General features: G+C 46.5%; 1 protein-coding gene and 1 long non-coding RNA gene across 18 annotated transcripts; both read right to left on the bottom strand.

The window, feature by feature from the left end:
* Positions 1-13,990: 13,990 nt before the first annotated feature.
* ST3GAL5 (ST3 beta-galactoside alpha-2,3-sialyltransferase 5) lies at positions 13,991-70,966 on the bottom strand. 17 transcript variants are annotated; one of them, XM_085018792.1, is made up of 9 exons: positions 70,776-70,966; positions 68,208-68,277; positions 43,455-43,578; positions 40,245-40,356; positions 39,971-40,073; positions 27,322-27,665; positions 22,204-22,390; positions 19,914-20,072; positions 13,991-15,728 (listed from the first exon to the last, which is right to left on the bottom strand). In XM_085018792.1, exons 5-9 carry the CDS (start codon positions 40,001-40,003, stop codon positions 15,480-15,482), a joined length of 972 nt encoding a protein of 323 aa, XP_084874918.1. In that variant the 5' UTR covers positions 40,004-40,073; positions 40,245-40,356; positions 43,455-43,578; positions 68,208-68,277; positions 70,776-70,966; the 3' UTR covers positions 13,991-15,479. The 17 variants fall into 17 exon arrangements, 14 of the variants coding, with proteins under 14 accessions (XP_084874918.1, XP_084874919.1, XP_084874910.1 ...); XM_085018793.1 differs by lacking the exon at positions 70,776-70,966 and adding an exon at positions 69,325-70,738; XM_085018784.1 differs by lacking the exon at positions 39,971-40,073 and having other exon boundaries at positions 68,613-70,966.
* On the bottom strand, positions 61,198-67,054 carry LOC146404699 (uncharacterized). Its single transcript, XR_014841569.1, has 2 exons — positions 65,552-67,054; positions 61,198-64,156 (listed from the first exon to the last, which is right to left on the bottom strand). It is a non-coding gene; the product is annotated as an uncharacterized LOC146404699 (long non-coding RNA).
* Positions 70,967-71,488: the final 522 nt, after the last annotated feature.

Here is a 71,488-nt window from a genome sequence, read left to right as displayed (position 1 = left end):
TTCCTTTGTTGGAGTCATCAGTTTGCTCTGTTAGGCAACCGAAGTGCTTACAAAGGAAATGTAATATATTAAATTTATCAATGCAGTTCAAAGTGTTTAGGGGAATTTAATTAAGCTTGCAAATGACTTTTTAAAAGAAGTTCAGGGTCTTCAAGTTGAGTTCGTAGATCATTAATCACAGCAATTGGGAGGTCACTATTCTTATCTTGAGATATTTATAAACAATAACAAGATTTGCAAGTGGAACATAATAGCTGAAGGATAACTAGGTTATTTCTATTGTAATGAAAGGAACATTAATTTCAGATCGCAGTTACTGTAAGTAGTCCTTTCTGGACTGTCCTCGGACTTAAAAAAATAATTCACTGCGACAGCTATTAATGCTGATGGTTAATATTTATGGGGTGCTTCCAGAAGAGACACTGGGAGGTCAGGTGCTCAAGGCCACACACCCAGGCGGTTGAACTTGAGTTGGCTCTGCCACTCCACAGTCCACACTATTAATGGTAGTGCTGGGAGATCTCTGGGGCCTGGGTTTCAGGGTCTGCACTGAGGTCCCTGGAGAACAGGCTCTCACAGCCCTAATTTATATCAGGGAATGTGATCTTGTCAGCATCCCCACCTGCCCCGGCGCTTCAGTGCTCCACAGAAATGGGGAAGGGGCTTCTGAATGGCCTGTCTGAACCCCAAATTACCATTTGCGAAACTGCTGAATTTTTCTTCCTCTTCTCCTCCTTTTCTTCTTTTTCTTCGTCGTCTCCTTCTTTCTCGTCCTCTTCCTCTTTTTTTCTTCCTTTTCTCCTTTTTGGGCCGCACCTATGGCATATGGAAGTTCCCAGGCTAGGCGCCAAATCAGAACCGCAGCTGCCAACCTATGCCACAGACACAGTAACACCAGATCCAAGCTGTATCTGGGACCTACACTGCAGCTTGTGGCAATGCCAGATCCTTAACACATCAAACAAGGCCAGGGATCAAACTCACATCTTCACAGACGCTATGTGGGATTCTTAACCCACTGAGCCACAATGGGAACTCCTGCTGCATACTTCTGACGTCAGCCACGGCTAGTTGCAGGTGTGAACACGGGTGTAGATTCTTCCTTATTCTATACATTAATGCTTTATTCCTTGCTGTCTTTCCCCTAATGATTTACATAAGAAATGATGGTGTTGGAGTTCCTTTTGTGGCTTATAGGGTTAAGAACCTGACATAGCGTCTGTGAAGATGCAAGTTTGATCTATGGCCTCACTTGATGGGTTAAGGGTCTGGCATTGCCGCAAGCTATGGTGTAGGTCGCAGATACGGCCTGGATCTTGCGTTGCTGTGTCTGTGGCAAAAGCCAGCTGCTGCAGCTTCGATTCAGTCCTTAACCTGGGAACTTTGTATGACACAGCCCTAAAAAAGAAAAGAAAAAAAAAATGGTGGTGCTTAACCTCACAGAGTTGTTTCTAAGAAACAGGAATTTCAGGTGGGAATGGAGATTGAACTAGAAGAGGAAATAACATTGCCCATAGCTGGAGGCAGTGACTAGCAGGACTTGGTGTCTAATATTGTGTGGAGAGAGGGAGTGTGTTCTTATTTTTTGTTTTTTAAATTTTATTGGAGTCTGGTTGGCTTACCATGTTGTGTTAGTTTCAGGTGTATAGCATCGTGGATTACATATATATATATCCATTTTTTTTCAGATTCTTTTCCCAGATGGGCTGTCACAGAGTCCTCATGAGTGACAGTTGTATCCTGCTAGGCAGCAGCAGGGGAGCCTAGTGGTCACTGTCACTCAGAAGTTTAAATATGGGTTGTAAAGGGAGTCCCCACTGTGGCTCAGCAGGTTAAGAAACCAACATAGAGTTGGTAAGGATGCGGGTTTAAACCCTGGCCTCGCTTGGTGGGTTAAGGCTCTGGTGTTGCCATGAACTGTGGTGTAGGTTGCAGATTCAGCTCAGATCCAGTGTGGGTGTGGCTGTGGCATAGGCCAGCAGGTGTAGCTCCAATTCAACCCCTAGCCTGGGAACTTCCCTATGCCACAGGTGCAGCCCTAAAAATAAACAAATAAAAATAACTAAATAAATAAAGGTTGCATGGATGCTGAGGAGCAAAGGGGTGGACTGTGCTGGGTCAGGTCCCTTATCTCCCACTTGCTTGTCTAAAACATCCTCTCCACTGTGGGGTTTGGAAATCTGAAAACTCTTCTTTCTACCTGTGAGGTTCTGCCAATGAGAGGCAATGATGGGGGGTTAGGAAGGGGAGCCGGGCAAAGCCTTTTTAGGGGTGGGGGTTTCTGGTAACAACTCTCCCAGTAGCAGCAGTAGCGGTGGTGGCAGCAGGGACAACACACAGCCTTAGTTGGTGAGTTGGGCTCCTGGTAACACTGCTGCCCTTCTGCTTCCTCCAGGGCCGAATGGGCGGGTAGCCTAAACTTCTGCTTCTCTTCCTACAGCAATTCCAACCCCTTTATCACGAATGCTGTATTCAATCCCTTTGTTTAAAATGTTTGCAGGGCTTTCCATTTTGCGGTTGGGACTGACACAGATCTCATTCTCTTGTTGGTCTTTAAAAAATTTTTTTTCAACTCAAGTGTAGTTGGTTTACAGTGTTGTTCTTTTTGCTTTTTGTGCTTGGCTCTTTGATTTTAAAATAGATCCATCTCATAGCATCGGCACCAGGTCTGTCAACTCTGCTGCGTAGTGCTTTATGGGGTGTCATCAACCGCACTGGACCTGTCTTTTCCTCCAGGGTGGACACCCAGATTGCCACTCAATATGCTATGATAACTACTCTTATACATGCCCTCTTTCTAGAGCTGTGTGAGAATTTCTCTGCAATTAAAATATACACCCAGGACTGAAATTGCTTTGTTATAAATCCTACTATGCCCGTACTACATTTGACTAGATATTATATGACTGTGATCCTGAATAGCCACACTGCCCATAACTATAAGATGATGTTATATATACTATTCTGTAGTCAGATTTCCCCCACTTCAGGTCAGATAAAAATTCAAATAGCTCCCCAACTGGGGAAAATTAAAAAAAAAGGTGAAAATTATAATCAACTCTACTGAAACAACTGAAAAAGCTTCTTGAAGATTCAGACTACAAATTCCAGCTCTACCATGCACTAGCTGTGTGACTTTGGAGCAGTTGCTTAACCTCTCTGGACCTCAGTTTACCCATTTATAAAATGGAGATAGTAATAGTGCCTACATTATCAGGAGGTTCTGAGAATTAAATGAGATAATGCCCACAAAGAGGGTATTCTGTATTCAGAATACAGCTGTTGGCTATTGTTGTTGGGCACTTAGGTCATTTCCATTTTTTTGCTGCTTCTCAACAATGCTGCAATGAATTTCAAAATTCTTTGATAATTGCTGTTGTTGTAACATCATTAAATAGCATTAAATTTATCATTCAAGTTCAGGATTCTTAGACTGCAACTGGATGGAGCTCTGGCAGCAAATGCCAGCTTGGATCTACCCACCTTTTGGCTTGGGACACCTGCATCTTCTTAGAGTAACAGGATCTCTCCACACTGTCTGCCTCCCTGTTGCAGGTTCAAAGCCTCTGCCTGGGAGACCCCTTCTTGCAGTTCCCTGATTTCTGCAGAGCCAAGGTCCTTACCAGGGCCTTCTCTGAGCCCTGGGGTGGGTGAGACAGAGCCCTAATCTTCAGTCAGGCAGTGAGCACCTCCAGGTTACGTGATATGAAGGACCAGCACTGATTGAAATCCTGTGGCTTTGTCATCCAGGTGATTTTTTTCTTTTTCAGGGCACGCCTGTGGCATATGGAAGTTCCCAGGCTAGGGACTGGATTGGAGCTGCATCTGAGATCTAGGCCGTAGCTTGCAGCAATGCCAGATGCCTAACCCACTGAGGATTGAACTCACATCCTCATAGACAACATGCCGGCTTCTTAACCCACTGAGCCACAGTGGGAACTCCCCATCTGTGTGATCTTGTGCAAGTGAGGTCACATCTCCAGACCTCTGCTGCCTCACCTGTAAAATGAATCCTGTCCTCATCAGCAGCATGGCTTGGGTGAGTAATCTTTTCCTTTGGGGCCTCAGTTTTCCCATCTGTGAAGTGGGATATCATTGCCCATGTAGGTTGATTCTAAGGATTAGGGATAACGTTTGCAAAGTGCCTGGGGCAGTGCCTGGCAGATATTCTGTGGTGGGTGGATGGTATTAATACTGAAGATTCTGTCTCCTTGACCCCATTAAGCCCTGAAAGTCTCTGCAAATTCATCCAAACTGAGCATCAAAAATAAGACCCCCCCCCCCAGAAACTCCTCTTTCTTCTGTTCCAGGGTCTCTCTGAATCTGTAAACCCTCTTTCTGGATGTTCTACGGGAAACCAGGCTGCCTTCTGGCCCTGGTACGGGGGCCACAGCCTCAGGCTCCCCTCTGAAACCTCTTTGGTCTCCTCCGTCCCCATCTCCAACCCATCTTTTCTTTCCACACTCCAAAGGCACCCTCTTCCCCTTTCCAACAGGAATGGGTGAAGGTGCCTCCTCTCCATCCATCCCCGGGGCATCCTGGGACAGGCTGTCTACTTCTCCACCTTCTATCTGTAACACCTTCCAACACAAAATGGCAAATCTGGGGGACCCTTGTGTCAGCTCTGAAATGCAAAGAGCTTGGAAATTGTCGTTCCCATCCTTGCAACAAGAAAAAGGCTGGACAAACTGGCATATCCAGGAGACAGAAAATCAGTCATTACAGAGTTGAGCTAAAGGGCACCATCAGTTGTCTGGATCTAATTGACATTTTTAGACTAACTGCTTCACCCAACACAAGCAGAACACACATCTACACAAGCTCGCACAGAACATTCACAGAGTGTGTCACCTCGAAATTCACGTGTTGATGTCGTAACGCCCACTATGACTGTATTTGGTGATGGAGCCTCTAAGGTAGTAAAGGATAATTGAGGTCATAACAGTGGCGCCCTGATCCAATCAATACAAGTAGTGTCTTTATAAGAGAGGTCAAGTGAGCACAAAGCCGGAAGGGAGCCACCTGCAGGCCGAGGGGAAAGCCCGCATCACTTATCCTGGCAACTCCTCTGACTTGGACTTCTGGTCTCCAGAACTGGGAGAAAATACATTTCTGTTGTTTATGAAGTCATGCCTCATAGAGTTAACAAAAGCTGGAATTCCCATCGTGGCGTGGCGAAGTGGAAACCAATCTGACTAGGAACCATGAGGTTGAGGGTTCCATCCCTGGCCTCCATCAGTGGGTTAAGGATGGGGCGTTGCCATGAGCTGCGGTGTAGGTCGCAGACACAGCTCCGACCCCGCGTTGCTGTGGCTCTGGTGTAGGCCGGCAGCTGTAGCTCTGATTCGACCCCTAGCCTGGGAACCTCCATATGCCTCGGGTGTGGCCCTAAAAGGACAAAAGACAAAAAAAAAAAAAAAAAAAAAAAGCTGATAACGAAGAAAAGTTCTTGAACTTGTCTTACAAAACAGCTGATAAAGGAACAACTTGTTGAAATTCCTTTGCTTGTAAACTGCCTCCATCGCTTAGATTTGCTTTAGTGTTGTTGTTTTTTTTTTTTTTCTCTTTCTTTCGTTTTTCCCCTCTTTGTTCACATACCTTCCCAGCTTCACCCAGCTCAGTGGTTTTACAGGAACTTGGAGTCAGTTCCTGCCCAGTGCAAGTTGGCTGGGGGCTGCTTGGAACCACCGACCCTAGAACTAGCCTGTGCAAATGTCCAGTGAACAGCCTTCTGATGTCAGAGGGCTGAAAACTCCTCAGATTATGCCAAGTGCCTCTATTTTAAACATGTAGAGGAATGTAACCCAGATGTACCTGCAAAGAACAATTACCTCAGATTCCCCACCTCCCAGCACCTTTCCTCACACCTAAGACCACCTTGCTCAAACCATAAAAACCCCAATGCCCTTGCCTTCCCGGAGGCAGATCTGAGACTTATTCCTGTCTCCCCTCTCGGCTGCTTTGTGAATAAACCCTTTCTCAGCTGTGACCTTGGCATCTCTGCATTTGACTTGCTGTGAGACAGGCAAACAGACCTGGTTTTAAACTACCCAGTATTTTGTCATAGCAGCTTAAGTAGATTAAGACATCAGGATAGACCGCATTCTGAGCAATCAGACACACCTTAACACATTAAAAAAAAAAAAAAGATACAAAGGTGGTTTTAGACCCACGGAATTGGAAAGAACCAATAGAAACAAGCTTAGGCACCAATGACTTCAGGCAAAAATGCTTCTGCTGGTGACCCGTTTCTAGGCAGGGCTGCTCAGCCTCCTGGTGCACAGTTATCATTTGCAAACTTTTCCTCTCTCTCTCTCTCAGACATTCCACAGTGGGAATCTGATAAAGGAGATGGCCCAGCCTACAGGGCCCAGCCAAGGGGATGGCTGCTTTGGTGGATTGATGTAGGCAGGAAAGAGGGTACACAAACTATTGAACTAACTCAAGAAAAATGAAAAATTTGAATAGATCTGTAACAAGAAATCAAGTGAGTAGTTCATCAATAAACTTCCCACAGGAGCTGGAGGTTCCAGGTTCTCCGTCTGCCTGCCTTGGGTGCAGCCTCCATCCAATAGGTAGGGGCTGGCTCTGGGAAAGACATCTCCAACCTCTTGGTCATGCTCCCTTCTTCAATTTTTTTTTGTCTTTTTTTTTTTTTTTTTTTTTTTTTTAGGGCCGCACCCGCAGCATATGGAGGTTCCCAGGCTAGGCATCCAATTGGAGCTGCACCTGCTGGCCTACACCACAGCCACAGCAATGCCACATCCAAGCCTTGTCTGCGACCTACACCACATCCCATGGCAATGCCAGATCCTTAACCCACTGAGGAATGCTAGGGATCGAACCTGCCTCCTCACGGATACTAGTTGGGTTCTTAACCAGCTGAGCCACAACAGGAACTCCTCACCGCTTCACTTTGGAGCTGGAGGGGATAAGGAACGCCTGTCCCTGCTGATGAGATACCAAAACTGGATCAGTTGCTGAGAAGAGAAGCACCTGTCTTGTTGGCCTCACACGCCTGTAGTGAAGATACCTTCAAGCTGAGATGGTTGGGGGCAGGGAGGAAGGGAAAGGGTGGGGGCTCAAGTACCACACACTCTTGCTGTTCTTACCAAGTTTTAGTAGATCTTCCTTCCTTCTTTCCTTTTTTAATTGCTTTCTTTCTTTTTTTTTTTTTTTTAAGCTTTCTGCGCATGCAGCATATGGAGGTTCCTAGGCTAGGGGTCCAATTGGAGCTATAGCCGCTGGCCTACGCCACAGCCACAGCAACACAGAATCCGAGTTGCATCTGTGACCTACACCACAGCTCACAGCAACGCTGGGTCCTTAACCCACTGAGCAAGGCCAGGGATCGAACCCACATCCTCATGGACACTAGTGGGATTGTTTTTCATTGCCACCATGCCACAGTGGGAACTCCTAGTAGATTTCCTTGAATATGTGTTTCTTTGTTTGCTGTAAGCTCTTGGAACAATTTCTGGACATAGATTTTTCTAACAGATGGCATCAGCTTTGTTTGTTTCACTGTGGCGCTCCTTCCACTTTCATCTCAGAAGTGGAACCAAAGAATTTGTGTTAACATGTAAAGAGTTCTTATGAAATTATTAGGAAAAAAACAAACAAATACTCTCCCCTTCACAGGAAAAATATGTAAAGAGCAATTGGCAATTGACTTTAGGAAAAATACAAACGGCTAATGAACATAGAAAAATATAGACCCTCTCTAGTAGTCACAGATATTCAACTCGAGAATATATGTCATTTTAAAATCAAACTGTCAAAAAAGAGAAGTAATAAGACTTAGGATCATCAAGGCCATGTGTAATCAGATGCTTTCCTACATGGGTGAGAGGAGTATAAATTAGTATGACTATTTTGGAGAGCAATTTGACGACATGCATGGAGATTTAAAAAAAAAAAAAAATGACCGAGCCGTGAGCTGTGGTGTAGGTCACAGATGCAGCTCGGATCCGGCATTGCTGTGGCTGTAGCGTAGGCCGGAAGCAACAGCTCCAATGCAACCCCTAGCCTGGGAACCTCCATATGCCTCGGGTGCAGTCCTAAAAAGACAAAAGATAAAAAAAAAAATGACCAATCAACCCTACTACTAACAATTTATCCTAAGAAAATTATCTAATGAATGTAAAATTCAAATATATATTATTTATAATATTAAAATCAAAACAATCCATTGTCTTGGGGATTGGTTTAAAAAATATGGCATATTTGAACATAGCCATAAAAAAGGATGAAATACAGATCAATATCAATTAACATATGTATTAAAGATGGAGGAGTCTATTAATGAGAAGTCTAGCCCAAATCATTGTAGAATTTAACCTGTCTATAATCATTCTAGTTATAGGTACACACACATACACAGAAAAAACACCAGAGAATCTATCTTGAACTCTTACCAGTGTGTACTTCTGGAATGATAACATGGGTAATTTGGGTTTTCTAATTTTTGTCTTTTGGTGAGTGTGTATGTTGAAAAGTATCTCCAGTGGATATGTATTCTTTGCACCATAAAGAAAAAACACAAGTAGGGTTTCTTTCTGATGGTGAGTCTAGGAGTCAGGGGCTGTGAGGGACAGTCAGGGACCAGCCCATCAAAGAAGTGTCAAGGGCAAGCTGAGCCTGACAAGGTCAATAGAAGCTCCATTGCCTCCCAGAACCTCACCCTCCCAAATAAGCCATCCACTTAACAAGTGGCAAACTTGGATGTTTGCAGAGGGGGAATCCACCCGACCTTGCAGGATTCTGGGTCATGGTACCTGTGAGATGTTGCCTATCAGAAACCGAGTCGTGGGGAGTTCCCATTGTGGCTCAGTGGGTTAAAAACCCGACTAGTACCCATGAGGATGTGGGTTCTATGCCTGGCCTTGCTCAGTGGGTTAAAGATCCCGCCTTGCCACAAAATGCAGTGCAGGCGGCTGATAGGGCTTGGATCTGGCCTTGCTGTGGCTATGGCGTTGGCTGGTGGCTATAGCTCCGATGCAGCCCCTAGCCTGGGAACTTCCATAAACCATGGGTGTGGCCCTAAAAAACAGAGAGAGATGGGGGGAGAGAGAGAGAAACTGAGTCAGTGGAAGATCCCTGGTGTGAACAGAAAACTTTCTTTTTTCTTTTTTTTTTTTTTTTGTCTTTTTGCCTTTTCTAGGGCCACTCCTGTGGCATATGGAGGTTCCCAGGCTAGGGGTCTAATTGGAGATGTAGCCGCCGGCTTACCCCAGAGCCACAGCAATGCGGGATCTGAGCCGAGTCTGCAACCTACACCACAGCTCATGGCAACACCGGATCCTTAACCCACTGAGCAAGGCCAGGGATCGAACCCTAAACCCTATGGTTCCTAGTCAGATTTGTTAACCACTGAGCCACGACGGGAACTCCAAACAGAGCACTTTAGGCCTTTGAAGGGTGAAGTCCAGGCTAGCTGGGGAGAAGGAAATGTCCTGAAGAAGGTGACATGCTGGGCCGGGGCTCTGGAGACTTGATGGGGAGGCTGTACTGCAGACTGGGGCATGGGAGTAAAGAGAGTCAGGATCAAAGTGTGATTCATGGAGAGATTAAGGGGAAAAGAAAAGAGGATCGAGGGAAGAAGCGTGGGAATGTGAGACCAAGGAGAAGTGGTCAGGAACAGTGCAGGAAGGAGGGAAGTGCCCTAGCCACAGAAGAATCCTGACCTTCCAGGTGGAACAGGTCCCACCTGGGCGCTGGGGGCTGCCTGGAAGCCCAGGGCTCGGAGAGCTGCGCACACACCACATGGACACTAGGTGGCGCTGTGCCCCATTCTAACAGCCGCTCGTTTTCGTGTAGGAGTTTTCTTTCTATTAATTAGAAATTGAGTGCTGCGTCTCTACCCCTACCCCATGCCCTGTTTAACAGATGAGAAACCCAGAGAGGGGCTGTGGTTTTCCCCGAAGCCTTCAGGGGTGTCCCGGCCGAGGTAGGGCTACCTCCTTGCCCACCAGGTCCAGCCCACCTGGTCCACTTACTTTTCAGTCTTGCTCACGGTGAAATCACCGTCCTGGGTTTCCCACTCACCCCACCCCGTTTTCTTTCCACCTGCCGCCACAAAGGTGTGTTTCAGTTTCAATTGAATCAAGCTGCTTTTCTATTAACATCCGCTCGTGGCTCCAGGTTGCGTTTTACCCTGACGTTCATCTTAGCCTGGACCACCGGCTTCCTCCCTCTAGAAGTCTTACCCTGAGCCTATCTGTACCTACCTGTTGCGTTTGCTCTGATAAAGCTTTCATGCTGTCACAGAAATCTGTTCTCTCTGCTACCCCACTCCTCCCCACTTCTCCTGCTTTGGTCCCGGGCTGACTTCCCTGGCATCCTCCACGTGCTTCACGGTACCCTCCTCTGTGCTCTAACGCCATGCTGTCATGTTCTCCTCTGTAACATCTTTTTCGCTCTGGGCTGAACTCCCTCTAGGACAGGGTCCATTCTGTGTGCAGCCTGTCCATCAGGATGCAGCCTATCCATGAGGGTCCAGCCTGGGCTCTTGGAAGGCTAATGGGACTAAGGGTGGCCAAGCCTGCAAAGCAGCAGAGGAGCTGGCACCAGCTGCCACAAGGCAGAGGTACCCTTAGGGTAGACCCGCTGAGTACTAAGATATAACCAAGAGCATCTGTCTGGAACTGTGGACTCTGCATCAACTGTTTCCAGCATTTGAACACATGGTGTTCAGAACAGAATGGTCTGCCAGAGTGGTTAGCCAGAGAATGGTTAGCTAGAGCCGCAGAACTGAGTCAGCAAAAGGGCTCGCACTGTTAGTCTCACTTTCATATTCTGGGAGCTGGTATATTTTTGTGTGTTTAAAAATAAAACAGTCATTGGTTTTGATTTCCATTCTAAGTTTTGGTAAATGTGGGGCTGCATCCGGAGCAGGTAAGGCTCAGCCTGGCCTTCATTCTGACCTGGTGAGAGCTCTCCCAGAAGAAGAGCCAACAGATCTCTGAACCAGATAAAGACAACACCATGAAGGCACCCCAAGAACTGACGGTGGACAAGTGCCCGGCCGCGCCGTCTCTGTGGACACACCAACTTTTGGACTGTTAGCCCATAAGAAAAACACTTCAAAATATTTCCCTCTCCTTTCTCTCTTACAACAAAGCTGCATCTGTGGGTGTTATTAGAGTTTTGGGGTTTCCCCAGGGTGTTAGGCCAGACAGTTGCAGGGTTACTTAAACCAAGTTTGTTATGCAAAGGAGGTCATGTTATCTCTTGATGTACACGGAGACTTCAAAAAGCCTCAAGAAGTGAAAAATGATCTAAGTAAGATTTTCTTCTATTTCATATCTCAGTGTTAAATGCTATTTAAAATCCTGTTCTCTTTTTTCAGCGGTATTCAAAATTAGAAAATAGAAATTGGATAGTCCTTTGTTTCTGCAGGAAGTTTTGACATTTGACAAATCCAAACAAGGCTGTGGTTTTTGAATCTGGCTCCTTGCTCCAGGCCAGAATCTCCTCAATTGTCAGCCCAAATTTGCCAATGACCTGAAGAGGAAGGATTCATTCTAGATGGAGAGAAGTTAAATCAATATTTGAGACAGGATGTGAGCAGGAGGTGGGGGTGGGCAGAGAGGAGGAAGAAGGGAAGAAAATCAGAACTGGCATTTTTTGGAGAGAGGTTTGGGGAAAATTCTACAGAGACTTTTTACTTTTTTTTTTTTTTTTTGTCTTTTTGCTATTTCTTGGGCCGCTCCCGCAGCATATGGAGGTTCCCAGGCTAGGGGTCCAATCGGAGCTGTAGCCGCCGGCCTACGCCAGAGCCACAGCAACTCGGGATCCGAGCCGAGTCTGCAGCCTATACCACAGTTCACGGCAACGCCGGATCGTTAACCCACTGAGCAAGGCCAGGGATCGAACCCGCAACCTCATGGTTCCTAGTCGGATTCGTTAACCACTGCGCCACGATGGGAACTCCTCTACAGAGACTTTTGAAGTAGCAGTGGGCTGAGATGCAGGTGGTCAGAACCCTCAGTTAAGTCCTTTCTTCGCCTTTCAGTGGACTTATCTGAAGTGTCCCCAGGAAAGGATGAAAAGTAACCCACACTTGGATGCTGTCAACCTGCCAAGGAGAATAAATCCATTTCTAGAAATCCTCCTAGACGCTGGTGCTGCTGAGACAGAAATGAGGCAAATTCAACAATCCCTTTGATATCAAGTCCCAAAGCACTGGAGTTAGAACGTAGTTAAAACCAAGTGGTCCTTGATTTCAGAAGTCTTAACTAAGCTAGGGAGACCAGGATGGGACCTTGGCTTTTTTTCTTTGGCAATCAACCCAGGTCTGCCACACAAACCAGATTGATCATTGCAGTTCCAGAGGTCATAGTTCAACAAAAGCGGTCCAGCAAGTGGGTGTGACAACTTATGTTAACTAATGGGTCCAACAGGTGATGAGACCCTCCCAGACCTGTGGGAACAGACATGACTGATGCCTTATTAGTACATTGTTGAGGGTATTTTAAAAAACCAGCGTGACACAAAAGTAGCAGTGAAGAAGGCACAGTAACACCTAGAATACATGAGGTTGTTCAGAAGATCCCAATTGAGCTTTGCCTAAAAACACATCATCTGGAGACATTCCAGTTCCCAAAACATTTTTCTAAGGCCAGCCTAGGTTTCTGGAGAGAATAAGCTCAAACTCATTGAAATTTTCTGTGGCTCAAAGTTCCAGTGAGAAGTATGTTAAAACTACGGAACGTATTTAAGTCATCCTAAGTTGCATCAAAACCAGTGGTTATTTCCACCTAACCATTGTGTGTGTGTGTGTGTGTGTGTGTGTGTGTGTGTGTGTGTGTGTGTGTGTGTGTGTGTTTACCTATAAAGCTATACAAAGTTGGAAGCGTGGTGGAGGAAACTCGGTTATTAGAGACCAACCTTGTGACATCCTGTGGTACCTGCAGTTCTCTTCCCAGAAAGGCAGGCGGGCTGGGGTGGGGTCAGGGAGATACAGCCCTGAAACAGAGAAGCAACATCTAACCAAAACCGTCACGGTCTCTGGTCATCTCCAATTGGCTGGACTCCATAAGAGGACTTTGAAGAAAAAAAAAATGACTTTTTATTCATTTAGGGTACTTTCTGCCTGCTAGAAATGAGAGAAGCCTGGGCAAAGCAATGTAGTATTGCCAACAAACAAACAAACAAAACCCCAAACCCAAAACCCACCCAAACATGGAGAGGAGGGGTGGGATGGGACCTGACATTTGCTGACAGCTGAGAAAGTGCTGGACAGGCCACTTCCCAGCAGCCGTGCAAAGAAGGGGAACAGGAGTCCACATGTACCCATCTGTGAGGGGGTGCTAGCAACACTGGGAAAGCTGTTAGACACTGGCTGCTGCTTGTTTTATTTATTTATTTTTTAGAGGGTCTTTTTTTTCGGCCATACCCACAGCATGTGGAAGTTCACAGGGCCAGGAATTGAACCCGCACCACAGCAGCAACCCAAGCCACCAACAGTGACAACACCAGATTCTTAACTCCATCAGGGAAGTCTTACTTCTTTTTTTTGGTGGCGGGGGCAGCAGGGGGGGTGGGGGGATGCACCCACAGCATATGAGAGTTCCCAGGCTGGGGGTCAAATCAGAGCTCCAGCCACTGGCCTTCGCCACAGCCACAGCCACAGCAATGCCAGATCCAAGCCGTGTCTGTAACATACACCACAGCTCACAGCAACACTGAGCAAGGCTAGGGATCGGATCCTCGTTCTCTTGGCTACTCGTCAGATTTAGGAACTCTTTTTTTTCTTCTTCTTCTTCTGTGGCTGCCCCCTGGCATATGGAGGTTTCCTGGCCAGGGATCAGATCTGAGCCATGGCTGCAGCATAAAAGCAGCAACTGTAGCAATGCTGGATCCTCAACCCACTGCCATCCACACTGAGGTTCTGCTGGGCTGTGCCATCCAAAAGGGACATTTTAGCTAGACTTCTCAAACTTATTTTCTTTAAAAAATAAAAAAAGCACTCAAATCAACTAGACTGTAAGAGTTCCTCAAAAGCTTTTATTCTTTTTTTATTTTTGGACCAGCACACTGCCTGGTACACACTACTGAGTAGGCATTAAAAAAATTTTTATTTTAAAGTTTTATTTACTTTTTTTTTTTTTTTTTTTTTTTTTTTGCAGCCACACCTGTGGCATTTGGAGGTTCCCAGGCTAGTGGCTGAATCAGAACTGTAGCTGCCAGCCACAGCCATAGCCATAGCAACGCCACATTCGAGTGGCAACTGTGACCTATACAGCAACACCAGATCCTTAACCCACTGAGTGAGGCCAGAGATCGAAGCATCCTCATGGACACTATGTTGGGTTCTTAACCTGCTGAGCCACACCGAGAACTCCAAAACCTTTTTTTTAAATATATATATAGGCAATTTATAACACTGGGAAGACTTCATTTCAGTGTTTCAGAAAATGTGATTATTCTTGGAATTTCTTTCTCTATGACTCTGGAGAACAGAGGTTTTGTCCTTATTTGGATATGCCACCTCAGACAGACAGTGGCATAATGAAGGTTAATGTTCAAGTGTCTGGCAGGGCAGTTACAAGCTCTCAAGAAACCCAAGAGCTGTCCTAATTGTAGGGCAGACCGTGGCTTCTGCTACTCATGGTGGCTTTGCAGTACCCAGGGGGCACAGCGAACGTCTCTGGGTTCCTTCCTGCCTAGGGACCTGCAGGATGTCTCCCTGGCTTGATTCCTTCAAGTCTCTCCGCAGAAGGCAGACCCACAGAGAGGGACGGTGGACTTCTCCAACTGGCCCTGGCCTTACTTGGCAGCGTGGCCCAACCAGTCGCAGTGGTTTAGCTACGGAACACGTCATCCTGGAAGTGCCAACTTCTGTTCCCCCCAAACAGACTAACAGAGGACCAGAATCAGGCATTGGGGGCTGTCATCAAAGGAGTGACCTCCTTCCTCTTTGCACCTCATTACCTGGGATTCTGTGTGCAGTAGAAATGAACAGTTTTTACCAATTACATAACTTTTTTTTGCTTTTTAATGCTGCACCCACAGCATATGGAGGTTCCCAGGCTGGGGGTCCAATCGGAAGTGCAGCTGCCGGCCTATGCCATGGCCACAGCAACGCTGGATCCTTAACCCACTGAGCGAGGCCGGGGATCAAACCCGCACCCTCGTGGATACTAGCTGGATTCTTAACCCGCTGAGCCACAGTGGAACGCCCTAAATAACTTGCTTACAATACAAAAACACATCATCACATACACTTCTCTTTGGAAAGTCTTTCCCATCCTTGAAATTAGCTTACGAAATTTTGTGCAAAAACACTGACGTCAAATAAATAGGGGAAAAAACATGGGAAGCATTGAACTTTTTTGTTTGTTCTTGTTTTTTAAATTAAAGGTTAAAAAACACCGGCTGCACTTCCGAGTCATTGTAGGACGAAATGCGTCAAGAAGGCTGCGAGGAGCAGCCCTCCAGGTCGGAGCTGCGCTGTCGAGTGAGGTTTTCTGGGTTCAGAATTCACAATGGATGCCTCCGCTGAGATCCCGCACCACGCCCTCTCTGACCAGCTTCAGGAGGAACCGGGTCTCTGTTGTCACATTGTGCATGGTCTGAAAATTCATGGCAGCCATGCAGAGATTGTCAAAGTAGTGCAAGGGCGTTCTGGGTTGGTTGAGGTCGTATCCAAAGCCTGCTAAACTGACTTCATCGCACAGATGTGTGGCTAAGACCACAGCGATGACACCAATCGTGGGGACGTTCTGGGAAGGAGAAAAGTTAAAAAAAAAAAAAAAAAAAAACTTAGTCCCAGACCTTGCTTTCCAAGGACGCTACATGCTACACAAAGTAATGAAAGCTATGCTGGGGGCTGCATTTGTCCACATCACACAATTTCATGTATCATTGATTTCTCAGGTCTAACTTGCCATTCAAGACAGGAATCCAGACGCTCAAGCATGGTCTGGGATGTGAATTCTTTTCACACACCAGGAGGAGGCAGCCTGGCAGATCCTTCTGCCCCAAGCTAAGATGTATTCTTTCTAAAACTTCCACCCACTGGTCCTACATAGGAAAAGCCATAATGGCAAAACTAGCCCTTTTCCTCTCTCATGTGACAAATGTCTACGAGGTCTGCTCTGGGATAAATGGCCAAGGAGACCTTCTCTCTCTTTTTTTTTTTTTTTTTTTTTTTTGTCTTTGCCATTTCTTGGGCCCCTCCTGCGGCATATGGAGGTTCCCAGGCCAAGGGTCTAATTGGAGCTGTAGCCGCCGGCCTATGCCAGAGCCACAGCAACGCGGGATCCGAGCCGAGTCTGCAACCTACACCACAGGTCACGGCAACGCCAGATCCTTAACCCACTGAGCAAGGCCAGGGATCAAACCCGCAACCTCATGGTTCCTAGTTGGATTCATTAACCACTGAGCCAAGATAGGAACTCCACGGCGAGACCTTCTTGGATGAGGTTTTGGAACCTCTGTCCTAGCACAGAGCAGACTCTGCTTCCACCAGTGAAGACTATATCCATTCCTTACCTGTAGCTTAGGGCCCCCACCTGCCTTCCTGGCAAAGAACACATCAGGCGTTTTTCACATGTCCAGGTGCTAAACCAGTTTCTGCTCAGACTCTGTGCAGGCAAGCACATCTTTAGGCCCAGATTATAGGCTTTCATATATATATATTTTTTCAAATGTAGCCTTACTGACTTTGGCTAGGATGCCAAACATCCAATATCTGGGATTCTGACTGTGTCACCCCTCCCTCTTCATATCCCACATCGCACCACATGTAAATGTGGAATCGTACTTTCTGGACCTCCGCCCCAATCTTGCATAAGGACAGCACACTGGGCAGGCAGGAATACAGAAAGCCCTGAGCTGCTGAAGCCCTCCTGACAGCTGCTGGCCAACTACTGATTGATATTCTTTTACACCGTTTTTTCCTGTGCGAATGTACCTCCTTGGTCCATCTTAGCTGAGTCTGTGGTTTTCATAAATGACTCTCCTCTCCTGTAAAGTGGACCAGCAGTGACACTTTCAGAGGCCATGGATTAAGGTGGATGAGGGAACATACAGGGAACCCACCACTCGGTAAAAACTGCTCCCTGCTCCCCAATCTGTCCTGTCTTCTCTCAAAGCCAACCTCCCTTGTTAAAAGGGAACTCAATTGTCATTCCGCATGTTTGAAATAGAAAGCAAGAGAAAATGACCCAGGAGTTCTCATCATGGCTCAGCGGTAATGAACCCGACTAGTATCCATGAGGACATGGGTTTGATCCCTGGCCTTGCTCAGTGGGTTAAGGAGCCGGAGTTGCCATGAACTGCAGTGTAGGCTGGCAGCAGCAGCTCTGATTAGAACCCTAGTCTGAGAATTCCCATATGCCATGGGTGTGGCCCTAAAGAGACAAAAAATAAAATTAAAAAAAAATTTTTTTTAGGGCCGCATTTACAGGATATGGAAGTTCTCAGGCTAGGGGTCAGGTCAGAGCTGCAGCTGCTGGCCTATGCCACAGCCATAGCCATGCCAGATCCAAGCCATGTCTGTGACCTATGCCACAGCTTGAGGCAATACCGGATCAGATCCTTAACCGACTGAGCAAGGCCAGAGATCCAACCCACATCCTCATGGATACTAGTCAGGTTCTTAACTTGCAGAGCCCACAACAGAACTCCTAAAGTTATTTTTAAAATAAGATCGACCTGAAAACCCACAAATGAGCATTTGCCCGTGCTTCAAAAAACACTACGGAACTTAATAAAGAGACAGGGCAGTTTAAAAGATACAGAAATCTATATTATACTGAATATATATAATATAAATCTATATTATCAGAAATATACTGAAAGATACTCAAGTATATTTATAGTGAAACCTCTTTATAACTTAGTTTAAGAATCTTGTCAAAATATGTTATCTTTTTAAAAAAGAACTGTTTTGTTCGGGGGGGTGAGGGGATGCGCTGGAGTTGTGGGACGGAAATCCTATACAACTGGATTGTATGATCTTTGTATAACTATAAATGTAATACATTCATTGAGTAATAAATAAAAAAATAAAAATTAAAAGTTAAAAAAAGAACTGTTTTGTTAAAAAGTGATGCTAACAGGTGAAAAGTTATAAGAAAGCCCTGAGCTGCTGAAGCCCTCCTGACGGCTGCTGGCCATCTACGGATTGATACTCTTTTACGCTGTTTTCCCCGTGCAAATGTACCTCCTTGGTCCATCTTCACTGAGTCTGTGGTTTTCATAAACGACTCTCCTTTCCTGGAAGAGTCTTCCGGGGCCCCATGTGCTCCAGGTGGGAGAAAGCAGCTAAAGCCAATCAGCTGGGGAGGGGCAGAGCCACTCTCCTCTAAGAAGGAAGCACAGCTTGGGTCCCCAACATACTCCTTCAATGGGCAGCAACAGCTCGGCCCTCCTGGGCTCCCCGTCGAGGGAGAGGGTAGAGCCCCGGAGGACACTGGCAGCCTGCAAAAGGAATGGCTGCCACCATGTGAAACACTTCATCCGAGCTGTGTATTTGAGTCCCGGGCTGGAGCCAGAACTGGATTTGGCTCCTACTGACAACAGTGAAGAACTAGGTGTTTTGTTTTCCAGGAGTCTATTTAGGGATTTGTTTTCCTTAATTACCGCAGAACTCTCCCTTTAAAATTTACACAGTTGTAGTAAGGCATCTATTTTTTTGAGGGTCGCATCTGCAGCATATGGAAGTTCCCAGGCTAGGAGGTGAGTCTGAGCTGCAGCTGCCAGCCTACGCCACAGCCACAGCAGTGCTAGATCCAAGCCACGTCTGTAACCCACACCATGGCAACACCGGATCCTTAACCCACTGAGCAGGGCCAGGGATCGAATGCGTATCCTCATGGATACTAGTTGGGTTCATTACTGCTGAATCACAACAGGAACTCCTGTAAGGCATCTTTTTAATTAGAATTTGATTCAAAGCTGCAGATGGAAGAACCTGCTAATGTGCCTATTGGTGGACAATACTTGAGTCTGGCTTAGTGTTTGCAAAGTGTGCCCTGGACCAAACCCCACCTCCTAGGAGGCACCTCGGGCCCCCAGTGTGGGAAGCAGCCCCCATATTTCAAAATCCCTTGCTTTCCTTGTATAGAAATGGTTTGCTTAAATTTTGTTTAAAAATGATTTCCATTGTTTCTTAAAAAGTCTTATTTAAAGAGTTTTAGCTATTCAGATCATGAAGAAATAGGTAATAAAGGCATCTCCCCACCGGGTGGCAACACAGGCTAACTGCAGGTAAAGAATCTACTGCAGTGAACAGCCTACATCACAAAGGTTCTTATATTAGGCTGCAAAATACAATCACCCAAGGAACTTTGAAAAGCCCAATGTGTAGGAGTTCCCATCATGGCTCAGTGGTTAATGACCCCAAACTAGTATTCATTGGGACATGGGTTTGATCCCTGGCCTTGCTCAGTGGGTTAAGGATCCGGCATTGCTGTTGAGCTGTGGTGCAGGCTGCGGATGTGGCTGGGATCCCACGTTGCTGTGGCTGTGGTGTAGGCCAGCAGCTGCAGCTCCGATTCTATTCGACCCCTAGCCTGGGAACCTCCATATGCTGCGGGTGTGGCCCTAAAAAGCGAAAAAAAATGTTTTTCTGACCACCGAAGTGCCTTTAATTTTTATGATATGAAGTCCTGGAGTAAGAATACCTTAAGTAGCATCTCAGTGACCAAAGTGCTAACATGCAAATTATACTAAAGAGATGAGTGACCTGGGGGCTGGAGAGGAAAGGAGGCCGATCAAACAGGCGGAGCCCTGAGGTCAAGATGCAGAGAGGGGAAAACACACAGAACATCGAATCCCTAACTAGGCTTCTCCATTGGAAGATGCTTCTGAGTAGACAGCCGAGCCTAAGTGAACACTGTACCTACGACGCCTTTCCGACACAGAGAAGAACAGTTAACTTTCAGGAGTGACAAAAATACCTTATCTCGGCCCCAGAACCTTGACTGAGGCTCTGAGTATTGAAGGATGTCGAAGGCAGTCTCTTTGATAATAACTGGATTCAAAATCCTGAAGTGTTTGGGCTGTAGTGGGATTTTTTCCGCCACTTGCTTCCAAAAGAAGAGTCGTACCCAAAATGGCTAAGGAAAGAAAGCAAGCCATCATTAGGGGCATCGCTTAATAAAGTTATCTTATCATCGGAGGGGGAGGACACATCTCCTGCTCATCAGGACAAAGCTGAGGGTGGGGCCCCAGGTGGCTCTGGGGCTGCATCCTGCAGCCAAGTCACAGATCTGTGCGAACCCAGGACCTCGACTCAAACAAGCAACTCTAAGGATCTGATTTATGAAGGTGGCACCAGAGAAGGACAGGAACTGCAGAAGGAGTTCTTGTTGGCTTGGGGGAGAAATTCTTCTGGTAATGACCGCAGATGGTAAAACGTTTTAGGGGAGTTCCCATTGTGGCGCAGTAGAAACGAATCCGACTAGAAACCACGAGGTTGTACTTTCGATCCCTGGCCTTGCTCAGCGTGTTAAGGATCTGGCGTTGCCCTGAGCTGTGGTGTAGATCACAAACGCAGCTCGGATCTGGCATTGCTGTGGCTGTGGCATAGGTCGGCAGCTACGGATCCGATTTGACCCCTAGCCTGGGAACCTCCATATGCCGCAGGTGTGGCCTTAAAAAGACAAAAACAAAAAAAACAAAAAAAAAAACCCCCAAAAACCCAACTTTTTAGGATCCAAAGCCACCATTTTGCCCAGGGAAGACCAAGGAAACACCCAACTTGAGGGTATGAGGTGCTATGGGTACCTTGCTCTGATCAGGCCCTCACCACACATCCTCTTTCCAAATGACTCCACTTCCTAGTCCCGTGATGTCCCTTGGTAATTCACCATGAGTTATTCCCAGAGTGCTTCATCTTTTAACTAGAACAGCTACCCATTAGAAAATCCAGAAGACTGCAATAACCTGTGACCATGATAATCAAGCTTAGGAGATACAAATTCTTCAGCATGAGAAACTTATGTGAAAAGTTTGATAGGTTTTACTGATTTTACAGTCAGCTAGTTTATGCAAGTGCATATAAATGCACACACTCTTGGAGTTCCTGTCGTGGCTCAGGGGGGTAACGAACCCAGCTAGGATCCATGAGGACGCAGGTTCAATCCCAGGCCTCACTCAGTGAGTCGGAGATCCGGCGCTGCCAGGAGCTGTGGTGTAGGTCGCAGATGTGGCTTGGATCCCATGTGCTGTGGCTGTGGTGTAGGCCAGCAGCTGCAGCTCCAATTCCACCCCTAGCCTGGGCACTTCCATATGCTGCAGGTGTGGCCCTAAAAAGATAGTAAGTAAATAAATAAATGCACACAATCTTCAACAGTTGACTTGTGAAATTTAGTTCAATATAATGGGTGGAGGGGTGGGGGAGTAAGGTGATCACTTTATTTATTTATTTATTTTTGTCTTTTTGCCATTTCTTGGGCCGCTCTCACGGCATATGGAGGTTCCCAGGCTAGGGGTCAAATCAGGGCCACATCCGCCGGCCTACACTAGAGCCACAGCAACTTGGGATCCGAGCTGCGTCTCTGACCTACACCACAGCTCATGGCAATGCCGGATCCTTAACCGACTGAGCAAGGCCAGGGATCGAACCCGCAACCTCAAGGTTCCTGGTCAGATTCGTTAACCACTGAGCCACGACGGGAACTCCAGGTGATTACTTTAAAGTAAGGTGATAAATTACTGTAAAGACAAAAAAAAAAAAAAAAAAACAGGACCAAGTAAGTGCCATCTCCTCCACACCTGCCCCTCCGGAACACTGCAAACTGACTCCAACAACAACACTACCAATCAAGGAATTCTGGGAGAACCTCTTTGAAAATACTCCTCAGAGAACTTATGTATATTCTTCCGAACAGTCTCAATAATGCTTTCTATTTGCACACATACATCTCATCTCTGAAAATAGCCAGAAGCCATAGAGATTCAAGTCTAGGGAATAAGGTGGGGGATCAAGCTCAAAAAACAGCAGTTTTGGTCCCAAGCTTGTTATTTACACTGAGTAATGATCCCAATTTGCACGTGTGACTCCATCACATCCTGAAGGCAATTCCCAGGAGGAGTCCTGAGGGGCTTCTGTAAAGGGAGAGGTTATTTGAAAGCCAACACAAAAGTACGCATGTCAGTTTAAAAATCAAAAACCTGTTAACGCCAATCAGAGACCCCTTCCCTTTGTACAAAGGCATGTTTGAGAGCTGAACGGCTCGTGCTTACCAGGGTTTCGTTTTTGACCATTGCCTGAAGCCAGTTGAAGTCAACACTCTTAAATAAAACAGCAACAAACAAGTCATTGGAATAATATTCAAGGTCAGACAGTGGTGCCCCCTCTGGGTAAGTCATCCTTATAGTAGTTTTATTTCCAACATGCTCTGAATATCCTTCAACTGGTGCACTGTTTAACCTATTTAAGTAAAAAGGACAAAGATGAACTGACAATGTAAGCCATTCACCACTTTATTGCAGCAAAACTCCTGCAGCGTGCTTCCCACATATTTTTAGGACAAGGAACAAGGGTGTGGTTGGCTGGGGGGAGGGTGACCCTCCCACCAGCTCCATCATCCCTCAGTTCTGCCCCTTTCAGGTGTCTGCTCTCTGCGAGGGATGCCTGTATCTAATCTCTGAATGACAAGCAATTCCATCTAGTCCTGTCATTTTAAGCCAACCCAAACATATTACACTGTGGGTGTTTTCTGGGCACTGGTGCTGTTTCCTTGAAAGCTTACGTTGCGCCTAGATATTAGCGGTTCTTGCAGAATTTCAAAAATGTAATCAGGAAAGAAGACCTAGACACCAGGGCAAGACAGACACAAACCACACGTATATGGCCAGGGTTAGGGCCAAGGAAGGCAATGGGCCCAAGTGCAACCTGGTTTTAAATTAAAGCAGGAACTGGGGGCACTTACAATGGTTAGATCAACGAAGGCTCTCAGGGTGGATGCTTTGGGGGAAATGCTAAGAATTCTTCCTAAAGCAGCACCATTCACCCAGGCATAGTTTTGAAATCTCAAAGAAAGTCCTTTGGTCCTTTCCCTGTATTATCATATCTGTATAAACCTTTCTTCTCCATTCCACTCACTTCCTTTTCCAGGTCTCAGATCCCTAACCCCTGGATTATTAAAAGATGTTATTAGACATGACAACTACAGGCAAGGCACGATCCTGGATTAGTTATTATTTTCTTTTTCTTTCCTTTTTGTTTTAAAAATAATGACCCTTACTGGGATAACTGCTGAAGTCTGACTAAGGACTCTATTGGATCAGTGTGAATTTCCTAATTCTGAATGTTGCCCTGTGGTTCTATAATGGAATGTCCTTGCTCTTAGGAAATGCACACGGAAGTATTTAGGGTCAAGGAGGAGCTTGAGATTTATGACTAACTCTCAAAGGGTTCAGAAAAGAATAACAATGTATAAAGAGAGGAAAGTTATAAAGCCAATGTGATAAAAGAGTTTTCAATTGGGGAATGTGGGAGAAGGGTGAATATGGGAGTTCTTTGTACTCTTCTGGCAATTTCTTTGTGAAGAACTGCTATAGACCTAAAAGTTACCCCCAATAGTTTTTCAACTCCATCACAATCTGGCTAAGTCCCCTTCCTCTGTCCCCAGCGCTCTGTGGCCTCCAGCGCCTATATACCCCATGCTCCCCAGTCTGGTCCCACCATCACTGGGCAACGAGCCATCCACCAGCTCCCTTTCTCTCTCCCAGGCCCTCCCTCCTCCTGCCAGATCTCCCCGCTCGCCTCTTCCGTGAAGAGCCAAACCCCGCCATTCTCCAAGGTCAGCTCAAGGCCACCCTCTCCGGCACTGCAGCTCTCCTCTGGAGGGAGAATGCAGCCCAGTTCTCACCTCCCTCCCCGCTGTATCCCGGGCACGCACCACTGGATGGGCAGGGGGACCCTGTCTGCCTCTTCCAGTGCTGCTTGTGCAAAGAAGACCGTTCAGCTGCTCACACGGAACCAGGGTGGAGGTTCTGGAAGCCTCAAAATCCTGCATTTGGAATGTCAGGATCTGGCCTGGCCCCTGTGCCCCTACGGTCCTCGTCTCTGACACTGGCTAGCGTGATGGCTTTACAGAGGAATGAGGACACCCAGAGCATGTGACAGCGTCTGGCCCCAGGAAGCACCCAGACAACGGCAGGTTCCATCCTCCTTCACCCCACCCTTCACCACCCTGGAAGTCCTGACCCCACTCCCACCCCCTCACTTCACACCTCTTTTTTTTTTTTTTTTTGGTCTTTTTTGCCATTTCTAGGGCTGCTCCATGGCATATGGAGGTTCCCAGGTTAGGGGTCCAATCAGAACTGTAGCCTCCAGACTATGCCAGAGCCACAGCAACGCGGGATCTGAGCCACGTCTGCAACCTACACCACAGCTCACGGCAACAGCAGATCCTTTTTTTTTTTTTTTTTTTTTAAATTATTTTATTTTATTTATTTATTTTTTTGTCTTTTTGCCATGTCTTGTGCCACTCCCACGGCATATGGAGGTTCCCAGGCTAGGGGTCTAATCGGAGCCAGAGCCAGAGAAACACAAGATCTGAGCCTCATCTTTGACTTCCACCACAGCTCACGGCATCTCCGGGTCGTTAACTCACTGAGCAAGGGCAGGAATCGAACCCGCAACCTCATGGTTCCTAGTCGGATTCGTTAACCCCTGCGCCACGACGGGAACTCCAACAGCAGATCCTTAACCCACTGAGCAAGGCCAGGGATCGAACCCGAAACCTCATAGTTCCTAGTCAGATTCGTTAACCACTGAGCCGAGACGGGAACACCTCACTTCACACCTTCTGCCTTAAAACTTGGTTCTTACCTCTTGCTTCTCTCTCTTGGCCCTTACAAAAGTCTGGTTCTTTCCTACAAACCTCTTACCCACCCCTGCCCTCTCCTCCTTGAACCTCACCTTCCTACACATTCTCCCCCAAATAGCTGCCAACATGCCCTGAGCATCTGCCACAAGCCTGATACAGCTCCAGGTGCTTTACTTCTGTTAACTCATTCTGTCTTCACAGTAACCCTTTAAGGTATGGACCATTGCTGCCTCCATTTACAGATGAGCAAAAGAGCCACGGGCCAGCAGGAAACTTGCCCAAGATCACAGCTACTGGCAACAAAGCCATCATGTGGACATGTCATCACTTGCTCACTCAGAATACCTGAGATGGATCTTGTCACTCTCCCTCGCTAATCAGAGATGTTCCTCCATGACTCCACTTCTGACAGCGGTTCCACTAACGTCTTAGGCTCCAGACTAGAAACCTTGGTATCCCATGACATCATTGTCAAACCATTAGAAAATCCTGTAACTTCCTTTTTCTTTGTTTTTTTCTTTTTTTTTAAATTTATTTATTTATTTTTTGCTTTTTAGAGCCACATCTGCAGTACATGTAGATTCCCAGGCTAGGAGTCTAATCAGAACTACAGCCACAGCCACATCAGAACTGAGCTGCGTCTGCAACCCACACCATAGCTCATGGCCACATCGGATCCTTAACCCACTGATCGAGGTCAAGGATCGAACCCGCAACCTCATGGTTCCTAGTCGGATTCATTTCCATGGCACCATGACAGGAACTCCTTTCTTTGCTTTTTTCTTTTCTCTTTTTTGGGCCATGCCCATGGCACACAGAAGTTCCCAGGCCAGAGACCGAACACACACCACAGCTATAACCAGAGCCATAGCAGTGACAACATCAGATCCTAAACCCATTGAGCCGCAAGGAAATCCACACGTTTTCAATCTACCTCTCAGATTTGATCTTGGGCCTCTATTTCCACTTCCTGCATCTCAGGCCAGGCCCACATCCCACATGCTCTGATTGGAACCTCTAAACCTCTAAATCCCTACCATCTCCTACCTTCAACCAAACTGGCACGACTGCTGAACAGATTTAATGAGGAACCAACTTTCACCATGTTTCTGGTTTTTTGCACACCCTTAAGACAGAAACCATGTACTAATGTATCAAGAGCCTTAAAATATTCAATTATCTTTAAGCCAACAATTCTAGGAATTCTTGGAATTATATCCAAGGGAATAAGCAGAGCTATACAGAAAGACATACACAGGAAAATATGCCTAGCATGTTCACAATAACAAAGAAACTGGGAACATTCTAGATGTCCAGCAATAGGAGAACAACTAAACAACTCATGATGCCCTCATATGAGGGAACATTAATAAGCATGTAGTAAAGTTAGTCTTCCCCAGAATAGTTAGCGGCCTCAGATATGTTCCTAAGAATTCCCATTGTGGCTCAGCAGTTATGAACCCAACTAGTAACCATGAGGATGTGGGTTCAATCCCTGGCCTCACTCAGTGGGTAAAGGGTCTGGCATTGCAGTAAGCTGTGGTGTAGGTTACAGGTACAGCCTCGATCCTGTGTTTTGTTGTGGCTGTGGTGGAGGCCGGCAACTGCAGCTCTGATTCGACCCCTTGTCTAGGAACTTCCATATGCTGAAGCTGTGGTCCTCAAAAGCAAAGAGAAAGAAAAGGCTCCTGATGCTAAGTTAAAAAAGTAAAATACAAGAATATAAATGTACTGATTAGTATGTATATTGAACAAAAATGGAAAAAAGGGCAGCAAATTAACTGTGGCTGGCCATTTGTGCTATGAGTGGTATTTTCTTCCTTGTAGTTTTCTGAATTTTTTCATCTTCAAGAATGAATATATATTTTTTAAAGCTCTTTTTATTTATTTATTTATATATTTATTTATTTATTTATTTATTTTTTAGGGCCACACCCAAGGCATATGGACATTCCCGGGGCCAGGGATTGAACCCGCATCTTCATGGATACTAGTCGGGTTCATTACTGCTGAGGCACAACGGGAACTCCAAGAATGAACATATTTTACTTTCATAATCAAAAAAAACAGTTTCTGGCCAGCTAAATCCAAAAGAAGCTAGGGTGACTGCTTATTAGCCTGCTATGTGGTGTCCAAACTGGTCTGGGTGCTTTTCAGTCCCAGCTGGCACTGCCTCCCAGGACTCACCCACCCCAAGCCCCCCAGCTCCCAGATGCCAGGCATCCTACTGGCTCAGTTCCCCCACCCCCGACCCACCACCTTCTCATCGTCTTCCGGGCCCTGCCCTCACAGCTTTCTCCTTGGTTGGCTTACCCGGATCTACCCTTCCAAGCCTCACCTCCTCTGGAAAGGCTTTTACCAGATTAGGGTCAGTACTGCACAGTTTGGGGCATCCCATCGCTTCATGTTTTTGTTTCAACTTCTCCAACAAGGAAGCCCCTAAAGGTGCCCCCCACTTCCCCCTCCAGGCTGCCCTGCCCAACTAACATCTAGAGGAGAAAGGCTGGTTTTAAAACCAACGTACCTTATCACCACGTCGAACTGGTTCAGGGCTGGGCCCAGCTCTAGCCCGTGGAGGATTCCACCGCTTCCGATGACCACACAACGCCTACAGCTCTTGGCTGTCAAGTGTTCAGGAAAGTCATGCTCAGGCAAGAGTTCCAAGAGGGCCTGGACTTTACTGGAGAACTTTCGGAATCCGAAAGGAGGGTCGTACTTGGACTCAGCCTTGCTCCCCAAGGGGGCTTTTGTCACGAAAGGCGGTAAGTCCGTGCTGTACCTGGGGCCGAAGAGCTGTGCCATCGACCTCTTGGCAAAGTGGGGCCGGCACTCCTTCTGCAGGACTTGCTGGGCGTATTTCTGTGCTCTCTGGAAAGAATCACACAGATCTGAGTTTAAAAGGCTCTTGGGCATTAGAAAGACTCTCACAGGTGACACCTCCTCCTGTGATGGCTATTGTGTCAGTCAAAACATGTTTGTTTTTTTTTTTTTTTTTTTTTTTTGGCTTTTTGCCATTTCTTGGGCCACTCCCACGGCATATGGAGGTCCCCAGGCTATAGGTCCAATCGGAGCTATAGCTGCCAGCCTACACCAGGGCCATAGCAACGCAGGGATCCGAGCCACGTCTGCAACCTACATCACAGCTCACGGCAACGCCGGATCCTTAACCCACTGAGCAAGGCCAGGGATCAAACCTGCCATCTCACCTCATGGTTCCTAGTCAGATTTGTTAACCACTGAGCCATAACGGGAACTCCTCAAAACATCTGCTTTTATTTGTTTTTAAAAAGTTCACAATTGGAGTTCCCGTCGTGGCACAGTGGTTAACGAATCCAACTAGGAACCATGAGGTTGAGGGTTCGATCCCTGCCCTTGCTCAGTGGGTTAACGATCCGGCATTGCCGTGAGCTGTGGTGTAGGTTGCAGACACGGCTTGGATCCCTTGTTGCTGTGGCTCTGGCGTAGGCTGGTGGCTACAGCTCCGATTGGACCCCTAGCCTGGGAACCTCCATATGCCTCGGGAGCGGCCCAAGAAATAGCAAAAAGACAAAAAAAAAAAAAAAAGTTCACAATTTATCGAAAAAACTTATTTTCTTTTTTCTTTTTTTTTTAAATTTCTTTTCTTTTTCTCTTTTGGCTGTCCCACGGCATATGGAATTCCTGGGCCAGGGATCAGATCCAAGCTGCTATTGCAACCTTTATACCGCAGCTGCAGCAATGCCAGATCCTTTAATCCACGGCGTCAGGCCGGAGATTGAACCTGTGTCTTGGAGCTGCAGAGACACCGCCGATCCCATTGTGCCACAGTGGGAACTCCTTTTTAAATTTGCTTTCTTTTTTTTTTTTTTGGATAGGCAAGAAATAGTTTATAAGATAGGAGGCTTGTGAGAGATGCAAGCAGGAAGGCAAGGAGGCTCTGCCCCTTTTTAAATTTCTTAAAACATCTGCTTTTAAGAGTTAATCTGTACTAGGAACTTGAGGGAAAAACCTGGGAGAGTCTCATTACGAACAAGAGTATTTATTTCATTGCCTAAGAAAGCAGGAAGGACCTCCACCTCCTGCCACCTGGCCCCCAGCCTAACCTTGTTCAAATAAGTTTCGGGTGAAAAAATGTGCTTTGAGGTGTTTAAGATTTTCATGTCTCATAAAATCCGGACACATGCTCAGTGAAATAAGCCAGTCTCAAAAAGACAAATACTGCAGGTCTCCATTTATAGAAGGTACCGCAACTAGTCAAATTCATAGAGATGGGAAGTAAAATGATGGTTCCCAAGGGCTGGGGAGAGGAGAACGGGGAGCTGGGTTTTGGAGGGGGGCTCTTTTTGGGCTGCACTGGAGGCATATGATGGTTCCCAGGCTAGGGGTCAAATTGGAGCTACAGCTGCCAGCCTATACCAGAACCACAGCAACAAAGGATCCAAGCTGCATCTGTGACCTACACCACAGCTCATGGCAACGCCAGATCCTCAACCCACTGAGCGAGGCCAGGGATAGAACATACATTCTCATGGATCCTCGTCAGGTTTGCTAACCGCTGAGCCACAATAGCGACTCCTTTTTTAAATAATGATTTTTATTTTTCCCATGATAGCTGGTTTACAGGGTTCTGTCAATTTTCTCCTGTACAGCAAGGTGACTGCGAGCTGTTGCTTTCAATGGGCAGAGTTCCAGTTTTGCAAGATGAAAAGGTTCCAGAAACCTGTTTCACAACATTGTGAATATACTTATCGGGGTCAAACTATATATTTAAAAATAATTAAGATGGTAAATGTCATTTTTTAAAACACAATGAAAAAAACGATCCCCTGTTTCAAGTTCCTATCTCGTAGATGAGAAACACACTTTATCAGCGGCAGTAACGAGGTTTACACAGTCAGGAATGGAAACAAAGTGCAACCCGCCCGGCTGTCATGTCCACAAAGATGTTGCCTTGGTTTTGTATACAAGTTTCCCTGAATGTTAATGTTTTACATCAACAAGAAATGACTGGTGAAGGCCAAGTACAGGAGCCCAGCTGAATGCAGCAGGCCATGGAGACACGTGGAACAAACGCCCACTTGCCCCCTTTCTTCCCCGTGGCTGTGGCCAAAGGCTGCCTTGGGACCAGCCGGCAGGAAGTTCTCTCTCATCACAGTGCTTGCGGTCCTCGTGGCCACACGCAGCAGTCTTATCCCTCCTCCTACCAAGTTGTGTGTGTGTGTGTGTGTGTGTGTGTGTGTGTGTGTGTGGTCCCAGACTTGCTGGGGTATTTATTTTTAGGATTGAACATGTCTTTTGAATTGTGCGAGAATTATCACCATACTGTTTTAAATGTTCGTCTCCACTATGTTTTTCTTCAAAGTCTTGACTGATTTCTATATAATAAAATTGCTGGAGTTTCTGTTGTGGCGCAGCGGAAAGGAATCTGACTAGGAACCATGAGGTGGCAGGTTCGATCGCCCTTGCTCAGTGGGTTACGGATCCGGCATTGCCGTGAGCTGTGATGTAGGTCGCAGATGCAGCTCAGATCTGGCATTGCTGTGGCTGTGGTGTAGGCCAGCAACTATGGCTCCAATTAGACCCCTAGCCTGGGAACCTCCACGTGCCACGGGTATAGCCCTAAGAAAAAGACAAAATACAAAAATAAATACATAAATAATAAAATATTAAAAAAGAAAATTTCTATAGAAACAATACTTACCTGGCAATAGCAGAAGCCCCTCCCTTTTTTGTAAATTATAGCTTGAAAAAGTTGTTAGTATGGGGGAGAGTTACACTGTCTACGTGTAAGGATCTGCCTCTGTGTCTGAAGGTGGGAAGGAACAGTCTTTGAGCTTCAGATGATGCTGTGGGCACTACACATGGTCACTGTCTCAGGTCACCATGTGACACCAAGGGCACCTTGCAAGATGGTCCTGAGTGTCCTCACTTCGTGGGCTCCAGTGGCACACCCAGGAAGAGGGCTGAGCTGGCAGGCTCACCTGGTCCTACTACCTCACCAAGTCCCACAAGCCCAGCCTCTGCCCACAGAGAGCCGCTGACCAAAACCACCGCTGAGACCAAGGGCTTCAACTGGCATCTCTGTGAGGGATTGGCAGGAAAGCCAAGCGAGGAACTGGTCGTGACCCAGAGCAGCCCCAGAATGGAGGGTTCCCCCTGACTGGGCCTCCAAGCCAGTGACACTCTGCACCCAGAGGCACTTAAGGCCCAATTGTGAGGGCAGGGCGAGAGGGGGATCACACATCTAGACACACTTGTCCTCAGACCCCAGGCCTGAGGGATGAACAAAGTTCTTTTCTTCGCTATAGATGGACATTCCAGAATTCCCGTTGTGGCTCAGTGGGTTAAGAAGCTGACATAGAGGGGAGTTCCCGTCATGGCTCAGCAGAAACAAATCTGACTAGTATCCATGAGGATGCAGGTTCACTCCCTGGCCTTGCTCAGTGGGTTAAGGATCCAGTGTTGCCTCAATAGGTCACAGGTGTGGCACCAGAAAGGATCTGGTGTTGCTATAGCTATGGTGTGGGCCGGAAGCTGCAGCTTCAATTTGACCCCTAGCCTGGGAACTTCCATATGCCATGGGTGTGGCCCTAAAAAGGTTAAAAAAAAAAAAAAAGATACAGGAACTCCCTCTTCTCTCAAATTGAGGCATGGACACGAGAGCTTCACTTTTTGAAAGTCTTCCAGGTTGAGCTTGCTGGCTGCCCACAATTGAGAATAAACAGGCATTGGGCACTTCCAACTGTCAATGATAAGGCAGTCTGCTGGGAAAAACCATGATGTGAGAATCTGTTGAGGGGTTTCAAACAATGAATTTGCCTCCATAAAAATCTCCATTTTCTTCTCTACCTCATAAGTTTTAGAACAATCCCTCTCAGAAATATAGGTTAAATGGCATGATGCTAAGTAAAAGGCAATGCTCTCTTTTATTGATTGATTTAAATTCATGGAGTTCCTGTTGTGGCTCAGTGGAAACGAAATCTGACTAGCATCCATGAGGATGCAGGTTCGATTCTTGGCCTCACTCAGTGGGTTAAGGATCTGGCGTTGCCATCAGCTGTAGTGTAGCTTGCAGACGTGGCTCAGATCCTGCATTGCTGTGGCTGTAGCGTAGGCTGGCAGCTATAGTTCTGATTTCAACCCCTAGTCTGGGAAACTCCATAGGCCACAGGTGCGGCCCTGAAAATAAATAAATAAATAAATAAATATATAAATAATTCAGGCCAGGGTACAGTATTTGGGTTGAAGGAGAGTCCAGGGTCTGGAGCTGACCTGACCTGGGCAGGAGGCCAATCAGCCTCAGACCACATGAACTCAGGGTATAGGTTACGTTATGAAACTTTCATTTCCACATCTGTAAACTGTGGTACTGGCTACCGCTGTGTTTAACTCCCTTGAAAGTTAGCTGTCTACAACTTTTGCCTGGTTAACAGCAGAGAAATCTGAAGAACCAAGTTGCAGGTATAAGAACAGCACAGAACAATCTCAATCAGTCCGTGGTTGCCTGGGGCTGATGGTTGAGGGCAGGGATTGACCGCGGAAGGGGTGAGAGGGAACTAACTCATGTGATGAAACATTCAAGTGGGATTGTGGCAAAGGTGGTGTAAGTGCTCACAACTACTAACACTCCTCCAACTGGACGCTTACAGGCAGTAAGTCATGGGATGCATATTTTATCACACCCCGTGGTTAGGAAGAAAACAATCAGACCATCTGATCTAAACACCCCCCCCCCCAGTTCCGGATCTCTTTATCAGGAGCGTCACCTGGGTTAAAGCATCAACCTGCAGTCAAAGATTCAGTTTCCTCACCTCTGTGATGTTCCAAGATGATTGGAGAAGAGCAGGGGCAGCACCCAGGAGAGGAAGGAACCCGTGTGGGAGCATGAATGCTGGGACTGATGTAATAACTCAGCCCAGCTCTGCTCTGCTTATTTTATTTATTTTTAAAATATTTTTAGTGCCGCATCCACAGCACATGGAAGTTCCCAGGCTAGGGGTCAGATCTGAGCTGCGTCTGCGACCTACACCACAGCTCACAGCAACGTCAGGTCTTTAACCCACTGAGCAGGGCCAGGGACGGAACCTGCGTCCTCATGGACACTGGTTGGGTTCATTACCGATGAGCCACAACAGGAACTTCTACTCTGCTTACTTTATTTTATTTATTTATTATTTATATTTGCTTTTTAGGGCCACACTTGCAGCATATGGAAGTTCCAGGGCTAGGGGTCAAACTGGAGCTGTAGCTGCCGGCTTACATCACAGCAACACCAGATCTGAGCTACATGTGCAATCTACGCTAGAGCTTGTGGCAACAAGCTCAGTTCACCCACTGAGCGAGGCCAAAGATCAAACCTGCATCCTCATGGATATCAGTCAGGTTCTTAACCCACTGAGCTATAAAGGGAACTCCAAACCTACATTTAAAAAAAAGTCTCAAATAACAGAATAGAAGAAACCCCTAATTCCACTATCGATAGAGCAGGCTTTCACCTTCTCCTTATTAATTTCCAGACCAACCCTTGTACAAACGTGTTTGATTCATGCAACTGTGCCTCCCACCAATCCTCCTTCATGCCAGGGGACTTTTTTCTTTTTTCAACCTCGACCATGGCATGTGGAAGTTCCTGGGCCAGGGATTGAACTTGCACTGCTGGATCCTCAAGCTGCTGAGCCACCGGGGAACTCCCTGCAGGGGACTTTCTCACTGGAAATCTTTCAGAACTGGGTTGACGTGGGGGTCACCGAGGCTGCCTCCTGGGTCTCCGTTTCTTGCTCCTCCTTCTTCCAGAACCACAATGTCGCTCGGGCAGCCATGACCCCTTCTCCACACATGCAGTGGGGGTTGGTAGGCTGACCTGGTCCCTCAGGTTCTCCCAGTCCCCGGTCAGGGACTCAGGGATGAGTCAGGAATCCTTACTGGAGCTAGTCAGGGCAGGGCACTGGAACCCACGAGAAGCTGTAACTGGTCCAGCAGCGAACTTAGGTTTAAAATTGGCCCCACCAACCTAAAGGGGGAACTCATGTTCCACAGTTTAGGGGGGAAGAGAAAGGAGAACTCTTGTTCTGTCTGTTGCCTGGGGGATATAAAGAGTTGCACAGGAGGTATCTGTCCTATTCCTCAAAAGGATATTAAACTTTTTAAAAAGTTTTATTTTTTTAATTAAAGTATAGTTGATTTACAATGTTGTGCCAATTTCTGCTGTACAACAAAGTGACTCAGTCATACATACATATGTATTCTTTTTTATATTATTTTTCACCATGGTCTATTCCAGGAGACCTGATATGGTTTCCTGTGCTGTACAGTAGGGCCTCATTGCTTATCCATTCTCAGTGTAACAATTTGCATCACTAACCCCGTCTCCCAGTCTACTCCACTCCCTCCCTCCCTCCTCCCCCTTGGCAACCATAAATCTGTTCTCTATGTCTGTGAGTCTGTTTCTGTTTGGTATCTGGGTTTATTTGTGCCATATTTTAGATTCCACATATAAGTGATATCATATGGTATTTGTCTTTCTCTTTCTGACTTACTTTACTTAGTATGAGAACCTCTAGTTGCATTCATGTTGCTGCAAATGATATTACTTTGTTCTTTTTTATGGCTGAGAAGTATTCCATTGCATATATGGACCACATCTTCTTAATCCATTCATCTGTCAATGGATGTTTAGATTGTTTCCACGTCTTGGCTACTGTGAATAGTGCTGCTATGAACACGCAGGCACATGTATCTTTTTGAATTATAGTTTTGTCCAGATATATGCTCAGGAATGGGATTTCTAGATCATAAGTAGTTCTATTTTTAGTTTTCTAAGGAACCTCCATACTGTTTTCCATAGTGGTTGTGCTGATTTACATTCAAAGGGATATTATCTTAATGTATATTACTGAAAGTCCTCAAAAGAATTGCCTGTTACCATTTAACTGTGTGTTTTTTTGGTACAATCGGGAATTCAAAGATGAGACACTGTGGTTCAAGTAATCTCTCTCCTCCCTCTGGAGCATAATCTGTATAAGTACATATTCATCCATGTACCATGTTATCACACAATCCCTTCCTCCCAAGGGTTTGCCTGGAGGACAAGTAGGGAAGACAAAACATAGTTAAAATATCACAGTGGTGAGTTCCCATCGTGGCTCAGTGGTTAACAAATCTGACTAGGAACCTTGAGGTTGCTGGTTTGATACCTGGCCTTGCTCAGTGGCTTAAGGATCTGGCTTTGCCATGAGCTGTGGTGTGGGTCGCAGACGCAGCTCGGATCCCGAATTGCTGTGGCTCTGGTGCAGGCTGGCGACTACAGCTCCTATTCGACCCCTAGTCTGGGAACCTCCATATACCACAGGAGCGGCCTGAGAAATGGCAAAAAGACAAAAAAAAAAAAAAAAAAAAAAAAGTCATAGTGGTAATTGCTAGAACTGAAGTATGAAGAAGTTTCTAGAAGACAGAGAGGATGATCAGAGAAGGATCTTAGAAAAAGTAACACCTAAGCTGAGATTGGATATAAAAGATGAATAAAAGAGAGGCAAAGGAAGGGCTCCAGGGAAAGAGGAAAGAATGCAGCAAACACAAACTATTCCATATAGATGGGATAAACTACAAGGTCCTACTGTATAAGCCAGGGAACTATACTGAATATCCTGTGATAAACCATAATGTCAAAGAATATGACAAAGAATGTACTACATGTATAACTGAATCACTTTGTTATACGGTAGAAATTAACACAACACAGTCAATTAATGCTACTTCAATACAATAAATTTAAAAAAGAATGCAGAAAATACAGAGGAAAGTCTTCAATAAAGGTGCTGGGAAAACAGGAGAGCCACATGCACAAGAATGAAGCTGGATCCTGACCTCACACCATACACAAAAAAGCAACTCGAAAATGGATCAAAGACCTAAATGTAAGAGCCAAAACTAAAACTTTTAGAAGAAAACATTAGGCAATGGTTTCTTAGATATGACATCAAAAGCACAACATTGGACTTAATCAAAATTAGAAACTTCTGCACTAAAAATGATAACATCAAAAAAAGTAAAAAGATCACCCAGAGAATGGGAAAAAATACAGTTGCAATTCATATGTCTGATAGGGAACCAGTACCCAGGAATATGGAGAACTTTTTACAACTCATTAATAAAAGACAATTGAAAATTGGGCAAAGAATTTGAATAGATATTCCTACTTAGAAGACCTACAAATGGCCAATGGTACACAAAAAGATGTTCAACATCATTAGTTATCAGATCAAAATCTGTAGAGTTCCCATGTGTCTCAGCGGGTAAAGGATCTAGTGTTGTCACTGCTGTGGCTCAGGTCACCACAGTGGTGCAGGTTCCATCCCTGGGCTGGGACCTTCCACATGCCATGAGTGCAGCTAAACAAATAAATAAATAAAAATAAAATCGTAATGAGGAAGAGAAAGAAACTCAACCAAGCACCTGTGAAGGGTTTCATGTGCCTAATGTAGGCAGGACTGGGATGGCGGAGGTGACAAAAGCAGGTGAAAAGAATGGCAGGAACCAGAGTTCCTGTCGTGGCTCAGTGGTTAACGAACCTGACTAGCATCCATGAGGATGTGGGTTCGATCCCTGGTTTAAGGATCTGGCATGGCTGTGAGCTGTGGTGTAGGTGGCAGATGCATTTCAGATCCCAAGTTGTGGCTGTGGTGTAGGCTGGCAACTATAGCTCCAATTCGACCCCTAGCCTGGGAACCTCCATATGCAGCAGGTGTGGCCCTAATAAGACAAAAGGTTTAAAAAAAAAAAAAAAAAAAAAGAATGGCAGGAACCAAGTCGTGAAGCACCTATAGGCCAGACTAAGGGACATGGACAATCTCCTGAAGACAAAAGAGTGAAATCAAAGAGTTTGAAGCAGAGAAGCAACAGATCAGATGCAATTTTTAGAAATACCACTACAGCCATAGTGTGCATGCCTGGATGCAGAAAGGCAGGTAAGGAGATACTGCACTGGGGTAGTGGTGAGAACAGAGGATTCTGAAGGGCGATCTTGGCTCTTTATTCCTTTTTCTGGAATTCCAGAAACTATATATATATGTATGTATTATTTCATTTTTTAAAGTTTTGTTGATGTATAGTTGAGTTACAAGGTTGTGATAATTTCCGTTGTACAACAAAGTGATTCAGTCATTCATACGCACATATCCATTCTTTTACAGATTCTTTTCCCTGTGATATAGGTTATCACAGAATATTGGGTAGAGTTCCCTGTGCTATTCAGCAGGTCCCAGGTGACCAATCATTCCAGATATAATAGTGTGCATGTGCCCATCCCAAACCCCTAGTTCGCTCCTCTTCTCCTCCCACCGAAATGATATATTTTTATAAGTATAGCCCCTTTTCTCAAATAACTTACACTTTTTAGATGGGCCAATGACATGCTTACACAAATTATGATAACACCAGATGGAATCCAGTAAGTTTCAGAGGAGCTTCAAAGACCACCAAGGTTCAGTTTGAACATCACTGACTTGGGGGCTAGTGGTACCATGTGCCTGCCTTTAGAACAGGAAAAGTCCAGCTTGCAAAACCAGCCTATGCTTTCCAGCCACGTACTGGACAATTGCTGAGAACCATGGAATGCCAGGGCTGGAGGGATCAGAGGGCCCTTTAGCCACCAACTGTCTGATGCCCGAGTTCTACCTACAGGACGGCCAAATGGTTATCCTGGCTTTGCTCAAAGACCTCCAGAGATTTGCCACAAAGGCAGCTCATGTTTTCCATCTTTGGATGCCATGAACCATCAAACCCCTTTCCTTTCAGCGTGGCTGCCACCCCCTGAGCTGCAGCTCTGCCACTGAGGCCGCCTGGGCAGGCCAACCCTCCCATGGGCAGCAGCTGGCCTGTATCCTGCGCTGGTCTCTTCTACGCAAATGTTCCCATCCCTTCAAAGGTCCCTTGGGGACATGGTCTTGAGTCTCTTCTCTGCTCATTCTCAGAAGTCACTAGGATTCCTTAGGGGAAGGAACCTTAAAGAGCCACAATGACCAGAGCACTTGTCTGAACACAGCAGGGATGAGCAGACCATCCCTGGCCTATTAAGGTGCAAAAAAGAAAATAGCTGTAGGCAGCCACAGCACATGCCGATGCAGTTGGGGCTGGCCAGGTGCTGAAACCACTAAGTTGACTTGACGTAAGGTGTTGCCTCTCCGTGCACTTCACAAGTACATGCAGTGTTCAGCTCTTGCACAAGGAGCACACATTTCTCAATGAACCCAGACTCAACAAAGTGCCATTTTCTTTGTTGGTCAGATGGTCAATGGTGTGAGTAATGAAATGAACGGGACGAAGTGGACGCACGGAGGACATGGAGAAGCGTAGCACAGGGACAAAGGGGCGAGTTCACAGACACCGGTAAGCATATCGAGTGTCAGCATTTCAGGCCTTTCCCAGGAGACAAAAAACAGAGACCAGATATCTGAAAATCTTGTCCAAGCGAGCTGTGGTGGGCCCTGAGTTGAAAGGGGTTTGGGGCGGTCTGCAAGGCCCACCATGTGGGAAGAAAGCCTGAGAGGAGGAGGCAGGACACATCGCACTCCACCAAGCAGAGGGCGCCCATGCTGATGGGCGAGCGGAGAACCCATCCAGGGGAGAGGAAGGCGCTTCGGTCAGCAAGACCCGAGACACGAGGGATCCGCACAGGCCAAGCTATGCATTCACTAACTATGCTCTTTCCAGTTACGTGTTCCTACCTGCCTGTACTCCAAAAAAAATCTGAGGCACTTCAAAGCAAGTACAGATTAGAAGCATGAGTAAAAATCAGGACCAGACCGGGTGCTTTGTACGTATTATCTTACTCGACTTTGAGGACCCCCTGTGACACAGATGTTACTGACACCTCACAGCTGAGAAAACCGGGGGGAGGGTGGGGTGGGGGGTGGCAGATTCAAACAATTAAGTCACTTGCCTAAGGTCTCATTGTTACTAAGTGGCGCTTAGATTTGACTCTAGGCCGGACATTTAAGCTCTCTCCTCTTTTGCACCACACTACCTATAACTTCTGGCTGCGCACTGATTACTCCGGACCCAGGCAGAGAGCAGAGATCTGGAGCCAGGACTCTGAAACCACACTGCTGGGTCCAAGCCCTAAGGCCACAACTTACTGCCAACGTAACTGTGGACAGGTTACTTCATCTCCCTGCCATGAGATGGGGATAATAACAGTCCCTACATCCCAGGGCTGTTATGAGGGTTAAATGAAGTTATATCACTAAGGCAGCTTCAGAATAGCTACGTGATATATACTAAACTAGGTTAACCAAATTAGTTAAACCACGCTAGACAGGAATCTGGGGATGCAGTTTAACTTCCTGGGTGGTCATCTCTGTCTGTGCAGAGAGCACTGAGATTATCTCCCAATCACGATGATAGGTGAAATGAGATCATACAGGTAAAACACCTATGTGTGTCCATTATCATTATTATCCACGCTCACATCATCTTGTCAGGAGTTCCCGTTGTGGCTCAGAAGGTTAAGAACCTGACTAGTATCCATGAGGATTCGGGTTTGATCCCTTGCCTCACTCAGTGGGTTAAGGATCTGCAGTTAATGCAAGCTGTGGTATGGGTGGCAGATGCAGTTCCATCACGCGTTGCCATGGCTGTGACTGTGGTATATGCCCGCAGCTCCAATTAGACCCCTAGCCTGGGAACGTTCACATGCCACAGGTGTAGCCCTAAAAAGAAAAAAAAATCTTTTATCCAGAGGTGAACATTGCCAGATAATTTGCCACTCAAATAATCAGTGAAATCGGCACTTAATATGTCAATTGATTTTTTTTTTTTTTTTTTTTTTTTGCCTCTTCTAGGGCCACACCCACAGCATATGGAGGTTCCCAGACTAGGGGTCGAATCGGAGCTGCAGCTGCCAGCCTACGCCGGAGCCACAGCAATGAGGGATCCAAGCCGCATCTGCAACCTACACCACAGTTCACGGCAACACCGGATCCTTAACCCACTGAGCAAGGCCAGGGATCGAACCTGAAACCTCATGGTTCCTAGTCAGATTGGTTAACCACTGAGCCACGACAGGAACGCCTGTCGATTGATTTTTTTAAAAAATATACATACATTGAAGGAGAAGTCTTAAAATACCATGTGAAATCATTAAAACAAAACATAAGACAGAGAAAGGACAAATGACACTAGAAGAATTTCTTCCTGACCTGCTTTAAGAACTCACGTGCTGGCAGCATCATGGCACATGAACTCTGTGACAGGTGCCCTACAGGGCCCAATGGAACTCAGCTCACCGCACAACTTCAGTAACTGGGGGGAGAACAGTGAGGGGTAGGTGGGTTTGGGGAGCGCTGAGATTAGGTGTTTTCCTTTCTGTTTGTAACTTTTGTGAACATCTACTTCGAACACTTTAGAGATCATACAACTGTTTCCACGTACACTTGGAAATGTTCTATTAAAGCACATGAGGGAATGTCTAACCTTTATGCGGTCGGGGTCCACATAATGCATTTTTTTCATGTCACATTCTTCAGTAGTATAATTTAACTTGAGGATATAAAGGATCCACACTCCAAACACAAGCAATATACACCTAGAAAAAAAATCAATTAGATATAATGATGTCGTCACGGCATAATCAAGAGAGATCATGTGAAATAAGTGAAAACCTAACCCAAATTGAGCCTGCTTGCCAGATGGCATGAAAGTACAGTCTTTAAAATGACCTGTTAACATAAGGCACCTCTTCTTATTTTTCCGACAAAATAACTTAGTCATTTATGACTGTCTTTGTCATGAGAGAACGCAGAAAAAAACCCTTTTTTCTGGAAAGACCCCACAGTGAAATCTGAATCATAATACAGATTGCTGAACTTAAAACAAGGTAATGAGTTCTGAGGCATAGAATCTCAGCTTTAAATATTTGCCAGTCAGTCCGTTTTTCAAATACTGTACGCTTCCATTTACAAGAAGGCAAATAGAACACTCGAAATCAAAGAGACACAAAGTAAAACGGTGACTGCCAGGGAAGAGGAAGTGGGGTTAGTGTTTAGGAGTGTAAAGTATCAAACTTTTCAAGATGAAGAGAGTTCCAGGGATGTTTGTGGTGGTTGCACAATAGTGTGAATGGGCTTAATACCACTGAGCTTGTACACTGAGAAATGGTTAGAATGGCAAATCCACTGTTATGTTGTTTCACCACAGTGAAAAAAAATGGGGGAAAATACTGGGAGCTCTTAAAAAAGGAAAACAAAATAAACAATCACCTACTATTCTTCTAAAGAAATCTACCCAGAAATGACACTGACTGAGGTAAGACAGTACCACCAGTCACCCTTCAGATCACCTATGAAACCGTTTTTAAAGATCTGATAAATTCACACTATTCTGCAGTTTAAAACACACACGCATACACACACATACACACGCGTACACACACACCCACACACCCATTAAGAGAAAAGAACTGAATCCAATCTTGGTTCTGGAAATCTCATTTTTAATAAGCTCCCCACGTGATACTAACCAAATAAAGGCTAAAAAAAAAAAAAGTTTAAAGAAAGTTTGAGGAGTGCCCATCATGGTACAGTGGTTAACGAATCCGACTAGGAACCATGAGGTTGCGGCTTTGATCCTTGGCCTCGCTCAAGGATCCGGGTTAAGGATCCGGTGTTGCCCTGAGCTATGGTGTAGGTCACAGATGCGGCTCGGATCCTGCATTGCTGTGGCTGTGGTGTAGGCAGGCGGCTGCAGTTCCGATTAGACCCCTAGCCTGGGAACCTCCATATGCCGCGGGTGTGGCCCTAGAAAAGACAAAAGACAAAAAAAAAAAAAAAAAAAAGTTTGAGATCAACTGCTTTAAATAATCTGTGCTATTGAAAAGAAACTAAGTAAAGGAATAACCTGAACGGGAAAATAATCTATTTTCTAAAGGGACAGTTTAAAAAAATAAAGCCTTAGTATGTACACAACAGATGCTAAATATTTCTTAATATTTGAGGAGGAGGACGCAAGAAAGTGTTGCTAAAAAGTATTGTCAAGAGTTCATGATTCTCTTTTCAATAGGCTTCCCCATGAAAATCCGGACAAGCATCTTAATTTTTCCCTGGGATCAAATACAATGTTAAGGAATGGGATGGTACCATTTGTGTGAAAAACCAAGAGGGGAGGGAAATACACACACACACATGAGTATTTCTATATATACGAGACTGGTAATATCGGTCATTATGGAATTCACATTGTGGCTCAGCAATAACAAACCCGACTGGTACCCATGAGGATGTGGGTTCAATCCCTTGCCTTGATCAGTAGTTAAGGATCCAGTGTTGCTGGGAGCTGCGGTGTAGGTCCCAGACGTGGCTCGGATTCTGTGTTGCTGTGGCTGTGGTATAGACCGGCAGCTGCAGCTCCGATTCGACCCCTAGCCTGGGAACCTCCATATGCCGTGGGTACAGCCCTAAAAAGACAAAACAAAACAAAAACAAAAACAAAAAACCAAACCAAAACTGCTTATCTTTAAGTAGAAAGAAGAAAGGTGGGAAGCAGGGACGAGAAGATGTTTTCCTGAATCTTGTAGATGCAGCAGCACCTATTCTCTCCAGTCCCCAGAAAAGGTATTATATGGAATAAGTCCTTTATTTTGATTACAAAAGAAAAAGAAGGAAGGAAGGAAGAAAAAGTTAAAAGCAGGCCCAGTATCCACAGCCCTGATTCGGTAGGACTGTCATTCCTGGTTGGGAGTCTGTCGCCCAGGGTGTAAGCAGCATGGGGCCTGGGTCTATCTCCCAAGCAGCCGGCCCCCAATCCAGGGCCAGCATGTGGAGCCCTCTGTAATTGCTGGTTGATGACAAAAGGAGACGGACGATGAGCCGGGGCTTATTAGTGCATTCTCTAGCCCCCCACCGTTCTCCTACACCTCCCAGGTTAGTTAAATGAGAGGGGAGATTAGATTTCAGGGTTAGATTTCTATCTGCAGACATCGAAAAAAAGGGTAAATTAGCACCTAGTCGGGGGGCACCAGGTGAAACTGACAAGTTCCTCCTTTAACAATTCTACCTCTTATTAGGGTGGATGGGGTACCCGGCTGAAATACTCGACATCTTTTTCAGTGTTCAATAGTCAATGCTGTTCAAACGCCTCTAGGGGATTTTAATTAGCTGTATTTATTTTAATTTTTGTTGTTGTTAAAACAATATTTTATTTTATTTTTGTCTTTTTTCTTTTTAGGGAAGCACCCTTGGCATATGGAGGTTTCCAGGCCAGGGTTCTAATTGGAGCTACAGCGGCCAGCCTACGCCACAGCCACAGCAACGCCAGATCCGAGCCACGTCTGTCACCTACACCACGGCAATGCTGGATCCTTTAACCCACTGAGCGAGGCCAGGGATCAAACCTGCAACCTCATGGTTCCTAGTTGGATTTGTTTCCACTCTGCCATGATGGGAACGCCAACAATATTTTATTAAAAACAAAAACAAAAACAAAACACAACTCACTTGCTGTGTCACAGGTTTGATCCCTGGCCTGGGAATTCCACATACTGCTGGTACAGGATATGCCTTTAAGGGAGCCTTGACCAAGTGTGACTGGAGATGAGAGCCATCTTCAGGCTCCTCCTGCTTTTTTCTCCCAGTTCTACCCAGTTGTCCCAAATCTGGGGCATCTTGTAGCCTGAGGGCATGTGCTTACTTGAGGATGTCTTTTAACAGCAAGCTCGGTCTTCTCATCTTGCTCTGGGCTCGGGGGTACCATGGCAAGGAAGGCCTCGCACGGTCGCTCCTCAGCTTCACACAGTTGGACTCACTTGGCATTGCTGCGAATGGGGAGCGGCAGGGGGTGGGGAGGAAAAGAAGGAAGTGAGTTTTGCAGATTAGGTTCTTAAAGAGCCTTAGAGTTCCCTGGTGGCTCATCAGGTTAAGGACTCAGCATGATCATTGCAATGGCTTGGGTCACTGCTGCGGCACAGGTTCGATTCCTGGCCTGGGAACTTCCACATGATGCAGGTGTGGTAAATAAATAGCTAGATATCCTCGATGTGGTACAGCCATGCCATGGAATACTACTCAGCAAAAAAGAAGGAATGGCCAACTGATACACACAGCAACCAGAGGAAACTTAAGGTAATTATGCTGAGCCAGCACTAAAAGGTTACCCATTGTTTGAGTTCATTTATCTAACACTCTTTTTGGGCCACACCTGGGGCACATGGAAGTTCCCAGGCTAGGGGTTGAATCTGAGCCTCACCTTCGACCCACACTGCAGCTTTTGGCAATGCCAGATCCTTAACCCACTGAACAAGGCCAGGGATCAAACCCACATCCTCATGGATACAAGCTGGGTTCTTAACCCACTGGGCCACAGTGGGAACTCCCTATATAACATTCTTTTTTTTTTCATTTTTTTTATTACTCAAATGAATTTATCACATCTGTAGTTGTATAATGATCATAACAATCTGATTTCACAGGATATAACATTCTTGAAATGACAAAATTATAGAAATGTAAACAGATTAATGGTTGTCAGGGGTTAGGGAGGGGGATTTGGGGGGTGGCTGTGGACGGGCAACAGGAGGGGACCTTGTGATGATGGAAATATTCTTCTCTTGACTGTACCCCCATCAATATCCCAGCTGTGATATTCTACTCTGCAACATGCTACCATTTGGGGGGAAAGTGAGTAATCTGTATTATTTCTTACAATTATCCTCAACTAAAAAGTCAAACTTTTTTTTGAGTCTTTACCTTTTATTTGTTTATTTTTGAGTCTTTACCTTTTAGAGGTACTTTCAGAACTATTTACAGATGGAACAGGAGGAAAAAAAAGCTGCTTCAAAAAAACCGGGAAGGGGATAAGTGTGTGCGTGGGAAGAGCTGAGATAAGATGAGCTTTAAACTGCTGTCAAATCTGGGCAACGCGTACGTGGGGCTCATTATACAATTCTCAATACTATTTGAAATATTCTACAATAAAAATGTTGAACAAGATGGAGTTCCCGTCGTGACTTAGTGGTTAACGAATCTGACTAGGAACCATGAGGTTGCGGGTTCAATCCCTGGCCTTGCTCAGTGGGTTAAGGATCCAGTGTTGCCATGAGCTGTGGTGTAGGTCGCAGACGCAGCTCGGATCCCGCGTTGCCGTGGCTCTGGTGTAGGCCGGTAGCTACAGCTCCGACTAAACCCCTAGCCTGGGAACCTCTATATGCCATGGGAGCGGCCCTAGAAAAGGCAAAAAGACAAAAAAAAAAAAAAAAAAAAAAAAATGTTGAACAAGAAAGTGTTACATTAAAAACAGAAGAAGATGGAGTTCCTGTTGTGGCTTAGTGGGTTAAGAATCCCAACATAGTACCCATGAAAATGCAGTTCAATCTCTGGCCTTGCTCAGTGGGTTAAGGATCCAGCGTTGGCACGAACAATGGCTTCAGCTGCCACTCTGATAAGCCCTGTGGCCCCAGGAACTTTCATACGCTGCAAATGCAGCCATAAAAAGAAAAAAAAAAAAATGGAAGAAGAGGATGGCACTGAAAAAAAAAAAAGAAAATATGGCAATTTGAAAAGAAATTTTTCTTTTAAAAATATATGTGTTCTTGGGTATGCTTACCTACTCTTCTTTTGAATTAATTTTATTCTCAAATTTTCCACTTTTAAGTAATATTCCAAGAGGTATTATAACAAATCAAAATAGCTCCTCCAGGAGTTCCCGTTGTGGTGCAGTGGTTAACGAATCCGACTAGGAACCATGAGGTTGCGGGTTCGGTCCCTGCCCTTGCTCAGTGGGTTAACGATGCGGCATTGCCGTGAGCTGTGGTGTAGGCCAGTGGCTACAGCTCTGATTTGACCCCTAGCCTGGGAACCTCCATGTGCCGCGGGAGCAGCCCAAAGAAATGGCAAAAAAAAGACAAAAAAAAAAAAAAATAGCTCCTCCAATATCAGATTCCCCCTTCCTTTCAACTGAATAGAACTCTGGATTTTCAGCTGGGCACATGGCCTCCCAGAATAAAGACTACATTTCTCAGCATCCCTTGGAGCTAGGTATGGCTTCGGCTTTGGGACTAAGTTGTAGTCAACAACACAAAAACTTTCAGGGTGGATTCTTCGGCATATTCCCCTTTCTCCTTCACCCCCTTTTGTGCTGATTGAAATATGACACCTGATGAGCCACTCTGGACCACACAGCACATCACCCAAGGGATGGAGGAGCAACGAGAAAGAAAGGGCCTGGGTCCCTGGGCCACCCCAAGGACAGAGCCACCAATCCATCTCGGACTGCCTGCCTCTGGACTCCTACATGACACAGAAAAAAACATCTGTCTTGTTTAAGCAACTGTTCATTAGATCTTAACTCAATGCAGGCACCTACTACATTATGATACATTATATATTCATTTAAGAAATAATGTCTTGGGAGTTCCTGCTGCGGCTCAGTGGTAAGGAACCCAACTAGTACCCATGAGGATGCAGTTTGATCCCTGGGTTAAGGATCTGGCGTTGCCATGAGCTGTAGTGTAGATCGCAGATGTGGCTCGGTTCCTGAGTTGCTGTGGCTGTGGTGTAGGTTGGTTGCTGCAGCTCTGATTCAACACCTAAACTGGGAACTTCCCTGTGCCACATATGAGGTCTTAAAAAGACAAAAGAAAAAAAAAAAAGAAAAGAAAAGAAAAGAAAAGAAGGGAGGGAGGAAAGAAGGAAGGAAGGAAAGACGAAATAACGTCTTTACTTGGTCTTGCAGCCAGCTGACTGCATTATTCACTCCACTTTCCTCATTAGGATTGTCCCATTTTCTTTGAAAAAAAAAAAAGTCTCTTATCAAACTGGCATTCAAGTGCTTGACTTTTTGCTACTCTCCCTCTATTCTAATTCTAACCACGCAGCGCTTGAGGGCAAAGATTTTCATAGATGTCCATCATTCCATTTGCGTCGTTTCAAAAAATAGTGCCAAGGGCCTCACTAATCAACCTTTGCTGAACAATCTACTGAATTCTTAAAGGAGAAGTGAGACCCTGGAAGGTTTTCAACCACACTTTGTGGTTACTCAGATGCACAGTCAGCCAAGCAGTGGGTCCCAGCGGGCTGCCTCTAACCAGGATGTCTACAAAATGGACATTTCTACAATGTCTGTGTTTTTATGGCCAGGATGACACATCACACCTGAGTGGGCCTCTCAAACACAAAGCAGATGGTGGAATTAGAACTAGGATTCCGCCCCTGCCTGCAGCTGGCACCTGACTCTACTCTGCCCCCTTTATCTGCTGCCACTCAGGCTGCAAGCCTGCCAACTGCATTTCTAGACTCTCTCTTGTGCCAGCTGGCTTCCTGCTGAGCTGTGATTCTGGGACTTCCAGGTGGACGACTAGAAGGCCAGGGGAGAGGTGACGGCACCTCTAGCAGCTCTGTGACAAGCACAGGCTTCTGCCCAGGGTGACAGTAGCTCCCCGGTCGCTGGCTAACACTGTTCTCGCTGTGCCCTGCCAAGGACTTTGAAGTCGATGCCCTTTGTAAAAGCTCTTTCTGCCTGAAGGATCTTCATGGTTTGTGGTTTCTGGTTTCCTGCTGGACAGTGACTGGGACATCAGATGACTGTCTTCTGCTACTTTTAGTGGAACCAAACAAAGAAAGGCGGGGCTCTGGGGATGAGGGGAAGGCCTACTGTCCTGGTCTCCTTCTTCCTCCACCCTCGCTGCCAGAGAATGTGCTCATACATCATTCAAACACTTAAAAAAGAGAAAAAAGAAAAAGACAGCTGGGTCTTCGGTTTTTCTAATCACACTGAGAGGATCTAGGGGAGGCAGGGTGAGAGCAGAGCACAGACAAGTTGCTTGGGGTAACATGTGCTAATTCTTGGAGCTCAGTTTCCTCATCTGGAGAATGGGGATGATATTACCTACCCCAGAGGATTCGATGGTGGCGGCACATGAGAAGCACTACCTAAGTGGCAGCTATTATTGTACAGGGAGGGAAGGGATGGGTGCTTTATACCACTGTCTGCAGGGTATCTCCAGGGCTTGGGGCACCTGAGTCCTTTGGGCACGCCCACTCCGGCCACAGGTTTCTGCTCCAGCCCCATGGGAGGCTTTTCCTCAGTCCTGTCCATTTCCCTGCCTGGGGGCTTCTGGAGAGGCAACAACCTCCCAAAGCCCCTCAGGTACTCATCCTATGTCAGGTCCCAGCCAGTCTCCTCCCTCTCTCTCCATCCCCTTGCTAAACTCTCAGCTTCCTTCACCATCCTTTTTTTTTTTTCTTTTCTTTTCTTTTCTTTTCTTTTTTAGGGCACCTGCAGCACATGGAAGTTCTCAGGCTAGAGGTGGAACTGCTGGCCTATGCTACAACCAGAGCAACACAGGATCCAAGCTGCATCTGCAACCTACACCACAGCTCATGGCAACACCAGATCCTTAACCCACTGAGCAGGGCCAGGGATTGAACCCACGTCCTCATGGATACAAGTTGGGTTGTTACTGCCGAGCCATGACGGGAAGTCCTCTTTCACTGTTCTCTTGTCCCCAGTGTGATGGCCCTGCCACTCCCTCCCTTTCCTGTACTGCAAGCTGGATGCCTTGGAACCGTGCTCCCGTAGGACTCCTGCCACCAGAAACTCCCACTTGCACGGCTTGTGACTTCAGGGTCCTGGTTCCCACCTTCAGCACCATCCTCGCTTACACGTAACCATGAGATTCACCATGTGCCCTTTACTCACCTCCTCTAGGGGTCAGACGCCCAAGTTCATCTCCCCACGCAGGCCTCTGACCCAGCTCAGACCTGTACAGCTAACAGCCTGCCCGCTATCTTCACCTCCAACACCACCACAAAGCAGAATCGACTCCTCATGCTACATGGCAGCTGCACCATCCACTCAGCTATCCAAGCCCCAAACCTGTAGGTCAGCCCCAGACTTCTCCCTTCCATCCCCAGCCCCCATCAGCCCCCAGCGCCTCTCAATCATACCTTCTTGAACTCTCCATGCCTACAAGGCATTCCCTTAGTGGAGGTCACTGACCTGGACTTCCCTGTCTCAGTTTTGTCCCCTCGAAGCCATCTTTCTAAAATCTGTATCTGCTTAGTGGTTCCCAGCTCATCTCAGGTTCTGTGACTCGAGGCCACAAACTTGTCTGTTACGCTCTAGCCCCAAAGAAGCACTGAGAAGCCTGGATGGGCCATGTTGCTGCCTCAGTGCCTTTGCACATGATGCATGCTCAGTCTGGCATCCTGATGGGGATCCCTCCCAACCATCTGCCTGGTGACCTTCCCCTTCATTCCTAAACCCTTCTCCGTCTCTGCACGATCATCTTCAACATCATAACCACACCCAGGTACTTCCCTATCTCTGTTTGCCACAATGAACTGGAACTCTGTGTACATTTTAGGTTTCTGCTATCCTTTTGCAAGCACCCGGAGGACTGAGCTGCAAGGCCAAGACTTTGCTCACCTTTGTGTATCCTTGATACCTGGGACAGGGCTTGGCATAGATCAGGCCTTTAAGAAGCATTTTACAGTGAATGGAATGTGCATCACATGCCTATGGTCTGTCATCCAACAAGAGAAACATCCCCCCAAGTGGAATTTCCCAGTGATATTCATGATTAAAACTAAAACTGAATGTTAGCACTTATTTGCACAACAGAAAGAGACTCACAGACTTTTTTTTTTTTTTGTCTTTTTGCCATTTCTTGGGCCGCTCCCACAGTATATGGAGGTTCCCAGGCTAGGGGTCTAATCAGAGCTGTAGCCACCGGCCTACGCCAGAGCCACAGCAACTTGAGATCTGAGCCACGTCTGCAACCTACACCACAGCTCACGGCAACGCCGAATCCTTAACCCACTGAGCAAGGCCAGGGATCGAACCCTCAACTTCATGGTTCCTAGTCGGATTCGTTAACCACTGCGCCACGATGGGAACTCCCGAGACTCACAGACTTTGAAAACCACTGCGCCACGACGGGAACTCCCGAGACTCACAGACTTTGAAAACAAACTTATGGTTACCAAAGGGGACAGGTGGGAGGTGGGGGGGAATGACTGGGGTTTGGGATTGGCATATGCACAGAGCGGTATATGGAATGACTGACCAATGGGACTGTTGTATGGCACAGGGAACTACCCAATAATCTGTGATAATCTAGAAAAGAATCTGAAAGAGAATGGATGTGTGTACATGGGTAACTGAATCACTGCTGTACAACAGAAATTATTGCAACATTGTATATCAACTATATGCCAAAAAAAACTTTAAAAAATGAAAAAAATAAACTACTCAGAATCCTCAAAAAAAGCATTAAAACTATTCTTAAAAGTTCATGTTTAAAAATATATATGCTGTTTTATGGAGTTCCTGTCGTGGCTCAATAGTAATGAAGCCAACTATTAACCATGAGGACGCGGGTTCGATCCCTGGCCTCATTCAGTGGGTTAAGGATCTGGTGTTGCCATGAGCTGCAGTGTAGGTCGCAGACACAGCTCAGATGTGGCGTTGATGTGGCTGTGGCATAGGCTGGTGGCTATAGCTCTGATTTGACCCCCGGCCTGGGAATTTCCATATGCCATGGGTGTGGCCCTAAAAAGACAAAAAAATGAAAATAAAGAACATATATGCTGTTTTAGCAAAACGGTTTGTAAATTAAGCCATAACAAATAAAGATAGCATCATTTTTTTTTTTTTTTTTTTTTTGGTCTTTTTTGCTATTTCTTGGTCTTGGGCCGCTCCCGCGGCATATGGACGTTCCCAGGCTAGGGGTCCAATCGGAGCTGTAGCCACCGGCCTACACCAGAGCCACAGCAACGCGGGATCCGAGCCGCATCTGCAACCTACACCACAGCTCACGGCAACGCCGGATCGTTAACCCACTGAGCAAAGGCAGGGATCGAACCCGCAACCTCATGGTTCCTAGTCGGATTCGTTAACCACTGCGCCACGACGGGAACTCCGATAGCATCATTTTTAAAAAAAACTGAATGTTAACAGCAATTTTAGGAGCAAAGAATAAAAGTATAAGCTCTACTGAAACAGTCACGTGATTCACACAAACATAAAAGTTTGAGAAGCACTAGCTTAAAGTATTCAGCACATGTTTGTTTAACATAGAAAGATACTGGAAGAAAAAAAAAGCAATTTTGTAAAACTGTATATATGCATATACACATTATCATGTTCTGGGATGCATCCATTCCAAGTATGAGACTTTCCATGAAGTTTTATTGTATCCTCCTACTTGGTTTCAGAATATCTTCTTCCAGTTTAGAAGGGACCATGTGGATTCCATGCCCCTTGATGTGACAAAAGGAGGGCCAACCTGAGTCACCTTTGCTCACGTACACCTGCATGGCCTTAAGATGCTCCCTCGGAACATCTGGGTTTACCTAGTTATAGTCACACTCACCTATACACCAACTGCACGGTGTCCATTCACTTCTTTTGTCTTTAACATTCTGCTTGGTGCCTCCATTCCAAGGTTGTGACAAAAGGTTCGATTATGTCACTTATCATCATGAAACATGTTGTCATTTGTTGTTGTTCTTTTTTTTTTTTTAGGGTGCAACTGTGGCATATGGAAATTCCTAGGCTAGAGGTCAAATCGGAGCTACAGCTGCTGGCCTACATCACAGCCACAGCAACACCAGATCTGAGCCACATCTGCGACCTACACCACAGTTCATGGCAATGCCGGATCCTTAACCCACTGAGTAAGGCCAGGGATTGAACCCGCATCCTCATGGATCTTTGTGGGGTTCGTTACTGCTGAAGCATGATGGGAACTCATCTGTTTTTCTTAATATGCATTTGTCTCTTGTCTCCCCCACTAGAATGTAGATGCCATGAAAGCAGGGGCTGTGCTTTGCCCACCCTGGGTTCAGAGTGCCTAGGATGGTAAGAGGCACATAACAGCCATCAGATACATATTTACTGCATAAACATTCGGGTTCTTACGAGGGTTCTGAGGTGACGGTGGTCTCAGACATCCCTCCAAGGACGTCTTCTGGCAGCCATCACCGTCTGCCCCATGGCACCCTCTTGGTTCCCTTTGTCCATCTTCTTCACCAGCAGCTCATCCCCTGCTGCCTCCTTCTAAGCGTTCAGGTCCCAGGCTCATAAATGTGTCCCCTCGCTTCACTCAGGCTGGCAGGGTCAGTCTCCACATCGTGACTCCACTAACCATTTCTATGCAGAAAAGGCCTGGCTTTCAAAATTATATATTTCTCTTCATGTGTAAAAATGTAATTGGTGCTTCTCAAATGCTTGTACGCCTGATGGAGAAATCAGTCTTATCAAGGCCCTGGCGAAGAAATGTTACGGCAAGGTCCAGGCTTTCCGTCCACAGGGAGAACTGGCACTCACGTTTTTAAATTAGGAATTAACCATTCCAAAAAAGAAGACAATAGGTGCCGCAAAACAGTGTGTGACAAATTATCAGATTAACCGTGTACAGGCAATTACTGGTGCCAGAGGGTGGGGCATTAATATTTATTGGAAGGAATAAGCCTACACATGCTATCACTGCGTTCTACAAACATCTACTTCGTTGGATCGCTATCTGCATCTAACCTGCCGAAGGTCACAGGTGGCCAAGCAGGGAGCTGAGAATTCCAGCTGACCTCTATCCACATCCTGTGGGTGCTGAGGAAGGGTAGGTACTGGAATAGGTGGGTATACCTATAGGCAAAGGGTCTTTTTTTTTTTTTTTAATAATACATGCCAAAGCATGGATTATTAGAAACAAAAACCTGAAGCTAGGAGTCCCCTGGTGGCTCAGCAGGTTAAGGATCCAGCATTGTCCCTGCTGTAGCTTGGGCCACTGTGGTGGCACAAGTTCAATCCCTGGCCTACGAATATCCACATGCTGTAGGCATAGCCGGAAACAAACAAACAAACCCAAAAAACCAAAAAACCCTGAAGCTGACAAAGCAGCCAATAAACCAACACAGCCGGAGTGGACTCTCTGGGAAGATGAACAGGTACAGTATAGATGTTAAAAGGGCAGCTGAAAGAGCACACCCTTCCAGGTGAGAGGTTTCCGAGGATATCACAGGGTTTCTGAGAAGGAAGAAGATCCCCAGGCACAGTGGGGCAGGATACTGGATGCTCAGGTGGAAGCCTGAGACCCACCCTAGTGAGGAAGAGGAAGGTGCTAGGGCAGAGATCTATCAAGAAACAGTGAAAAGAAGACTAGGGACTGGAGTTCCCTGGTGGCACTGCAGGTTAAGGAGTCAGCCTTGTCACGGCAGTGGCTTAAGTCGCTGCAGTGGTGCAGGTTCAATTCCTGACCTGGGAACATCTGCATGCCACGGGCACAGCCAAAACAAACAAAAGAACAAAGACAGACTAAGGACGTAAAAAAGCAGGCAATAAATCTGGCTCCCAGTTATGGAAAGAAGTAGAAATGGAAGTCAACTTGTGTAGTTTAATGATGATGATGTGATGAAATTGAGATGATACATAACTAGATAAAGATGCCCAGGAGGGAGCTGGAGATGCAGCCTGGCCAGCCTTTCTCAACAGGGGAAGAGTGACGCCCTCTGCCATCCACAGTACGGAACAAACTCACCTCTCTCCCTGTAAACAAGGTATGTACAAGTCACATACCATCCATGGGTGAGTGGAGAGCATAGTCACTCAAATCATGTCTGGGTTCTGCGCTTTTTTTGTCTGTTTGTTTGTTTGTCTTTTTGCCTTTTCTAGGGCCACACCCGCAGCATATGGAGGTTCCCAGGCTAGGGGTCTAATCAGAGCTGTAGCCGCCAGCCTACACCAGAGCCACAGCAATGTGGGATCTGAGCCGTGTCTGCGACCTATGCCAAAGCTCATGGCAATGCCAGATCCTTCACCCACTGAGCAAGGCCAGGGATCGAACCCGCAACCTCATGGTTCCTAGTCAGATTCGTTAACCACTGAGCCACGATGAGAACTCCGGTTCTTCATTTTAGATGAAGAATTCCACTTGATAAGGAGGAGAGCAGACAAGACAGAAAGCCTCCCTCAGAGGGAAGACAGCTTTGGGGTGCACAGAGATGAAACACCTGACATTGCCAAGGATGACAAACACAGCTTCACTAGGAGCAGATGGAAGACCTGTCCTGCGGGCAGAAGGAACAGAATGAGCAAAGCTGAGGGCTGGGAGGCAGCAAATAACCAGGAATGGCTGAGAAAGCCTGACCTCGGGGGGAGAAGTGGGTAGGCAGGAGTGAAGGGCAATATTGGGGTCTTGTTGGACACCCCAGGGCTGGTGCAAGATCTTGGCTGTGGGTTTGGAGTGCTGACAGCTTCCCATTCTCCATGGATCTGGCCTCTGTCCCCACCCAACGAGTGACTGACGCAGGTCCAAAAGGCTAGCCCTCTTGCCTCCAGGTGGGCTCACCTTGGGAGGGCAATTCAAGCTCCAGAGCTCCCTGGGGGAGCAGCTGAGACCACAGTCCTGATCAGCGTCCCTCTGCCCCCACTCCTCCCTCATCCCCTGCCTCCTGGCACCTGAGCCCTTGAATTTCTGTTTCAGGCTCTGCTTCTAGGAAACCTGACCTAAGACAGGCCATCAGGTCAGAAGGTCACCGATGATCAAGCCCCATTTTTCTGAAGGGTGGGTATGAGATGCCAGGAGAGCCGCTGGGAGGCAGTGGGGACATGCAGGAGGTGGCGAGCCTGAGGTGGTGCTGGTGGGAAGCTTCCGCAGTGCCCAGCAGCCGACCCTGTGCCTATGCCGGGCTACTATGGTGTCAGCTAGTTTGCAGGAATGGCTTCCACATGCAGAACAGTCAGGGCTCGAGACAAGTCAGATGTGACTGTGGTGAGCAGGCAGGAAGAGAACTCAAGTGTCAGGGAGGTCACAAAGGAGGAAACGTGGCCTTGCTGAGACTCCAGTGCCTGTGGGCTGTGAGGCAGATAAACCTCAGGCTTGGAGCCCTGGGGAGGGATCCGAGCTAGAGTATTGGTCAGGGGCGCACTTGGACGCACATAACAGATACCTGGGTACCAGCCCAGGCTTTCAGCCAAGTGCGGGTGCCTTTTTCCCCTAGAATAGGAAGTCTGGGGACAGGAAGACCAGCACTGGCGCACTGGCTCTGCAAAGCTGCCAGCGTTCTTGGCTCCCACTGGCTTCTGCTCCAAACTCTAGGCAGGAAGGAGAAGAGGGATGAGGCGGAAAGGGAGGGGAGGCCCCTCCACCAGGAGAGGAAAACCTCCGGAAATCCCTGACAGGCTTCCAATTCTATCTCTTTAGCCAGAACTGCACCACGTGACCACTCCCAGCTGCAAAGTTGGCCAGGGACTTTTCACAAGCTGGGCAGGCTGCTTCCCCACACAAAATTGGGGTTGTGCCACTAAGAAAAGAGGAGAGAGGCAATCTGGATGGCCAGCCAGGCCCTGGGGCATTTTGGATAAAGGGACAGTCAAGACTGAGCTAAGGAGATAAAACCTCCAAGGAGAAGAGCAAAGGGCAAAGCCTTCTAGGGGGTTGGAGAAAAGAGGAGATACTGCTGGAAATCAGAAAAGGAAACCTCAGGAGTCCCCAACGCGCTCAGCAATAACAAACCCCACTGGAGTCTATGAAGATGCAGGTTCAATCCCTGGCTTCAGTCAGTGGGTTGAGGATCTGGCGTTGCCAGGAGCTATGGTGTAGGTGGCAGATGCGGCTCGGGTCTGGTGTGGCTGTGGCTTCAGTGTAGGCTGGCAGCTACAGCTCTCTGGACCCCTAGCCTGGGAACTTTCATATACTGCAGGTACAGCCCTAAAAAAAAAAAGAAAGAAAAGAAAAGAAAGGAAACCTCAACTAAAATCAGCAACTCTGATGTGACATAACACTTGGAAACGCTGTATTTTTTGTTTGTTCTTTTGGTGAACCTGTGGCACGTGGAAGTCCCCAGATCAGGGATCAAACCCAAGCCACAGCAGTGACCCGAGATGCTACAGTGACAACTCTAGATCCTTAACCCGCTGTGCCACAGGAGAACTGAAACTCCATCATTTAAGAAAGGAACACAATAGTTCCTAAAAAAAAGGCATTTTGAACTGCTTTAACCTGAAAAAAGTAATCATGGGCGCCCCCGCTGTACACACAAAAAAGGGTGACGTCTAATTTCATCGATTCCTCCAACATGCCTGGTGTTGGAATGAAATGACATGCTTGGAGATGAAACGACACACTGAGCCCCTGCTTTCTAGAACCCCAGGTTCAGGGAAAGGACAACAGGAATGTAACCATTGTAATGCCGCGGGGAAAGGAGGCTGAGCAAAAGCGCGTGGCAACTGACACTCAGCACCGACGCAGACTCCGGGTGGTCTCACCAAAGCCCTCCCGTGGGCACTGTTACGAAAGTCACAGTCTAGGGCCCAGAAGCTGGGAAGCAGATGCCAGTGAAGCTCTAAAGTAAACTTCCTTCTGCCCCCATCCAGCCTTGGGAAGGGAAGCTGTGGGGGCGGGGCGGGGGATAGGGTTTAGCTGGAAACCCAAACGCAAAAGCACACCAGCCAGGGCCTTGCCTGGGCTCAGGGAACGCTAGGTGACCTGTGCTCCTGTCCACCCAAGCAGACCACCATCCTCCTACCATCTAGGGAGCTCATTTCAAAGTTTTAGCTGTGCAACTCTTTTTTTTTTTTTCCCTCTCTTTAGGGCCGCACCTGTGGCATATGTAGGTTTCCCAGGCGAGGGGGTCAAATCGGAGCTACAGCTGCTGGCTTACACCACAGCTGTAGCAACAAGAGATTGGAGCTGCATCTGTGACCTACACCACAGCTGATGGCAATGCCGGATCCTTAACCCACTGAGTGAGACCAGGGATTGAACCTGTATCCTTATGGATACAGGGTTTGTTACTGCTGAGCCACAGTAGGAGCTCCCAGAACTTTTTTTTTTTTTTTCCAGGAAAGCTCACTTGGAATCCTAACATATAACACAGATAAGAGGCATTCAGTTGATCTTTTGTGGGCTTTCCCCACCTTGGCACTACTGACACTTGGAGCTGAGTAAGTTTCTGTTGTAAGAGTCTGTCTTATGTGCCACAGAATGTTTCAGAGTATCACCAAGCTCTACCCACTAGATGCTGCCCGCATCACTGGTCCTCCCCTTCTCTCCCACTTATGAGAACCCAAAATGTCTCCAGACCCTGCCCAACGTGCCTTGGGGGGTGTAATCACCTCTGCTTTTACCCATTGGGATAAAGCCATTGTATATACTAAAATTCTAAGACTACCTTATTTTTATTTATTTATTTATTTTCTTTTGAGGGCTGCACCTGCAGCATATGGAGGTTCCCAGGCTAGGGGGTGAATCAGAGCTGCAGCTGCCAGCCTATACCACAGCCAGAGCAAAACCAGATCTTTAACCCACTGAGCAAGGCCAAGGTTCAAACCTGCATCCTCATGGATGCTAGTCAGGTTCGTTACCACTGAGCCACAATGGGAAACCGCCCCCCCACAAGACTGCCTTATTTTTAAAGTGTGGAGGGTAATTAAACAATGCAAAAACTAAAAATCAAAGACTGTGGGCTAAAAATTGATGACACAAGTATCAAATCAGATACTTGAGTATCTAAACTTTTGCTAGGTTTGGTTTGGGTTGCATAATCACAAGAAATCTCAAGTCATCAAGATACGTGGTCGTGTTCTCACCTGTACAATAGAACAGGAACCAATGGGCAAGCACAGGCCCGTGTTTACACACCAGGCTGCTAAGGGGGGTTCACAGGTGTGCTCCTGGATCCACGCAGCTCAAGCACCTTAACCATCTCACCCCACTCCCACCAGCCAAGGGTCCAAATTCCCGCTAAGCGGTACCTTCCTATTCCCGCTGCGTAGGGAGTTTCTCATTTTTATTTAGGAACGTGACATTTCAGCCATGACGCCAAAATCACAAAAGAAGTGCCGGTGAGGGCACTGATCCAGGGACCACACCCAGTCATCTGGTTTTTATTCCACTTAAATGAGCAATGCCTCCACCCCTGTCTGAGCCTGCAATTCTCCAACCTGACCGTGCACAAGAACCACTCACTCCTACAAACATATGTGGATTCCCAGACCTCATCCCCCAAATTTCCCACCTGGTAGGACCAGGTAAGGACATTTATAAGCAAGTTCCCCCAAGTTAGGTGAGTACAGCACTTTGAGAAAGCCAGCTCTCCAGCAGTTCTCACAGCTGAAATTAACAGTGGAGTTTAGCCTGAAGATTTTCAGATCCTCCTACAACCTGCACAGAGTTACGAGGACCTGTTTTCCGTCACAAAAAGGAAAAGTATTGCTCTGTGAATACATAGCGTACACGCTTCTAATTCTGATCACCTACCAAGATGCAGCACTTCAGTGATTCGGAGGTGTGGTTTTTAATCTACTTCTAATCATCTGGTATTCCTCTACTGTTGAGAATACATCATCACCATCATTCAACTGCCCGCTTTTTCTGTGTTTAAAAGCTTTAAAGGCAATATAGCCCTCGGAATACATCAACATTCTCCAAAAACAAGAACGTGCCTGACAACTAGAGACGCTATTTCCCCGAGGTTTTGCTGAAGTGATGAAGATGTTAAGAGGGCAGAGAATCTCACAGGGTTAAATCCAGAGCCCCACCCACCCTGTCTTTTAGCCTGGCAGTGCTCCTGCTGATCTTCAGTCGAGGAGGGGGAATCTCACCCTCTGGGTCTCCAATGCCGCTGCTGGTTCTCTGTCCCTCCTCCAGGAGGCTCCATCCCTCACCATCTTTATGTTGGTCTTGGTTCAAAAGTCACCTTCCGTGACCACTCTCTGCAACACAGCACTCCTAGCCCTAGGTCCTGTTATCACTTTCCTGCTTTATTTCACACACTCATTACAATTCATCCATATCTGCCTACTGTCTGCTCTCCCCATTAAAATATAAGATTCCTAGAAAAGGGACTGTGGCGTTGTTCACTGCTGTAACCTCAGAACCTAAAACGGTGCCTAGCATGCAAAAGGTCCTTGAATACTGATTGAATGAATGAACCAATGAATAAATGAATGCACTGATCAGCGGCCTGCACCCTGACCCCCACAGAAAAGCTAACCCAGACTCAGCAAGGTCCTAACAAGAGGCAGGCACGAAGACCAGCTCCTTCTCTACATCCAGGTATCACAACCACTGGTTGGTTGTGAAGTGTCCAGAGCATACCCAGCACGTGGAAAACAGGGATGAGAATCATTTCTCAAACAACAGTCACTGTGTGTGCGTGTGTGTGTGTGAGAGAGAGAGAGAATGTGTGCGTGTGTGTTTGTACAATGAGGAAGGGAGATCAGAATCAAACAATTGTCCACTCACCTCCATGGGAAAGAAAAAAGAGCCATTGGATCTGTTTTGCTTTGTTTTTCAAGAGAAGAGGAAAGAGATAAAATACACAACTGTTTGGCTGTTGGCTGTTTCATGGTGGCCAAGTCACCTCTCTGAGGATGTTTGCTAACATGTAAAAAGCAGGTTGGGTGGTAATGAAGTTACACTGTCTGGGAAGCGTCTTTTGCAGGACAGCTGTAGGTCTAGTCTCACCCAGGCAAATTATGGCTAGGAGCTGGTTGACCAGAGACCCGAGGACAACCAGCAGGGGTGACACTGTCTGGGACAGCTGGGGAGCTGACAGCAAGAGGAAGCTTGAGAAAGAAACTTCTAGTCAGCTGAAGCCATATTCTTAGTGGTTTCCCCCATGTTCTTCTGCAAAAACAGTTCTGAACAGAGCTCAGTGTTCCCAGAAATGACTTCAATAGCAACCCCAGAAAGTGTGGCCACTGAAAGCCCTGGCTTCTGATGTTACACTGGCCACAGCACCATGACCCAGAGGCTTCCGGATTTTAAACTTTATTTTTGGACATAATCTCAAACTTACAGGTAGACTGCAAGAAGAGTACCAAGATTTTTCCCTCACACAAACAACCCACTTGTTACCACTCTGCTGTGTATGCTTTTGGTCCTTCTATTGTAGGATGCACATACTACTTTTTTAACCACTTGAAAGTTGAAGAAACAATGACATGTGCCCCTAAATATTTCAGTATTTCCTGAAAGCAAGGATGTGCCCAGACTCAACCATAGCATGATGATAAAAATCAGGAAATTAGAATTATTTTCTAATCTAAAGACCTCAGACACATTTCTTTAGCAGTCCCAATAATGGCATTAGAGCAAAAACAGGATCACATGTCCAGGATCGCATGGGGGAATTAAGCTGTCACGTCTTTTAGCCTCCTTTAATCTTTCATGACCTTAGTTTTTTGTTTTTTGTTTATTTGTTTTTTTTTTTTTTTTTTCCTCCTGGCTGTGTCCGTGGCATGCAGAAGTTCCCAGGCCAGGGATCAAACTCAAGCAGGAGCAGAAACCCAAGGCACAGCAGTGACAACATCAAATCCTTAACCACTAAGCCACCAGGGAACTCTTTGCTTGACATTTTTTTGAAAAGTACAGGCGGTTTTATAGAATATCCCTCAGTTGAGATTTGTCTGTTTCTTTTTTATTTTTATTTTTGGGGGGATTCAGATGTGTTCTTGTTGCTGTTGTTGTTTTTACATGTATACATTCTTTTTTCTCACATTATCATGTTCTATCATGAGTGACTAGTTCCCAGTGCTCCCACAGCAGGATCTCATTGCTTATCCATTCCAAAGGCAATAGTTTGATCTATTTACCCCAAATTCCCAGTCCATCCCACTCTCCCCCATTCCCCCTTGGCAACCACAAGTCTGTTCTACATGTCCATGATTTTCTCTTCTGCAGAAAGGTTCATTTGTGCCATATATTAGATTCCAGATATAAGTGATATCATGTGGAATTTTTGTCTTTCTCTGGCTTACTTAGTATGAGAGTCTCTAGTACCATCCATGTTGCTGCAAATGGCATGATTTTGTTCTTTTTATGACTAAGTAGTATTCCATTGTGTATATGTACTACATCTTCTTAATCCATTCATCGGTCAATAGACATTTGGGCTGTTTCCACGTCTTGGCTGTTGTGAATAGTGCTACAATGAATGTGTGGGTGAGTGTGTCTTTTTCAAGGAAAGTTTTGTCCGGATAAATGCACAAGAGTGGGGTTGCTGGGTCATATGGTAGTTCTAGGTATAGTTTTCTAAGGTACCTCCATACTATTCTCCATAGTGGTTATACCAGCTTACATTCCCATCAACAGTGCAGGTGGGTTCCGTTTTCTCCATACCCCCTCCAGCATTTGTTCTTTGTGGATTTAGTAATGGTGGCCATTTTGACTGGTGTGAGGTGGTACCTCATAGTAGCTTTGATTTGCATGTCTCTAATAATCAGTGAGGTTGAGCATTTTTTCATGTGCTTTTTGGCCATCTGTATATCTTCTTTGGAGAAATATCTATTCAGGTCTTTTGCCCACTTTTCCATTGGGTTGTTGGTTTTTCTGCTGAGTTGTGTAAGTTCTTTGTATATTTTAGAGACTAAGCCCTTGTGAGTTGTATCATTTGAAACTACTTTCTCCCATTCTGTGAGTTGTCTTTTCGTGTTTTTTTTTTTAATTAATTAATTTATTTTTTTATGGTTTCCTTTGCTGTGCAAAAGCTTGTCCGTTTGATTAGGTCCCATTGGTTTATTCTTGCTTTTACTTCTGTTGCCTTGGGAGACTGACCTCAGAAAACATTTGTAAGGTTGATGTCAGAGAATGTTTTGCCTATGTTCTCTTCTAGGAGTTTGATGGTGTCTTGTCTAAACATTTAAGTCTTTAAGCCATTTTGAGTTTATTTTTGTGCATGGTGTGAGGGTGTGTTCCAGTTTCACTGATTTACATGTGGCTGTCCAGGTTTCCCAGCACCACTTACTGAAAAGACTGTCTTTTCCTCCTTTTTTATTCTTGCCTCCTTTGTTGAAGTTTAATTGACCATAGGTGTCTGGATCTATTTCTGGGTTCTCTGTTCTGTTCCATTGGTCTCTATGTCTGTTTTGGTACCCAGTACCACACTTGTCTCCCTCCCACATGGCACGCTGCTCCTCAGCCCCTCAGGCTGTCTCCACACGGCCAACCCTAGTCCTCTCCTCAGGACTGACCTCCAGAGCCTGAGTCTCAGCGCCCAGCCTCTGGCCAAGTGTTTCAAGCTGTGGAGTCCAGGCCAGTGGTGCAGATGATCTGTGCAGCTCTCACTCTACTTTGCCCTCCTCAGTCCAGCTGCTGTGCTTTTCTCGGCAACTTTGAGGTCCCTCCATCTCGGCTGATCTCCCCATCGGTAAAGTGGCTTCCCAGGATGTGGGTTATTTTCTCCTTCACAGCTCCCTCTCAGGAATGCTAGTCCCGTCCTGATTCCGTTTTCTCTCTTTCTTTTGTTTTACCCAGTCATGTCAAGAGTTTCTTGCCCTTTGTGGAGGTTTAAGTTCTTCTGCCAGCTCTCAGTAGATGTTCTATGCAAGTCATTTTACATGTAGATGTGGGTTTTTTTGGATATGTTTGTGGGAGAAGGTGAGAGCCACACCTTACTCCTCTGCCATCATGATCCTTCTTTTGTTTCTTCATGATTCAATTCAAGTTAAACATTTCGGGGCAGGAATACCACAGAAAGTGGTGCTGCTCCTTCTCGGTGCATTTTCTTGGGAAGCACCTGATATTGCTTTGTCCCAATACTAGGTGATGTTAAATCAACTGGTTAAAGTTGTGTAAGGGAAGTTTATCTATTGTCCTGTTACTATTACTGTTTTCCCTTTGTAATTAATAAGTAACTTCATAGGGACTAAGTAACTACCCTGTTCCTCATCCAATCTATTGGTTTTGGCACCCAGGATAAGGATAAAATTCTGTGTGAGGTCAAGCAAGGTCAAACTTCAGGGGAAAAAAGAAAAAAACAGAGACAGTTAAAAGCAATAGCTGGTGAGCAGGGATTAGCACTGAGACTCCTCTAACAGACTTAATTCAAAGAACCCCTGGGTATGTTCACTCTGAGCTATTAAGAAAAAAACACTTCAGGAGTTCCCGTCGTGGCGCAGCGGTTAATGAATCCGACTAGGAACCATGAGGTTGCGGGTTTGATCCCTGGCCTTGCTCAGTGGGTTAAGGATCTGGCATTGCCGTGAGCTGTGGTGTAGGTTGCAGACGCGGCTCGGATCCCGTGTTGCTGTGGCTCTGGCGTAGGCCGGTGCCTGCTGCTCTGATTGGATTCCTAGCCTGGGAGCCTCCATATGCCACAGGAAGCAGCCCTAGAAAAGGCAAAAAGACAAAAAATAAAAAAATAAGAAAAAAACACCTCTACATTTGCTTCTGAGAATATCCTTGAGTCCCCATGACTGTGCTAGTGTCTCCTACAATGCACCATGCCTCCTGGAAACTCAGCCTTTCCACTGACAAGGTGTCCAGTGTTGACAGTCAGGTTCAGAGGGCTGACAAGCCAGTCATCCTCACACAGAGGCCTGGCTCTGCAGCGGCAAATGCCGAGGGCTCAGCTTGATGATTTCTGGCCTGCAACAGGTGATTTCCGGCCTGGCCCCAGCAGCCACATTTAAAAAGATTTTTTTTTTAATATTATAGTTGATTTACAATGTTCTGTCAATTTCTGCTTGTACAGAAAATTGGTCCAGTCTTACACACACACATACACACACACACATATGTGCTTTCTTTTTCTTACATTATCCTCCACCATGTTCCATCACAAGTGATTGGATATAGTTTCCTGTGCTGTACAGCAGGACCTCATTGCTTATCCATTCTAAATGTAATCGTTTGCATCCTCTAACCCCAAACTCCCAGGCCATCCCACTCCCTCCCCCTTCCCTTTGGCAACCACAAGTCTGTTCTCCACATCTATGACCAAGAAGTTACATTTAACAACCAAACTCCAACTCTCCACTGACTTATCCTGAGGCATGGCTAGGTTTAGGAATTCAAATTTGACTTATTCAAGAAACATTAAAAAAAAAAAAACTGTGTTATCACAAAGTTAGAAATTTCAGAAAGAACATTCTGCAATCACACTGGTTGTTATACTCCCTGGTAATATTCTGGTCTACAGTCCATCGGCCTTTTCTCTTTGCATTTGAATGTTTTATCAGGAGTGGGGTCCTATTATCCACACTAGCCTCCGTCAGGCTGGGCTCCACTGGAGACTGAGCCCTACAGAAAAGGATTTGAGTGTGTATTTTCTCAATTCTCCCAAGAATAGTATATATCTAGAATCGCTCCAGAAGCATAAGAGAGAAGTTAATTCAAAATGTGCAATGGTGGCCTTAGAGCATTACGGTCTAGTTCTCTAGCAGAACCCCAGGGAAGGAGGGCTGGTCTGTACTGCTATCTAATTTGCTTTGTTCACCTAACAATCCTTTAATCAAACATTTCATAAGCATATACCAGGTACTAGAAATATAAAGTAAAATAAGATCCAGCCTTTCTCTTGAAATGAAAAGTCCAGGAGTTCCCATCGTGGCTCGGTGGTTAATAAATCTGACTAGGAACCACAAGGTTGCAGGTTTGATCCCTGGCCTTGCTCAGTGGGTTAAGGATCTGGCGTTGCTGTAAGCTGTGGTGTAGGTCGCAGACTTGGCTTGGATCTGGCGTGGCTGTGGCTGTGGCGTAGGTCGCAGACTTGGTTTGGATCTGGCGTGGCTGTGGCTGTGGCTGGTGGCTACAGCTCCGATTCAACCCCTAGTCTGGGAACCTCCACATGCTGTGGGTGTGGCCCTAAAACGACCAAAAAAAAAAAAAAAAAGAAAAAAAGAAAAAGAAAAAAAATCCAGCCAGGGAAAGCAAAAATACCTAAACACCGAAAATGCTGAATGAGAGAGGAGGAGCGCCCTGGACCAGCAACCACTAGCTTCATCAGACAAAATCAGGGAGGCCTCTCTGAGGAGATGATGTGTGAACAGGACCTGGAAGGACAGGCAAGACCTCAGAGAAAGAAGAGGGCAGGCGTTCTGGCAGGAAGGGAGGGCTGCTCCAGCCAGATCAAGGGCACCTGGGGGAAAGTAGCAAAAGATGTCTTGAGGAAGGAACCAGGCCTCAAACTGGCCCCAGAGGAGGAGGCGTCAGGTGGCCCTAAGTGGTTCTGAAGCAGGAGAGCAGAGAGCTCACAGCAGGATGAAGGAGGCAGAAGGAGGGGCTGGTCCGGGCGCTGCTGCAATGAGCCAGGGGGATGGGGCAGCCGAGCTGGGGCAGTGACAGCGAGAAGGAAGGAGGCTGACAAGGCCTGTGGAGGAAGGGGCCTCATATCATCCCAGGAATTTCAACAAGAGCCCTTGTGAGGGGTTAGGTGGGCTTGCACTACACACTGCAAAGACAGCCATGCATTTGCCTCATCTACCACCTCCAGGCCAGACTGCCTGAGTCTGAATCCTGGCTCTGCTCCTATAGTTTCTAAGTGTCTTAACTGCTCTGGGCCTCAATATCCTCATTTCTAAAACGGGGATGACAATGGTACCAAACTCACATGGCTTTTGTGAAAATTAAATGAACTGATATCTATACATATATGTATCATGTCCAGAACAGGTAAAGATAAAGTGAGTCAGTATAGCATTTATCTTTATTTCTGTCCTATCCAGCTTTTTAGGGCGTGGGTTTGTGGGGTGGGGGGGTGAGGGTAGTATAGGATTTTCACAAAGAGCCCACACTCTCTTTGCCAACCACAAAACACTGTTAGATTCCTATGAGCCTTGATTCACTTAGATTTTTTTTTTTTTTTTTTGTCTTTTTGGTATTTCCTGGGCCACTCTCACAGCATATGGATGTTCCCAGGCTAGGGGACTAATCGGAGCTGTGGCCACCGGCCTACACCAGAGCCACAGCAACATGGGATCCGAGCCGCGTCTGCAACCTGCACCACAGCTCATGGCAACACCGGATCCTTAACCCACTGAGCAAGGCCAGGGATTGAACCCACAACCTCATGGTTCCTAGTTGGATTCGTTAACCACTGCGCCACGACGGGAACTCCCAACTTAGCAGATATTTGAACTCTGTCACTGTTAGCTCTGACTGTCCTCTTTATCACAATAACTCACAACATTTATAGGTGGGAATGCTATTAACCATGTGTACCTGCTGAGTAATTCAAATATGGTCAGAACAAATTGAGATATGCTCTAATATAACTGTTAAGATATACACTAGGCTTTGAGGACCTGGCATGAACAGAAGAATATAAAACACACAGCTTATTAACAATGTTTACATTGGTTTCATAATATATTGTACATATTGGGTTAACTAAAATATATTATTAAAATTAATTCACCTGTTCTTTAAAAATGCCCTCCCTTTAATTCCTTGGACTTAATTGCTATGTTCCTAACGTCCTCTTAATTTAGCTGATTAGATCATCACTTTTTGCCTACTTTCTTGCTAACATGAGCAATGAAGACTATACATTCCCCTTCAAATATTGATTTAGTTGCACCCCACAAACTTTAAGTGTACAATTCATTCTATAAGCTTTGAAAAGTATTTTTATTGTTACTACTTCTCCATCATTCTAATCTAAATATTTTCAAATTCACATTTTCAAATATGCTTTTAAAATTATATTCTTAAATTGATATATAATTTAGTTTCATTGTGTTCAGAGAACTCGGTCAGTATGATACCGATTATTTTAAATACATTGGGATCTGGTGAATGCTCAGATTTTGTAAAAACATCATCTTTACTTGCTGGAACTATGTTTTTCTATTTGATTGGTTTGATTAAGCTTATTAACTGTGTTCCTTGTTGAATCAATCCCTTATTGGTTTTTTGTTAGCTGTCCTATCAGTTACTAAAAGAGGTATACTAAAATCTCTCACTTTGATGATACAACTGTCAACTTTTTTTGTCATTCAGTCACTTATTACTTTATATAGTTTGAAGCCATGTTATTAGGTGCACAGGAGTTTAGAAGCTTTTTTTTTTAATCTTCCTGGGAAATTGAAACTTTAATCCACCTGTTTCCTTTTAATGTTTCAAATGTAACTACTAAGAAAATTTTAATTATATACATGGCTTGGGTTTTATTTCCATTGGACAGAGCTGATCCAGAGAAAGAATAAACAAGAAGCCTGCACCAGCCACCAAATCCTGGGTGACTAAGAGCTTGACTGCAGAAAACACCAAGGAAAGAGAGAAGAGTATTGGCAGCTCTGAAAAATTACGGCAACTCTGTCCTCCTCTCTTGCTCCTGGAAATGAGGACAAGATGTTTGTGAAAAGCAGAAAGGAGGTGAAAAACAAGATAGAAGAAGATGAAAAAGTAGAAGCTGAAGAGAGAGAAAGTCTGGGGAAGAAGGCACTCTACATATATAACAGAAAAATTGTTTCTGCTCTCAACTCACTATGTATAAGCCTTTAATTATGAGAATGATAACCTAGTCTTAAAGTCAGCCTTCGTGTTCAAAACACAGACTTACTATTCCATCAAAATAGACCTTTTTCTCCACACTTGTTATTTGTATCAATTTTTCCCCTTTAATCAAATCATACCACATGATACTGAACTATTAATTCCAGATATTAAAAACTTGGAGTTCCCTTTGAGGCTCAGTGATTAACGAACCCAACTAGTATCCATGAGGATGCGGGTTTGATCCCTGGCCTCAGAACAATCCCTCAGTTCGATCCCTGGCCTGATCCCTCAGAGGGTCAGGGATCCAGCATTGCTGTGAGGCCGTGGTGTAGGTTGCAGACACGGCTTGGATCCCGTGTTGCTGTGTCTATGTTGTAGGCCAGCAATAGAGGCTCTGATTCAACCCCTAGCCTGGGAACTTCCATATGCCTCAGGTGCAACCCTAAAAAGCAAAAACAAACAAACAAAATTTAAAAAGGAGAAGACTTCATCAGTATAAGGAGTTGGTGAACCATCCAATAACTTAATCCTGAATATATTTTTCCACGCTGTAAAGGGGAACAAAAATGCCTTGTAGGGCCTCAAAAGGCCAAACAAGAAATAGGCTTTTCCTGTAGGACATGGGGGAATCCTTAAGTACAAATCCAGAGGTACCGGGAAGGCAAGGCACATAAGTAAAAACAAAGTAGAGAAAGTGCAATGTTGGGAAAGCTAAGGGGGGGGAGAGGTTCTCACGAGTGTTTGCAGCATTTTGACCAGAAAAACTTTCCCCTGATCACAGAGGTTCATGGAGCGAAAGAGTCCCCCACAGCTTAGCCCATCCTGCTACCCGACCCAGGGGAGACTGGGGCCTGGAGGTGACTGAACTTGCCAAGAAGACATGGGGCGCAACCACGTAGAAACTGATCTTGGCTCCTAGTACAACTTTCCGCCTCTACTGAAAGTCAGTGTTGCATTCATCAGCTAATAGTGAGGAACTACCACTGCTTTTATTCCAAAACTGGAATAGAATAGCTTTGCCTGTAGCTCCCAAAGCTGAGTATACATACACACACTCATGAACAGGAACCACAACCCTAACATAGACCTTGATTAGAAACTCATGTGTATGTAAAGACGGGAATGAAAACAGTCCCGGCAGCATGATCTGCAATAGCCAAATGCTGGACACCACCCAAATGTCCCTCAACAGTGTACAGACAAATATACAGTATATTATTCACCTGAATCAGCCACGAGAGTGAGCACCCCCACAAAGACAGGCAGCATCCAGAGTGTCTCGGAAACCCAAAGCTAAAAGAGGAAGAGGGACATGGCAAGGTTGAATTATATAAGCTCAGGGAGTCAGGCCAGCGGTTATCTTCAAAGAGGCAAGGCCTGGAAGGGAGCACCTAGGACGTTCCTGCTCCTTGATGTAAAGGCATGGTGTGCTGGGTTCGGAACATCCGTTGAACAGTACACTTATGTCTACTTTCCCAGGATGTATGCTATTTAGGAAGAAAAGAAAAAGCTCTCCAGGTAGACAAGACAAGCCTCGTAGGGTCCATGTACCCCCTCTAAGCTCGTTTCTCCCCACCCCCACCCCCCCACCCCCGTCCCTTATACATCTTCTTCACTCCCCCGTGCACCTGTGCTCAAGATGGGTCTCTCTGGAGAGCCTGGGTGTCACCATCCATGCTCATGGCTTCCTCCCACATCAGACCAGGGATTCACCCACTTTGGGACGCCTTTGCTAACCGGTGCCACACATATGGATCCAGCCCTTGCTTCTCCTTCCTGAGCAGTTAGGGAGTTCGTACCATCACTAACACGTGTGTGTGCGTGGCCAGTTGTTTCAATTCTGCCAAGGCTCCCAGCTAGACCAACAACACAGCGTGCGCCCCCAGGGAGCTGTCTCAATACTCCATCTCCACAGGCAGCTCCAATTAAATACTTCGGCCGCTCCTCAGGAGCTCGAAGGGTGTGCAAAGGGAGCCTTGACCCTCCTGCCAAGATTTTCCCTTCTGTCCCCAGCACCTGGATGGACTCCCACAGTCCCTCTTCATTGTCCCGTTCACCTCCCAAGAGCCAACCTGCTAGAAAAACTCCTGCCAAAGAGCCCATCGGGGACAGCATGGGAGGACTGCAGGAGGCACATCAGAGAACAAAGGGCTGCTTCTCATGCTGCCTTGGATACAGCTTGAAAATTTAATACTAACCTATTCTGATAATATGAAACAATTTGGCAGTTTGTCCCAGAATTATAAGCATTTACAAAATGGGGAGTCATAAATGTGCATTTGTAAAATGTATGCCTGCCAGCCCTCTCCCTCGCTCCTCCACGAAGACTTCCCACCTCACCGCATTTCTTTTCTTGCTGAGAGGAAGACAGAGCTAATTACGATAAATAACCACAACCAAGGTTCCTTTCATCTTACAGCAACAGCAGCACTCAGACAATGGACAGACATGTGAAAAGGCTCATGGCATTTCGGTCACAGGACTCTCCCAGTTCACAGCCTCTCCTCGTCCAAGCACTGGTTGGAATTGAGGTGATCCCTGGCTCTCTGACTAGAAATGTAAACCATTCTTCTCAACTGTCAGACTTTCAGAATTATGCGAATGAAACCACAACCCATCCTGACAGTTTTTGAATCTGTGCCCCGTCACTCAGCAGACACCAGATTCTTCTTCCAGTTTCAGGACATGCATCCTTCTGCAGAGGAGGATTACCAGTCATAAACCAAGAGGAGGGCTCAGGTTTAACATCCGCAGGTGGGAGAGGAGTCTCCTTCCTCTCTGTAACCCCAACACCCAGCTCTGTGGTTGGCCCAATGAGCAGACAACCCAAAGGTGCCAGATGAAGGGCAGCAGGCAAAACCATTTTCCCTTGTAAATGAATGACATCTAATTAAGCAAAGGCCACAGACATGAAGTGAGACATGAGGACATAAAATTTGTCTTTCATGGCAGCCAATGATTCTGCAGGATCCTCTTCACTGGGAAAGACATTCTGTGGTCAGAACCTCGGAACCAGGGGCCTGAAAAGGACCTTGGCCAAGCCTACCGGTACAGACTTGAAGACGGTGTTCCACGGGGATATAAGTGTTGGCCAAGGTCACCTGGTGTGGAGTTAAGGCAGGACCCCACGTCTTCCTATTTGCAGGCTCCTCCGACATGCTCTCCAAAAATCTTCCCCGAAAATCCTGCCTTACTTACACACTAGAGGCACATGTGAATGCATGCTCACGTCAAGGCAGCTGCTTCCAATTCAAGAGAAACTAAAGGTCACCAAAACGTGTCTCCCGCTGGGCTGGCCGCAGGGAGGTGACAGGCAAGGTCACTGGCGAATTTCTACCTGCAGACACCACACCTCACACCCTCCCGAAGGATGCAAAGGTCAGTTTCCGGAGCTGCTGGCCACAGAGGGCCCCCGAATGCTGTCCTGGGGAAATGAGTTAACTTGGCTTTCCAGGTTCAGAAGCTTCCAGCAATGAATTAAACCCCAAGCCGCTGCAGAAGACAGAGGAGAAAAGCGCCACCGCAGCCGAACCCCACAGCCCGGCCGTTCACCCCTCTGCCTCCTTCGTGTTCACACTTGCGCGGGCCGCGGCGCCCCCAGCCCGTCCACTCCGCGGGAGGCCACCGCTCTCAGCCCGCGAGACGCGTTTGGGGGAAGTGGGTCCTGGGCGCTGCCCATGGGGGCTGGGACGGAGCCGCCAGGCCCAGCCGCACTGGAACAGGGACAGATCGCCGCCGCCGCCCCCGGCCGGCGGGCCCCGCTACGCCAAGGAGGGGGCTGCGCCACGTACCTCGGCCGGCAGGTGCCGCCGCCTCCGCCGCCTCGGTTTGCGGCTGCAGGGGACGCCGCTCGGTGCAGCCTGACGCTTTCGTCCGCATACTAGGGAGCGGGAGCCCGCGGGCCGCCAGTCCCTGGCCCCGCGCCCCCGCCCGCCCCCGACGCCGCGCTCGCGCCCATTCAGTCCAGGACCATCAGCTCCCTGGCTCAGATGCGGAGGAGGGGCGTGGGGCGGGGCCGGGAGTCACGAGTACGCCAGAGACCAATCAGAGCGCGTGAGTGCTCCCGGGGCGGCCCGGCTCCCAGAACACGCAACCCTCCACCCTGCCGGGTAAAGGGGAGGGGGCGCCCCCAGCCGGACACGCGCGGAGCTGTGTGCGGCATGGGGGGTCCCGGGTACCCACCGCCCTTTGGATCTCTGTGCGGTTAGACTGTGGAGGGACTAAGAAGAGGTGTATTTAGACTGGTTCTAGAAGATTACTGAGGGGAGGACTCGTAGTTGCGGAGCCGCTGAATGAACCGGCTTTATGTAGTCACGTGCTTTATTCTACAGGACCGACCCCCAGGCAAAGCAGCTTTGGAGTTCTAGGGCCCTGGAGACAAGCAGGGAAACCTGAGTGCGGCTGGGGATGTGCAGAACAGAAAAGCGAGAGATTACTAGTTTCACAGCTGGGTAATTGAGACCCAAAGAGCAAAGGTGAGTCACTGGGGCAATTAGTGGCAGAA

Source organism: Sus scrofa, chromosome 3 (assembly GCF_054392235.1).
Source record: "Sus scrofa isolate SSC_HxYL_T2T_F1_AM1 chromosome 3, Sscrofa_HxYL_maternal_Yorkshire_Landrace_v2.0, whole genome shotgun sequence".
In the NCBI taxonomy this organism is placed as follows: domain Eukaryota; kingdom Metazoa; phylum Chordata; class Mammalia; order Artiodactyla; family Suidae; genus Sus; species Sus scrofa.
Note: the sequence above shows the minus strand (reverse complement) of the source record. Positions and strands in the feature narration are given on the sequence as shown.

What these genes read in the sequence shown, in the direction of transcription:
- ST3GAL5 (XM_085018783.1), bottom strand. Translation starts at nt 69,434, where the DNA reads ATGTCTGTCCATTGTCTGAGTGCTGCTGTTGCT. An exon ending in CACTCTCGTGGCTGATTCAG is followed by an intron (nt 43,579 to 68,207) that starts GTGAATAATATA and finishes CCCCATTCGCAG; the next exon opens with CAATGCCAAGTGAGTCCAAC. An exon ending in CTGTTAAAAGACATCCTCAA is followed by an intron (nt 40,357 to 43,454) that starts GTAAGCACATGC and finishes TTTTTTTTCTAG; the next exon opens with GTGTATATTGCTTGTGTTTG.